Source organism: Nymphaea colorata, chromosome 5 (genome assembly GCF_008831285.2).
Source record: "Nymphaea colorata isolate Beijing-Zhang1983 chromosome 5, ASM883128v2, whole genome shotgun sequence".
NCBI lineage: Eukaryota > Viridiplantae > Streptophyta > Magnoliopsida > Nymphaeales > Nymphaeaceae > Nymphaea > Nymphaea colorata.
Genome location: NC_045142.1, coordinates 12,083,606 through 12,155,694, shown reverse-complemented (window position 1 = coordinate 12,155,694; position 72,089 = coordinate 12,083,606). Strand labels below are relative to the sequence as shown.

At 37.2% G+C, this 72,089-nt stretch overlaps 2 protein-coding genes across 4 annotated transcripts; both read left to right on the top strand.

Annotated features, from left to right (window-relative positions):
• Positions 1-21,282: 21,282 nt before the first annotated feature.
• On the top strand, positions 21,283-38,248 carry LOC116253838 (protein FLX-like 1). The gene is made up of 4 exons (XM_031628791.2): positions 21,283-21,940; positions 37,379-37,551; positions 37,673-37,752; positions 37,837-38,248. Exons 1-4 carry the CDS (start codon positions 21,363-21,365, stop codon positions 37,918-37,920), a joined length of 915 nt encoding a protein of 304 aa, XP_031484651.1. The 5' UTR covers positions 21,283-21,362; the 3' UTR covers positions 37,921-38,248.
• Positions 38,249-42,045: 3,797 nt separating this feature from the next.
• LOC116253976 (probable protein phosphatase 2C 1) lies at positions 42,046-59,693 on the top strand. Of its 3 annotated transcripts, none has more exons than XM_031628984.2 (11): positions 42,046-42,331; positions 43,116-43,167; positions 45,946-46,025; positions 46,136-46,217; positions 49,815-49,885; positions 57,074-57,153; positions 57,261-57,358; positions 58,430-58,553; positions 58,645-58,721; positions 59,015-59,063; positions 59,141-59,693. In XM_031628984.2, the coding sequence occupies exons 1-11, from the start codon at positions 42,216-42,218 to the stop codon at positions 59,197-59,199; spliced, it is 888 nt and encodes a 295-aa protein (XP_031484844.1). In that variant the 5' UTR covers positions 42,046-42,215; the 3' UTR covers positions 59,200-59,693. The 3 variants fall into 3 exon arrangements, with proteins under 3 accessions (XP_031484844.1, XP_031484845.1, XP_031484843.1); XM_031628983.2 differs by having other exon boundaries at positions 42,048-42,331; positions 58,639-58,721; XM_031628985.2 differs by lacking the exons at positions 46,136-46,217; positions 49,815-49,885 and having other exon boundaries at positions 42,047-42,331; positions 58,639-58,721.
• Positions 59,694-72,089: the final 12,396 nt, after the last annotated feature.

The following is a 72,089-nucleotide window of genomic DNA, read 5'->3' as shown; positions in this document are numbered from 1 at the left end:
TGAGTCTCCTCCTTTCAATGATCTTAGGATCACCTCGGATTAAGTTTCAAGATGATGAAAATATCCCTCCAAAGGATCCCCTTGTGCTCTCTCGAAGAATTTGGGCTTGGTGAAGATTGCTCCCAATGTTGAAGAAGAAGAACGAAATGAAAGGAGATAGTTGAGGGAAAATCAAAAATTTCAAGTGAGAAAGCATGAGGTTCCTCCATAGTTGGCTCATGCCCAAGAGGGTAGATTGTGGGAGTATTTATAAAAGGTTTTGAATCCAAAATTCAAAATTTGAAATCAAGAAGGAAGAGTTTTGGTGCCAAAATTCAAAATTTGGTGCCAAAATTCAAAATTTGAAATTCAAAATTTGAATTCAAGAGGGAAGAATTTTGGAGCCAAAATTCAAAATTTGAAAATAAAAAGGGTTGTTTAGTATAAAACTATTTTTTTTAAATGTGTATATAAAAAAATGTTTGTTGTTACAAATGTGTGGCCGGAGTGACTTTAGGTTTGTTTTAAATCTGGATTGGGTTCAATTGGTCGTCAACGCATTCTAACGAGTGATTTAGGTTCAAAATGCATATTTGCGCAAGAACGAAACATAAAACAAAGGGAAGGCCCATGCACGCGCATATATTGCTCATAAATTTAAATTTTGTTGTTTTGATTTCAGCTTTGGAATTTGAATTTGGAATTCTCGATTTGGATCTAAACTTGGATTTTGGATCTAATTCGGATTTGATAATTGGATTGTGGATTTGAATCTCACGTCAAAGGTTCGGTTTTGAATTTGAATTTTGTGTTTGGGTTTGGACAATGGTATAGAAATTCATTTTGAATCAAATAGTCGCAAATTTGCTTTAGGTCTAAACTTTAAATCGAAATAATAAAATAATAGTCTTTTTTGAAAAAAAATTGGTGGTGATAACAAGATGATAATTGATTGCAGCATTTGAAGCAAAAAGGGACACCAAATACAAAGTGATTGTATTTGTTGGTGTGTATGAAGTAAGACATGCTTCATTCTTCATTCCTTTCTATGGAAAATAGGTCCGTGAGTTTGAAACTCCATTGTTGGTGAGCACGACAGATATCGGTTACTATTCTGAATTTTCAGGAGGTTGATCATGTATGCCTGTTTTGCATAATTCACTTTCCCTCTTGACTTTCATAGTGGGCAGTCTGGAGCATGACAGATTCTTGTTATATATGGTTGACACTTGACAGGGATAGCGAGTTGAACAGTGAACAATCGGTATACAGTGAGCCTGTGCAATGAGCATTTATTTTCATCCATTCTCATGGCAATTTTTTTTAATCAAACGATTGAACTTTTGTCCACGTTACTTTGTCTGAGATGTTGATGAATTCATGAAGGATTGAGTACATAGTGGATTACTTATTAGTGTTACAGGACATCAAATTTTGAAGTATTTGATTTGATTCACATGTCACTGACTATTATGTCTATTCGATCCAGAAAAACTGAGAGAGAGAGAGAGAGAGAGAGGGGGTTATGGGACCATAAGACCATTCAGTTTTCATACCTCCTGTATATCAGCGGTGCCATTGATTTATTGAGCCTTGATGGGATTTTAATAAGAGCAGGAACCCATTAGGATAGAGATAGTACCAGACTAAGAAATTCTTTATGCCTAATGGTGCTCATAACGTACTGCACTTTTGCATGGTATTTCAGATTAACAAGACAATCCGATTTCATATGTACATGTAAGAGTATGCTAATACAAAAATATTTACATGCACGTTCCCTTCTTGTTGTTTCCTGAAATATGAAGCAAGTCTCTGATTGACGAAATAATAGAGACTGAAATTTCAAATGAGCAAGTTTATCATGTGATTAAGTCACAAAAAGCCGTTGGGTATTCAAGTTCATTCAATGGTGACCTTAGATGGGCCCGGCCAATGTTGTCAACAAGCAGGGGCGGAGGCAGGGGGCCCGCTTAGGCCATGGCCCCATCCCAGCTAATTGAAAAAAAAAATTACATTAAAAAAATTGAAAACTGAAATATACCATCTATTTATTTATTTATTTATTTGTTTGTTTATTGAGGCAATTGTTTACACCCGATCACCAATATGATTTCAAATTTATATCTTTTGGGATTGAGTTTAGAAGTTAGATAATAGATTTAGCTTGCAGTTGGGAAAACCCAAAGGAGTATTTTATCATATTGTTCAACAAGAGGGCCCAAACCCCCACCTTTTTTTCCACACCCCATGGTACAAACCTGCTTTTAATGTCTCGGGATAAGCATCCTCACAATGCCTCAACTTGCATGTTGATGCCTCTTTTTCGTAAAATATAAAGTTGATGCCTCAAAAAAAGTTGAAATGCAAATTGGCTGCTTATCAACTCTCATCCGGTTCATTGCACCAACCACAATTTCAAATATTAACAAATTAACGTATCAAAACTTAGTCTTGAACGAGGAGAAAATTTGCGACATTGAGATAAAACATAAGAAAATGGTCAAAGCAGTATAAGACAACGGCAATTGATTAGTGATGGTACATCTAAAAAAACTTCCTTTGGATCTAAAGAGTCTGCTTTCACGATCCAGATTCAATTTTTTAAAATTAACATCTGGATCTGAAACTGACTTTGACTTTTGAACCAAATCCAAACCACATTACGATGCATAAAGAACTGGGTTTAATATTAGCCTATACCGCATAACAGGGTGATCTTATTCAAACTGAAAGTTGAATAATGAATGAAAGTTGAAGAATGAATAGTTCTATAAATTAGCCTCAATTGGTATTAAAGGCAACTTGGTGGTTGCTGCCTCTAGAATAGAATAGGCATATATAGGTAGGGCTAGTTATAGATTGTTGCCACAATGGATGGGCACCGAGCCGGGGCTGTTACGAGCGGGGTCCGGGTTCGAGCCTGATGGGACGGGGCCCAACCTCGGCCCAATAATATTAAAAAAAATATTTTTTTATTTTTTTATTATTTAAAATACAATGTATATTAAAAAATATTTTAAAATTTAAAAAATATATTTTTTATTCGTAACTAGGCTCAGGCGAGTCGCCAACCCATCCCCATGCCCACCCCTATTTGCATTTGATTGACGGTGGAAACTTTTTTATTTTGCCCTTTTATTGACATTGAAACCCTAAAAAATGCACATTAATTTGGTTTTTATTACAAGCCAATATCTTATGTGTGGTATTAAGAAAATCCCAACAGCCAAATAAATATTAGATATTAATTGTCAAATGCATTTCCATCTTTTCGCCTGGTTCTTGGGCTCTTTGCAATGGAATACGTTAATCATTCAATTCAATTTAAGTCAACTAGTTAGCGTCTACGGACATAGAACAATTCAGGTTTGACTCCATACAATACGAGATGATTTAGATTCGAACCGAAAATTGCCGATTCGAGTCTGACTGTTATAGCTTCAGCCATCTTTGTGAGAGTGCGCTGGTACTCCAATTTTACACTTTTTAGAACGAGGTGTTTATGGAGTCCAAGTATGGAAGATCAATATCTAAATAGACTTAACTGATCCAAATATACCAATTGGAAACAAATTAATTAAGAGACCAAAAAAAGACTGATGGTTCTTTCCAAAATAAATTACACGAAAGATGAAACATAAACCATGAACACCTGTCACAATACCTTGAGGGGCGACAGTGTATTGCGTGGCAAGGTGGTCTACCAAAGATGAACTCGTGTTCCAATCTTGAAGTGGTCATTGTTACATCCCATTGTGCCCTTCTTCTAGACCATAAAAATTATTTTGTCTCTAATCAACCAAGTCAGCCAGGGCAAATGAGCCGCAGTCTATGGAAAGTCTTCACAGGGAGACAAGACAGTATCTCGTCTACAAGGATTTGTGGGGGAAGGGTCGAAAAGGAAGGCGTTCCATCTTCTCCTTCTTTTACTTCTTCCTCGGCTGGGGATACCATCCTTACTACTTCATTCGCTACCTAGTCCAGCTTTTCTTTATCTTTTTCACCACCCAATGGCCATTGGCTGCCTCTTGCCAAAGAGCTGTGAGATTCTCGGTGGAGCGTAGATATAAAATAATTATACAACGGCAGCTCAACCGACACAAGTTCTCCTAGAGAATGGACACCAATTTTTTTCTTCTTTTTTCAAATAATTGCTAACTTTTTAAAACTTACATATAATTACTTGACTTGTACAATTAATTGATAAGGATACATAAAAAACGTTAAAATATATACATAAAAAACTATTTATTTTGAGTAAAAGTGAGTTTTAAAAATCACAGGTTGCATTTTATTCCGTGGATTTTCCTGCGTTTCACATTTCCAACACACTTTTTTTTTGAGTTTTTGTCTAAACAGACAAAAATGTAAATTATGAAAATTCAGTTAGCATACATATATATACGTGAATTAATAGATCGAAGAGCTTCTCGCTTCTCAATATGGGTGGGCGCTGGACCAGGCCACCGGTAGGGGCCTGGTACCCGGCCCGTAACGGGCCCAGTAATATTAAAAAATATTATTAAAAAAATTAATTTTATAATTAAAAAAATATTTTTTTATTGTAACTGAGCCAGGCCGATCCGAGCCCGATGCCGGCCTCTACTTCTCAATCATCTCCTCCTTTTGGACAAATGCTTGGTGGGGCAGATCGGCGCCAACGTCTTCTGGAGCGGAAGGCTTTACAAAAGAGCCTTCTTGAGAGGAAGGCTTTAAAAAGGAACCTCTCAATTTTTTAAACATTTTGAATATTAGGGGTATTATTGTAAAATATTGTAAATTTTATCCATTCCTTTCCTTTATATAGTCCAAACAAACATGATTTTAGCATTTTTTTTCCTTTCTATTCAAACAACTTTTATAATTACTTTTTCTCTTTCATTTCCTTTTCATTTCATTCATTTCTCATTCTCTTTTCCACCATTTCCTTTCTTTTCCTTTTCATCCCTCCCTTTCCCTCCAACCAAATAGGTCGTTAAGGTGTGAAATGTGAATATCTCTTCGTTTTGCCCTAAATGTGGTTAGGGGGCACGGTCAATTTCCATGGTCTTCACAATGGAATATGTTATCATCCAATTCTATTTAAATAAACTAGTTGCTGTCTACGTACATAGATCAATTCAGGTTTGACTCTATACACTACAGGATGATTTAGATTTGAACCGAAAATTGAAGCGTGAATAGTTTTATGTATGTGTTCTGATACGATCGGTTAAGGGCTGATTCGAGAGTCTGACTGTTATAGCTTCAACCATCTTTGTGAGGGTGCACTGTTACTCCAATTTTACACTTTTTAGAATGAGGTGTTTATGAGTCCACATGGAAGATCAATATCTAAATAGACTTAACGGATCCAAATATACCAATTGTAAACAAATTAATTAGGAGACCAAAAAAAGACTTCTGGTTCTTTCAGAATAAATTACACGAAAGATGAAATGTAAACCATGAACACATTTCACAGTACCTTGAGGGGCGGTAGTATACTGCATGGCAAGGTGGTCTACTTCTTATAAGAGCTTGTGTTTCAATCTTGGAGTGGTCACTGTCACATCCCAGTGTGCTATTTCTATAGACCATAAGAAAATATTTTCTTTCTAATCAACTAAGTCGGCCAGGGCAAATGAGCCGCAGTCTAAGGAGAGTCTTCACAGGGAGACAAGACAGTATCTGGTCCACGAGGGTTTGTGGGAAAGGGTCGAAAACAAAGGCGCTCCATCTTCTCTTTTTTCTGCTTCTTCCTCGGATGGGGATACCATCCCTATTGCTTCCTTCGCCACCGCCGTCCGGCTTCTCTTTATCTTTTTCACCATCCAATGACTATTGGCTGCTTCTTGCCAAAGAGCGGTGAGATCCTCGGTAGAGGGGAGATATAAAATAATTATACAATAGCAGCTCAACGACACACGTTCTCCTGAAAAATGGACACCAATTTTTTTTCTTCTTTTTTCAAATAATTGCTAACTTTTTAAAACTTACAATAATTGCTTGAGTTGTGAAATTAATTGATAAGGATACATAAAAAACGTTAAAATATACACATAAAAACTATTTATTTTGAGTAAAAGTGATTTTAAAAAATCACAGGCTGCATTTTATTCGGTTGATTTTCCTGCGTTTCACATTTCCAACACTTTTTTTTTTAGTTTTTGTCTAAACGGACAAAAATGTGAATTATGAAAATTCACTTAGCATACATATATATACATGAATTAATAGATCGAGAGCTTCTCGCTTCTCAATATGGGTGGGCGCCGGGCCAGGCCCCTGGCTGGGGCCTGGTATCCAGCCCGTAATGGGCCCGGTAATTTTTTTATTAAAAAAATATTTTATAATTAAAAAAAAATTGTAACCCAGCTGGGCCGAGCCCAGCCCGGCTCCACCCAGTCCGATGTCCTTCGCTACTTCTCAATCATCCCCTCCTTTTGGACGAACTGCTTGGTGGGGCTGATCGGCCGCAACATCTTCTTGAGCGGAAGGCTTTACAAAGGAGCCTTCTTGAGAGGAAGGCTTTACTAAGGAACCGTTTAATTTTTTAAACATTTTGAATGTTAAGGGTATTATTGTAAAGTATTATAAATTATATAATTTTCTTTCTTTTATATAGTTTAAACAAACATTATGTTAGCATTTCCTTTCCTTTCTATCCAAACAACTTTTATAATTACTTTTTTTCTTTCCTTTTCATCCCTCCCTTTTCCTCCAACCAAACAAGTGGTTAAGGTGTGACATGTGAATATTTCTAGACTGAAACCATGCATGATTTTGAAGAGTTATGAGAAGAGAAGTGGACAAGCACACACACATATATATTTCATGTTTTTTCTTTTGTTTGTTTGTGTGCAGTTCCATACATCACTTTAACACGAGTGAACTTCCTGTCTGGCTCCATGCATCCTTGTTTCTTTCTGTCCTTGCACCTTTACAAATATTTTCAAGATAGATATAAAAACAAGTTCTGGAACGAAAAGAAGCAGGAATTTCTCATGATATTTTGAAAATATCATCAAAACAAAATATTGCAATAGTGTGAAGAGATTTTCATAGTTATTATTAATAATATTTTCATTTTTGTTAGCTTTCAGTTAATCCTTTAATGAGTGTTTCAAATTTTGTCAACGTTTTTGTAAGAATTGAGTACATAAATTTTCAATCATTTTATATATATTTTTGTTTCTTCTGAACTCTCTAGATTTTTTGGAGATTTCCTAAGAAAAACTTATTTTCTGTTGAATACCCAAGAAAAAACGTTGCTGGTAGAAACCTGCAGACAATGATATATGGGTAATATGCGTCAATAAAGTTTGAGGACATATTCTTGAAAAGTTTGGGTCCATCTTTAGTGGCTCAAACTTGAATTAGGAATGCAAGTCTTATAACTGCTTTGAATTTTCTTATTAATGCAACATTCTGTGTGTTAATAAGGGTTTGTTTCTGTGACCATTTCAGTACATAGGAAACTGTTTGCAGCAAACAGATAGATGCAATGTTGGACATTTTGCTTATTACAAAGATATCTGTGTTTCTTATTAAAACATTTTTTTTTTAAATGAGGCACACAAATATATGTTATTCTCATGTACATACAAATAGATATGTTAATAAATATTGTATATAAGTGTACAAGTGCACAAATTATGACTTCAAACAAAGGCCACTAATGCTTCTCAACTAAGGTGAAATACTATGAGGAAACTGGTGTTGTCTTGCTTTTGTCAACTGCCAATCTTGGTCACATTAACTATGCTACTTTTATGTAGTAGTAATTATTTTATTACTTTTGCTTCTTATTTCAAGTTCCAGTTAGGGGTGGGCATCGGGCCGGGTTGGCCCGACGGGCCCGATACCTTTTTAAATTATAAAATAATTTTTTAATATAAATTATATTTTAATAATAAAATACATATTATTAAATTTTAAAATAATAAAAAAATATATTTTTTTAATTATTACTGGGCTCCATGGGACCGACCCGGGCCGGCCCATCGGTCCTGGTTTTTCAGGCCGGAAACCAGGCCTGTTACGAGCAGGGTACCGGGCCCACCACTGGTTCCAGCTGAAGATTTTGTTGTTAGAGTTTTGTTTTTTCTGTTGTCAAACAGCAACTTAAAGTCGCAATTGTTATATGGAAGAAAAGCTAGCAACTGTTGTATCTGCTCATGCAGCAAATTCAGTCCTTAACGTGCTAAGATCCGGCCTCCCAGGCGTGATGAAGAAGGGCAAGCACGTAGGAAAATCCATCGAAAACTTCATCACATGCCATTGCCGCTCCGGTAGCATCAACCACGCGCCGTATGCCCTCGGCTACGCACCCCAGCCTACACCTTCTCTTCGAGGAATAGGAGGCGCACACGCCATCACAACTAAGGGTGGGTCTCGTTCCGGGCCCGGCCCGGCCCAGGTCTCGTTCCGGGCCCGGCCTGGCCCGGCCCATTTAAATTTAAAAAATATTTTTTAATTATAAAATAACATTTTTAATATAAAATGTATTTATTAAAAATAAAAAAAATATTATTAAAACAAAAAAATTAAAAAATATATATATATATTTTTAACTTACCGGGCCTAAACGGGCCGGGCCGGGCCGGGCCGACCCAGGCCTGGCTGTCGGGCCCGGCCCGGCCCGATGCCCAGCCCTAATCACAACTACCCTCATCGCCGCTGACAGCACCACCCTCAGTCTTCCAACGGCCATTATTGGGAGGTTGCCTTCCAGAAAGCATTCGAAATGCTGAATTCTGGCAGCAGGGAAACATCTTCTTCAGCTAACTATGATTGCATTGACAAGGAAGCCTAGGAATTCATCACCAGATTCCATGACAATCTACGATCGGAATTATGCATGATTTGTGAGCAAAACATATGGTGGGATGCAAACAGGGGACGAGGGAATCATAAAAAAACATATTCTTGTTCATATGGATCTGGACCCTTGGTCCGTTCCTTCCTTTATATAAGGGGACGTGGATGTCATTTATAGAGGAGTGTTGTTGAAGAAATTTCAATTTCAGTGGCTTCTTAGTCTTTTCCGTTCATTTAAGTTGAGTTTCAGTTAATTTTAGAATTAGTTTTAGTAGATCCTAGATTGGTTGTTCAAAACTACAAGATTAGGATCTGATTACCCTAATCTCCCATCAAACCCATATTTCTCTAATGCGTTCTAATGCATATGAAATGTCTAGTGAGGTTAAGTCAATATCTGATTTCAAAACAAAGCTTGTTTTTAGCGACAGTTAAAACTGTTGGTAAGAACAACAACAACCCTTATAATTTGTTTGCAATCTAACCTTATAAATATGATCTTCAAGAGTGATTTGGTGAAAAACATATGTTAAGTTGGTGTCTTTTTACTTAAACAATATTCTTTAATAATAAAAAATGAACATCCCTTAATATATATGTATGTGTGTGTGTACCCTTACTACAGTTTTTTTGCCCATTGATTGCATTTTTTTCTCATTACTTTTATTTTTTAAGGATTTAAAACATAAGTTATTTATTTAAATCATTACTAAAACATTATTTTATTAATTTATCTAACTACTTTTTATGTTTTTTTGTTATTTTTTTGTTTATTTTAGTTTTTCCAAATTTTGAAGTTTTTTTCCTAAAAAAATCACTGATTTTTTGCTGAGTTTTTTTTCGAGATTTTCTCCTTTGCTAAAACCACCTAAAACCTCACCATTTAAAACCTTTTAACCATATTTATGATTATAGTTCATTCCATTGTAGTTTTTATTCTTTCTTCTGATTTTTGCCGCTGCATCTCTATAAATAGGGGCCATTTGTCTCTCTTTAGCTTGTGGTATTCTTTGATAAAGCACTATGTATTCCGTTAATTGTATACAAATGTTGTCTACTGTGTGGTCATTGTAAAATTCATATATTTACGTGGCAGTTTAGGTTATTCAGACAAACTTTAGCAAGTCTATGGGTGGGCATTGGGCCGGGCCACCGGCGAGGGCCCGGTACTCGGCCAGTAATGGGCCTGGGACCCGGCTGTAACGGGGCCCAACCTGGGCCTGGTAATATTAAAAAAATAATTTTTTTATTATTCTTAAAATTTAATAATATATATTTTATTATTTAAAATACAATTTATATTAAAATTTTTTATTTTATAATTAAAAAAATATTTTTTACCCGAATATCGAGTTGAGTCCGGGCTCGAATTTTGGGCCTGTCGGGCTGACCCGGTCTCGGTTTTACCGGGCTGGGCCCCATGCTCACCTCACCCCTAAGCAAGTCTTAATGTTCCAACTACCTACTTCTATGATCTCAAGCAATCGAATTCATATTTATACAAAAGGCAAAAAATAATTAACTAAATGTTTTAAAAAGGTCTGAGGCATTTATTTATTAGTGGAATCATTTCGTGAATTGATCATGACGGTTCATGTTTGTATAAAACAAAGAGGGAAAACTTATTTCTGGAAAAATTGAAAAGCAAAAAAACTAAAAAAGAAAATCTTAGTTTCTCGAAATTGAGGAAAAATATAGGTTTTGAAACCCTAAAAACTGGAAGAAGGCTGGCGCCTTTTTCTTCCGGCTCTCTATCCTATCCATTTCTCTGTCTCTCGCCTGTGTTTCTCCGGCAACGTATCTTTTTTTTCCGCTGACAAATTCTGGCATCTTGTTACTCCTCAATTTCCTCAATGGACTTATCCCCTTCTCCGGCAACCTATTGTTTTTTTCCACCTACAAACTCCTACATCTTGTTACTCCTCAATTTCCTTAGTGGACTTATCCCATTCTCCTGCGACAAAACTCCAATCCCTTCTCACTCCTCAACGTCGTCGCTCTCAGTGGACGCTTCCTAAAATTTTTCAAGGTACCTCGCATCTTAATGTTGCTTTCTATACAATTTCACGTCTATAATTCCTTTGATAACTTTAGGTGGAACTCAGCCCTGGTCATAACCACTAAAAAATGAGAGCGTTAAACTCTTGCTTCAGGGATTTCATAATAACGATTTTGCTGCTCAAAAAACTTGGTGGTATCTGAATTTCCAAACATCGTTCCAATCAATAAAAGTAATGAAAGTGAAGCAACAAAACAAACTTGCCTGGCATAGAGGTGATACTAATAAACGAATGTTTACAATGCATTTTAACATGCTTTCTCACTTTAGGCGACCTAGAAATGCAAGTTGGAGTTTGGTTGCCTACTATTTCTTTTTCTTCTCCAATTTTATTTTCTTAGCAACCTAACTTTAGGCAAGCCTCCAAGGAGAATTATACTCATAACCTCTGATTTCATAGTTTCAGTGTCCTATCAGATGCACAGGTTTCTGGTTTGGCAATTTCATAGATTTATAAAATCTATTGGCTCTATTATATCATATGTAACGCAATACCATCATCCTCTGAGCTTTAATATTTTAACTTTACACATTGTTTTTTACTATGTCAACATATGAGAGCAGACAGGGAAATGAGGAATTTGGTAAGGTGTCAAGACGAAGATCATGGTTGAAACTTTGTTATTCCATTGTTTGAGCCTTTAAGTTTCTAACCTCAAACCCCCAAATAAAGGGGAAAAAAAAGAGCACAATGATATTGGTGATCTGGATCAGTTACTAAGCTCAAGCTTAAAGCATTGGCCTTTTTTTTACTATTGCTAAAGAAAACAAGGATTAAAAAGTGAATATGAAGCCAAGAATAGGCTATATAAGTTCCCAGAGTGTACCAAGTACCAACTTCCCAGCCCCAGGAGATGTATTTCAGGTGTTGCAGAAAACTAATATTTGAGTAGGAAGAGAAGCACTCCTTCTTTCACTTCATGGGCTTTGTGTCTAGATCAGTTCTTGGATATGAAGCGAATTCGTCATCACTTTCAATTGTTACCATGATGCATCAACAAGGGGAATCATTAGTACAATCAGATAAAAAGAAACAAAGAAAAAAAGATGGTGTCTCAAAAGATGAAGCTGCACTACCATGTTCAGTCCTGAAACCTACTGCATTTCATTAAACAGCCCTCTTCTGCCATCAGCCAGAGCCAAACCATTGAGAACAGATTCTTTAACAACGTGGGTGTTCAAAAAATCATTTAGGCCTATCATTTCAAAATAAATATAATATGATAGGGACCCAAAAAATGAAATAAAATAGCCAATAAACTAGTCTTCTTTTAGCATTGAAGATGAATCAAAGTATGTGAGTGGCGTTTTCCTAGTGAGTGGCAGAGGAAAGGGCACATGGACCAGAGTTAGTAAGTTCCAATGCCACCTAAAATATTGAATTTCCTTGAGTTTTCTATGCACACTAATGGTATGGTGCCACTAAAAACCAGGATTGTTTTGTGGAGGATTTGATGAATGAACTTCCCATGTCTTCTCAAAAGCTATGACCCTTATCATAGAACATTGGAGAATGCTGAATTTAGACGTTTGTATCCATTTAGATAGAAAAACAACGACTCAAGCATACTTTTAAGAACTCTCACATCGTCCAAGAACTCCATTTCTAGGTGAGAGATCCTTCAACGAATTGAAGAACCTTAGATACCATCTTCCTTGATATACTTGCCAGTGTAACAGTAAACAGGAAAACCAACATAATAGCCTGCGAATTGTTTACATTAACTGCATCAGTTTCCACCAAGGACGAGTGATCATTCAAAAGAGACACAAACGAAGTGTAGTGTCCATACTTGTATCAAGTAGTGTAGTGGCATCACTAATTTGAAGAGCACTAGCTAACAACCTACATCAAAATATTTTTCTCTAAGCATCGAATTCTTTCCTTTTTTTTCCCATGCACAAAGACTAAATATGGAGCAGTATAAAACAAAATTAAGCAAACCATCAACTAGAAAAATAATTTTCCCAATAAGAAAAACTCTGGGAGACTTTGAACAAGATCCGAGTCATCCAACTGCCTTCCTTAATTCTTTTTCACTAACTACAATGAGTCTCTCTACAATGAAGCTTTCACTTTGTCAACAAAAGAAAAATGTAGCATTACATTTCAAGTGGTCATATTTTTTGGAGAAAATTCATAAGCAGTTGCAGAGCCATAAATTTTTTGCAGGTGACCAGTGATACATTGCAAAATGAAGTAAGAAATTATATATATATATATATATATATATATATATATATATATATATATATAGAGAGAGAGAGAGAGAGAGAGAGAACCATAGTCACAAAAAACACATTATTTTCAAGGAAACGTGAAAAATCGTGCAAAAAAATAAAATGCCAAAAAATGGGAAAATGAGGAGTTTTTTAATTAAAACAAGAAAAAACGTGTTTTTTCGTTTTTTTTAAAACGTGATTTGCTTTGTTGACGATGGCATCAACTGTAATTTTTGAAAATTTTAAATGCTAGTTTTGAAAAAAATGAATAAAACTTAAAAACTTAACAAGTTAAAACATTTTGTCGTCAAGAGGGGGAAAACAAGTCGACATTCTTACTGACTAAGATTTTCTGATTTGGGGAACATTAAACCCAGGTGGTTTCTAATTTTCAGTGAGGTTTTCGACCTGAAACTCACTAGCAGAGAGCAACGGGGTTCCTTTGTTGGGTGACTTCTATCCAGTGGCAGCGGGCAGCCATATAAAACCTCCGATGGACAAGTGCATTTTCTGGCACTGCGCAGACCTCCAAAAGCCACATCCTACCACACAGGATTTCTGTAAGGTTTTTCAGTTCATTTGCGGTGCGGGTACGGGTACAGATCATTTTCAAAATACAATACTTAGGTGCGGGAGTACAACCATACACACATATATATATATATATATGACAAAATTAGAATTCAAACAAACAGAATAGCATATTCATAAATCATGAGACCACCCCTCCAATCAAATGTTCACAGTTTATGGAAACCATTCAAATAAAAAAATCAACTATTGCAACCATTCATTGAGACAACATGGCAGAACCTGATTCATGACCTAGCAAGAACTACGACAGAAATTATTAAGTATTCCGTTCTACACAAGATACCAATGGTCACATATAACCACACTCAATATTTCCAGTCGAAGACATACAATCAAATGGATTTGTAATGTTTCTATTAGTAACGTGTTGGTTATAGAGGAGCGCAGCGGAACCAGTCCATGACAAAATTAGATCCTCAAAAAATAGAAGAGGATCACTATGAAATACAAAGCCAGTGAGAAACAAGAACCATCATTAACGACATTGTCCGCTAGTTCTGCATATTCTCACGAACGTCAGAGGAAGAAAGAGAAAATATTTAACAATAAAACCGCAAAATCAAGTCCTAATTCAGATGAAACCACAACAAAACAAAAAAAAAACGGAACCAACCTGTTGACGTTTACCTCTGGCGTACCTGAATGCGTATTGGTACCTGTGCCGGTATCGTACCCATACGGGTATTGCTTTGGAGCAGTACCCATGTTACATGGTACTGAACGTGTAGTTTTCTAGTTTCTACTTTTTGTTTTCAGTTGATTTGCATACGTGTGTTACAAAATCTATGGCTTGAAAACTGTGCATTGGATTTTCTATGCCTTCGACTTTTTTTTCTTGTGTATTAGAAACTCAGACTTAAACTTCAAATATTCAAGTAGAATTAGTAGACTGAATCAATATGTTTTGTTTATCAATTCTGATTTCTGCATAATGGGTTAATATGTTTTCTTTATTTCTGATTTGCAGTTAATATGTTTTCTTTATTTCTGATTTGTAGTTAATATGTTCTCTTTATTTTTTATTTGTATGTTAGTAATATTGTTAATAATTAAGTACTTAATATGTTCTCTTTATTTATGATTCTTTTAAGTTTTTAACAATATGTTCACAGACAAGTTGCTCTTTCTAAAACAAGCTTCTTCGTTAGCATTATCATGTGTGCATGACCTGTTCAATATGAATCAGTTTTTGTACTTTTGGTTCTATAAGAGTTCTCCAATCTGTTATTGTAGACAATCAACTAAGGTCCGATTTGTAGTTTTTTTTTTTTTAAGTTTGTTTTACTTTTATCTTTTATGTATGATTTGTTTTAAGATAAATCAGATTTAGATTTTATTGGTTAAGGACCTCATGTGTTTGTTACTTGATAGCTAGGCATCAAGAGGGAGGATAAAATGCCTAATTGAAGGATCCATTTTGGTCACGTACAATTCAAAGTGATGAAGGGAAGCTGATTTGCAAATTTTGTTTTGAATATACAAGAGGAATTACTTAGTTTAAGTATGATTTAGTTGGAATTCACATTAATGATGTTGTTGCATGTTGTAATATGCCTGACATATCAATCAAATGGCAACCAAAGCTTGTAATGTTATAGTGGAAAAACCCATGAAGAAGGAGAAAACGCAAAATGGAAGTGGATCACATTTAAGTATATGTACATCATGTTCTATTAGCAATCTTTTTTGTGGAACTTCATCTGAAGGAGGAGTACAACAAGGACAAAAACAAACAATTTCAGGCATGATTAATAAAATAGAAAAGGAATTTGCTGATAAGCTCATGCTTAAAGCTCATAAAATTATATATTATGGTCCTAACAAGGAATTGTGTGTTGTAGTCTCAAAATGACTAAAATGCCCCTATTATTTAAATAGAAAACCCCAAAGAAAAAAATGGGATGAGTAAAAAACTTTAAAGAATTATTTAAATGCCCTTAACGTTAAACCATGGGAACACCGTTTCTCATGTTAGCAATATAACATAGAAATCAACCTCCCTCGTAGCTAGTAGTTTTGAGTAAAAGAAAGGCATGTGTCCTTGAAGGGGTCGATGTTCCATGAACAGTCACCCACAGTATGCTCGAGCTTTTTCTCCAAAATCTCGAGCTGCTTGCCTACAAAACCTTTGTTCACTTCCAAAATTTTCTCCCTTCCCTCTTGAAGAAACCACTTACAAATGAAAGTGTTTCTTTTGTTGTCTATTTCTTGGTGGACTGTGTTTGCATCTATTAATAGATAGAACATACACAAATGTCTACTCGACAAGATAAACTATAATAAGACGACAATCAAGTACAATATTTTTTTGACATGATGTTGGAGTAGGCCTGAATTCTAAGAATGAAAGATGGGAGGGAGGTTAAAAGAAACAACTATGAAGGAAGTAGAATGAAGGAGGGTTGAAGCATATGGATCATTATTCACACTTGACAAGATTAGAAACAAGATTAAAAGAGCCAAACCAAACTTAACAGTGATGAACGAGATATTCAATGCAAGTGGATTTGGTTGGGACCTTGAAAAAAAATGGTAGTAGTAGATGATGAAATGTGGAAAGAGGATATAAAGAAATACCCAGACAAAAAGAAATATAGGTTCCTAGCAGCATAGAAGTTTTATGTGGAATTGCATTTGGAGAGAGTAGGAGTTGGTGATGATGATAGGTATATTTGATTTAAATTAGTATGTATCTGCATAATCTCATAAATGTTGTTATTTTGGTGTAAACTAGTATGTATCTGCATAATCTCATCAGGGCTGTCAATTCTAAGCAGACCAGGCAGTGGAGCTTAACTTATAAATTTAGAAGCCAATCCATTTTTTCAAGAGTCCGAAATACCTTTCAAAATGAAACTAGGTTTTGTTCAACGAAACTTATTTGTTTCCCTTTTGCTCCTCCTCCTCCTCCTTGGCATGGTATTTTGAACCCTTGAAAAATAGTATGACTTTTATGTTTGCAACATAGTCTCCGCCATATGAATCTTCTTGAAATCGATGTCAATTGGTAGCTACTAGTTTTCCTTCAAAAACATATTTTAAAGGCATAAATTTTGTTATTGGACTGATAAATTCACGATCCGGTGCATAATGTGTATATATTCAGATTTTGTCAAGTTAGTCGGAACTTGTGTCTCTTCTAGCTAAAATGTAAGTCTGCTACTCATGGGTTTCTTTGTTTCTAAGTATTTTGTTATTTTTAATATTTCCCCCTTTTTTCCCTTAAGAGACGATTTTGTAAAATAGTTAATACTGATTCACAACGAGATAAGATTCAGAAATTCCGTAGCCTTACCAAATTGAGGATGTCAATGGATTAGACTCAAATCAAATATACCTTTAACCGTATCCACTTTCATCATATATGTACATGCACACACACACATATTGATTTAAATAGTAAGATGAACGAAATAGATGAAGTTATCTTTGTGTTGTATTTGTATGTGTTCGTCTAATATTTAAAAGGCCAACCAACTGGAAATATAGTAAACACCAATAAACTAGCGGGTGCTCAAATTGTGCATGACTGCATGCATGGACACCTAAGAAATTGTTTAGATCTATTGAGAGTGGATCAAAGAACATATGTATTATTGTGCAAGATGTTGAAAAGAAAATGGTTGTTACATGATGCATGACAAATCATAATTAAAAGAACAAGTAGTAATGTTTATCATTACTTTGGGATATGATCAATGAAATCCCTGGACTCAATACAATTTTTGACAAACAATTAGCAAGCACATGAACCTGGTATTGAAAACAATTATTTGCATTGCACACAAATACTTGGGGCATAGAAATGCCAAGACACCACCCAAAATTAGAGGAGATCCATGATTTTTCTATAAAGGTAAATAACAACAATTAAGTTTAAATAAGTAATTACTTATCTATAATGCTTAAAATGTTATTGATACATATTATCTATTTGTAGGATTGTTTAGGGACGATAGATGACACATATATTTTAGTGTGTATCATAAGAGAAGGACAAATCATTGGCAAAATTAAAAGGATTCTCATCCGAAAACATCTTTCGATACGTATTAGCTGGTTGGGAGAGAAAGGCTATTGATGAAAAAGTATTTTACACTCCACTCGAAGATAATGATCATCCGTTAGAGATTCCTCCATGTATGATTCCAAAAACTAATTTTGTAGCTTTAAGATGATGAATAAAATTATTTGATTAATAAAAACAAAGATTTTATGAAAGAGGTAAATATTATCTTGCAGATGCTGGATACCCAAATATTATATGTCATTTTAATCCAAACGAGAAATGTCAGTACCTTTCTCTAAATTTAATGTTCCTAGAGCTAGGCAAATTAAGACGAAGGAAGAATTACATAATTAAATGCACTCATCTTTGCACACCACCGTAGAGAGGGTGTTTGGTTTGCTTAAGGCAAGGGTTTTCATTTTAAAAAATCATACGTTATATCCAATATGCAATGTTGTAAAAGGCGAGAAAGCGAGATGAGGCAGGCGAGACAAAGCGTTAATTGAAGCGTAAGCTTCACGGACAAATTTGTGAATTATATAATATTTATAAAAATAATAACAAAACTGAAAAAAGTGACTCCAATACTAAGCATATCAATAAAGAACATGTTTAATCTAGAAACATGGTATCGCCATGATGAAAGAACACAAACAGATAATGTTTCATGGAAACTTCTAAGCAAGTCGTGTGTGTCTAGCAGGGATATAATGTAGGTAGAGATGATTGAAGATGGCTTCAGATATAAGTTTTTGCGTCATTGTAGGTCGAGATGTTGGGTTAATCTTGTTATGCTTACAGACAAACAAACTTTTGTCTTTTTGGGACAGGCTAATGCTACTGGTCATTGTATTTTTTGGACATTTACTTGGTCAAGTTTATTTGTCCTTTGTCACTTCCAAAACCAATTGATCACCAAAGCCATGAATGTTTACAATAACCGAATGTTCTTTTCACTGTAGGGAGTTGGTGGCTGCGATAGATTCACCAGTGGTTCAATTGGAAACATTATCAGACTGATCGTCCAAAAGGAGGGTTACATTGAACTGGTCGACTAAGCTCTTGTAACTAAATATGTTTCTTTGAATGAATGTGGTTCATCGCCTAATAAATTTATAAAAATCACAGTGAAAAATGAAAGTGCGGTTGAAAAGAAAATTGGCTCCCAAATTAAAACTGATCATGAGCTTGCTGCAGCCATTTGCTGGTCTACGTATGAAGCAGCCAAGACCTTCCTTCAAGACTTCAATCAGACCAACAGAAGTTTGCCTTGAAGTATATTGCAAGCCATCTTTTTTTTTTTAATCTTCACATTAATGAGTTTCCTTATTTACCACATCTCAACAACTGTAGCATAGCACATGAAATATAGTAAACAAAGACAAAAACATATGGAAGGAATGAACTGCTGTTGATGGGGCCAAGGCATATGTGGCTGTCAATGTCTATAAACTATTGTACACTAACGGGATGGGGCCAAGGCATACGTGGCTATCAATATCACTAAACTATTGTATTATATCCCAACAGGAAGGAGGAAGACATTTAAACTCACATGTGAGTTGGAGAATGGAGAGTACCTTGCGGGGCCTCTAGTTGGAGAGTGCCTTGAAGCAGACGTGCCCTTTCACCTTCTCAGCTGTAGAGAAGAAAACTCCTTCGAGAGAAGGGGCCGAGGGAGGAAGAAGGAACGCGGAGGAAAAATGGTAGGAGGGAGGAGGAAGAAGGGAGGTGGAGGAAAAAGGGAAAGAAGGAGGAAGAAATTTGTTTCCAGAAATTTAATTCCAAGTTAACAAAAGATGAAATTTGTTTCAAAAAAGATAATTCCAAGTTAACAAACACAACCTGGTTTTAGAAATAGGGAAATTTATTTCCCATTCACCAATTCCGGAAATAAATTTCTGGAAATTTCTTTCCGAAAACATATTTCCAGCCATCAAACGCTACCTTGAGAAAAGGGCAGTTACGGATAGAAAGAGAATTTAATTAGGGTTACATTAAAAACCACTAAATAGACTAACTTTTGTAACTTACGTGTGAGACTAATTTTGTTTAATTTTTAATTTTTTACATTAAAAGCCATTAAATAGAATATGTCCTTGAAGCGTGTGCCTCAAGCAGAAGTGTGCCATTGTGTGAGGCGTACGCCTCACACACATGAGGCGCACGCTTCAGGAACACGTGCACCTCAAACCAATGCCTCAAGTTGTTTTTCCTAAAAAACGCCTTGACTCACAATTTTTTGTGAGAAGCGTATGCCTCTCACAACATTGCCAATATGTACTTAGATTAAAATTATGCAAGCCGCATATGTACTTCACAATTTCATAATATACTACAATCCAAATGCTGAAACAATTTACTCCTGATGAGATGAATGATAATGAAATAAATGAAATTATAAATAATGATAAACATACTCTACAAACATAGGCATATGGTAGCGACAATGACTACATGAGCACATTACTTCAAAAGTGAGATATTCTCATTCTGCTCTATATTCATTAGGTCATATGCCATTATTTCAGCTATATTAGATTATTTTTATACTTCATACATGTAAGATTTGTCTTTTTATTGTTATGATATACAATAACTAGATAATGATGTTTCATTCCAAGTATTATATGGTTTGCGAGGAGATGACTAGAAATATATACAACACGTGGGAACCTTGTCATCTACATCTTAGTAGTCACAATGGGCTAGAACTAGTTGTTGGGAGTTGTCATAGTTGTCTTGGTTTGTAGTGCGACTCATCTTATTGTCTTAGGTTTATGAACCTTTGTGATCATTTCTCTAACAATTTATACCACGTGTGACTCCCAATAGGCTGTATCTTAAAGTTCTATGAGTGCATTTGACAGTGTTTATTTGAGCCTTTAAACATTTAACACTGATAATGTTTTTGTTTAAGTTATGAAGTTGATTTTGCTATATTGGTGTTTTATGTATTATCTTGCTTTAACATGATCAAATTATTAAATGTTTTTATTTTAATTTAATAGACTTTGTTATGAATTTTATAATAGCACTGATATAACATACTCTTGTTCTATTAAACATAGAAATTATGAAGTGGGTTGGAAATTTGTATGATGTATCTACACTCTAAAAACAATTGTCAAGTTAAGCAAAATCAATAAACATAGTGTTTTCGTTATCAAACAGCGGATAAAACAAATTGTAGATGATGCCGATATTGGACAAGACATACAAAATGAACATAACATAAACCAAACATAAGATAGAATAAATGTAACAAGGAAAACAAATGCCAAACAAAAGGAATATTTTATTTTATTTCTAAAACCATCAAACAATAAACAAAGAATACTAATGATAGGACAGGCAAGACAAGAGTGTGTGGTAGATCCATTTTGTCCAAAGAAATAGTTATCAAATGACTTCTAGGAAAAAAAGGGTTGGACGAAAGTTTCTACCCTATTATAAGAATTTTAGCACCCGGGAAAATGAAGGACAACATAATATATTTGCAACACCACACATTACACATATGGAAAATGAAGCACAACGTAAGAAATTTGCAACACAACGCATAAGGAAAGGCGTGAAATTAACAAACTTTATGGAGTAAGTGATGATAAAATACATTGAAAACCGGTCTCTCTCGCTCCCTCTGTTTTTTTTTCTCTCCCTCTCTGTACGTCTGTGCTTGTTGCTGCTGTCATGGCGGGACGAAGCAGAGTTCCGCCGATGGTGGGCCTGACGGGCCGCGAGTTTCCGGTGGTGGTGGCGGCGACGAGGCCTGGAGTGCCGCTGCCCATTCTGGTGGAGGAGATACCTCCAGCGCCAGGCAGGTCTCTCCGCCCCGTTGCGGCTGCTGCGGCCCTTGCGGAGGAACGCCTGGCTGCTCAGCACCGAGAGATCCAGGCCCTCCTCCTCGACAACCAGCGGCTTGCTGCCACGCACGTTGCCCTCAAGCAGGAGCTCTCCGCCGCCCAGCAGGAGCTCCGCCGCGCCTCCCACCTCGCGGCCGCATCCCGTGTCGAAGGTGAAGCCCGATCCCAGGAGCTTTTCGAGAAGACGATCGGCATGGAGGCAGAGCTTCGCGCCCTTGATAATCTTCGCGCGGAGATGCAGCAGGTGCGCGCCGATGTCCAGAAGCTCCGTTCCTCCCGGCAGGAGCTCGACGCCCAGGCCGATCGCCTCACCCAGGACCTTGCAAGGGCGCGGGCAGACGTGCAGCAGGTTTCGGCGCTCAGGGCGGAGGTTGAGACCATGCACCAGGAGTTGCAGCGTGGCAGGTAACCTTGTTTCCTAAAAAATCTTAATTTGTCTCTTTCCCTTCTTCCCTATTTCATCATCATCATCATCATATGGGCTTATAAATTGATGATATATGCTATAGATTGTTCCTCTGAAAATTTTGGGTAATAGGGAAAATTTCATTCGATTAAGAGCAGCATGTTCTTTCTTTTCTTTATCGCACAGTTCTTATCGTGCATTTCAAGTCCTTATCTTGAAAATACAGTTGGTTGGTCTATCCTTGATCTTTGGGAGTATGTCATGCTATCAAGATCCTGTTATTCAAATGCTTATCAGACGACCATCCAAGGCTATCCAGTAACGTTTTTTGGTTCGGCATGTAAACAGAGTTTACTGTGTTAATTTAACATGGGACTTTTTGCTGAGAATAAATGAAAGTTCTGTTGAATGTAGAATTGGATAGTACAAGTCATAAAAATTCTCTCTATCAAAAGAAATATAACTAAGTGAACCGGTGAACTGTAGCAAATCCATAATAAGTTTGGCATGTTGCTGAGGGCCAGTGCAGAAAGTTTGCATGACTGTCCTTCAGTTCCTCCAATAAACTTTCGAAGCCCTTCACATTTCTTTAGTTCAAAATCATCCATATGGTGTGCTTTACCTTTTCTGCGCCTTGGACAGCTGCTTAAGTTATGGGGTCTTAAGGCATATTCCATTTCAACTATGACAAACTGAGATTATTTTGGAAAATAGATCCATTTGGAATAGTTGTGGACAGTTTTTAGCTGCCTTCATGTACTACATGGAGATGCTTCATAATTAAATCCCTTTCAAGTGTGAAGTTACATAATTCAGAACTATGAAACATAGGTACACGATTTTGTGCATTATATGAACATGGTTAAACATGTCTAGATATACTTGGAAGTACACAGTTAGCGTGATTCAGATCATATAGAGTCTAATGGTCTGATTCTGGCTGGATCTAATCAAGAGAGGCTTCTTTTTCTTTTTCTTTTTTTGATCCCTTGACTTGGTTAAAGGGGGCTTTAGTGATCTTTGATTCCGATTCTTGGAATGCCCAAGAATGGTTGCTCTCTGATTTGTGGGTGCTCCAGGAATGAGGGATCATGCCATGGGCTGAAACAAGCTTGTGTTTGTGTGGTGAAAAATGAACACATTACATGTTAACGCAAGTGATGATGTTCCAAGTTTCCAACCATTTTAATGGAATGCAAAATTCAGTAGATTTAATTTACCATGTTTCATGCATTCCTTCTCTTTTGTTCATGGGGGTGTATGGGTTCCACCTCATTGCAGAAAACTGTGTTCCATGGAACACATTGTACTTAGTCATAGCTATTGAAAACATGCTTTTGGTGTGCTCTAGCATTGTCACAAATATTTTTCTTGGGTCCTCTCGACAAATTTTTTCTCCGTTACTTATCGAGAAGTTTGTTTTTCTCAAGAAAGTCTTAGGAAATGCTGTAAAGTGCATAATGTGACGTATCGGTTGGGCAATAGTTTGATGTCACAATTATTTTAATATAAAAAATCATAAAAAAAGTTTAGAGTAGAATTAGAAAAATAGGGAAAATTTCCCTACAAAGGCAATTAAAAAAAGTAACAAATGATAAACATAAACACAAACAAAAAATTAGTAAAAAGAGATTCAGATTTCACTTAAACAAAACACATCCACAAATCAACTTATAGTCCTTCATACAAAAGTTAAGAATAACCTTCAAGTCTTCAAGTACATGTTCCTGAAATTGAAATCCTTAACAAGGAAGACTTTACAGGTTTAAGACTTGTTGACTTCACTATTTTTTTTTTCTTTGCTAAGTTCTCGTATTTCACAGGGTTCTCCTGCTCCACTATTTTCCTCTTGCTATGTTGGTTATATTGCCGATCCTGCTAATGTGATATGTTTATCTTTTATAGTCATGGACTACCAAGTTGCATGGTCTGTCTTAATATTCAAAATTAGGGATTATTAGATTATGTAGTATGTCTTGATCTTTAAACTTAGGAACAATATCTTGACCATGTGGATTTGAATTCTTGATTCAATCCTTATATTTCTTTGAGTGAACATGTGATTTGTTGCTGCACATTATGATGCATTGTCATGTAAATGCATGATGATACTAATTGGCCAAGGCATGTTTTTCTAAAAATTATTTGTAGAACTTTGAACGATAGCATTTTCAAAGCATTCAGAATATTTTTCTTTTAACCTCTCAAGGTTTGAGGAAATTTATGATGTGAATACTACAAAACTTTGAAGGCATGTTTTGTCTGGGAAGAAAGAGAGTCCCTTTCTGCTGCAGCTTTGCTTAGAACATAATATTGGTTAGGTTCCATGATGAGTGGGTCTTAGTTTAAGAGTTTAACATTTAAATTAAAGTGCACACTGGATATCTATGCAGTTTGAGGTAAATTAAAGTTTTCACTTCTTGGAAAGCTAAAGGGCCAACTTTGTATTTTTCCCTGAAAAACCTGAGTTTAAGAGTTTAACATTTAAATTAATGTGCGCACTGGATATCTATGCAGTTTGAGGTAAATTAAAGTTTTCACTTCTTGGAAAGCTAAAGGGCCAATTTGTATGTTTCCCTGAAAAACCTGGTTTTAGAAGTGGTTAGAAACCTAGTTTCCGAGAAACCAAAATTCTTCTAACTGAGTTCACATTAACCAGGTAACAGACCTGGTTTATCGGATAAGCCCCAAATTTTTTTCCATTCTTAATGCCCAAAATTCTCATATTGTCAATAGTTTCCAAGATTTTTTTATCCAATGAAAATGCACAGATTAAGGCATACTAAGTGAAAGCATCATAGGTAAGTCGATGATAATGTCAGATATGTTCCTCCCTTTTTCTAAAGGGGTAATTTGTTTGGAAGTTTGTCAACTCATTTCCTATTTTATTTCTTTCTTTATTTCTTATACTATTATCCTGTTTTGCAGCTGAAAAAAACCTTTGTTTTGCACTTATTTTGCTTAATGTTTTTTTTTTTTCAATCACCCATTTAGGAACCTGTTAAAGGCATCGAAACACTAGTATATGTTATGTGGGTTTCAATTATTTTTTGTTTGTCACACACTTATGGGGCCAAGTATGCGAGACTGACACTAGTCTAAAGCTTCTAACTAATTGGAATGTACCTTCTTCTGAAACTTGTTCTATGGACAACCCTTTCAATTAATGAAGGTTCATTCCCTATTTATGTACTCAGCTTGTAATAAGCTACCCTTCTACCTATATGTTGGCTTCTATTTGTCCTTGAGGAAATTTTGGTTTTCACATAGACTAGAACATGGCTGCACGGTCTGTTTGGTTTCGTATTTTCATCATCACTATGTTTTCCTGCAAGAAGAATAAAAAGAGGAGCAGCAAAATATCACAAGTTAGGCACTTTTAGTGAGCGTGATTTGACTGACAGCCCACCTAACATTTAGCATATTGCATTGTAGTCCAATATTAAAGGTTTAAGGAACATCCTGTTCAAGTAAGGTCGTAATACTAAAGGAACATCCAAGTATACAAAATTGAATACAACAAGTCTTGGATCTGACCCAAATCCAAGGGAGGAACCAATGTGAATACTTTAACACCCTATCTCGAGTCGTACATGATCTTGAACCATGGACACCTTCTTCTCTTACTAGAATCTTTTCTTTGTCAATCCTTTAGTAAATAGGTGGTTAGCCTGTGACTAACAAGGGAGATCAACTCACGCACTTTGCTCTGGTGAAAGCCCAGTCTCCATTGAAATCTCTAATTTCATTCGTAATTAGCGTTAACTCCCTAAGATACTTATATACTTCTTTAGATTGGGGTGGGTTATTATCTCCTAATATCCACTCGATCCATCTACCTAACACTGTGACTCCTTATTTAGTCGTACCCATAACCTATAAGGTCCAACCCTTAACAATACTCCTCCCTTGCAAAATACCTTGTCCTCAAGGTGTAAACTCTGGAGAACGAGATTGAACGTCGACTGCTAACTCTTAGGTTGCTGGCAGATCATCATAAGTGTTCCATTTGATGAGCCATTCAGTTTGTAGCTGTTTCCCTTGTCTCACCCTTCGAATTCCCAGCCTGTGGTAGGGGTATAGGGCTGCTGGTTCAGTTAGTGCAGGAGCAGCTCTAGCTTCCATACTCGTGGGTGGATTGAAATAAGGTTTCAATTTTGAAACGTGAAACACTGGGTGGATTAAGCTCCCTTCAAGCAACCCAAGTTCATAGGCTACAGAGCCTATCCTTCTTTTAACTTGGTATGGGCCAACAAACCTTGGTGCCAGCTTGCCACTCTCCTTCTTGAATGCTGAGCCCATGCCATGGGTAGGGCGTCGAAGGAAGACCCAGTCGCCTTCCTTCAGCTGCAAGTCTTGGTGTCTCCTGTTAATACTGTATCACCATGCGGTTTCGGGCGGCAGCTAGGTGCTGTTTGAGGTCTTGGAGGACTGCATCCTTGCATCTCAATTGGACATCCACATCTTCCTCCCTTGTTGTTCCTGGTTGGTATCTCCTTGGGTCAAGTGGGGACTGTCCATTGACAGCTTCGAAGGGCGTGATCCTTATGGAAGAGTGCCAACCCATATTATAAGCATATTCAGCCCAGCTCAGGTACTCTGCCCACAGTCTTGGATGCTGTCTTGTGAAGCATCTGAGGTAAGTTTCAAGGCTTTTGTTCACTATCTCCATCTGCCTATCCGATTGGGGATGATAGGATGTCGACATCTGCAGCTTGGAGCCTTGAAGTCGGAAGTATTCCTTCCAAAATGAGCTTAGAAAGAGGGAGTCTTGATTGTTGACTATCGTCTGAGGCATGCCATGGAGTTTTCCCATGTAGTCATGGAAAGCTCTAGCCGTTGTCTTCGTAGAAAAAGGGTGGGATAATGCTATGAAATGAGCATGTTTCGATAGATGATCTACCACCACCAAAATGGCTGACTTTCCGCTAGATTTGGGCAGCACTTCCACGAAGTCCATGGAAATATCCTCCCAGATGCGGTTCGGAATAGGAAGTGGCTGTACTAACCTTGCGGGTTTCCTAGTTTCTTGCTTGTTTTGTTGACAAACTTGGCACCTCCTAACATAGTCTGTGATCAACCTCTTCATCCTAGGCCAATAGGAAAAGGATCGCATCCTCCTATATGTCCTTTCCACTCCCTCATGATGTGCTGCCTTGGAGTTACTCCGGAAGTGTCTCCTTCAACTCCAATTCGAGAGGTATAAACACCCTTATGTGGTAGTACATGTATGGTTCTCGCCACACATACCCATAGCATTTGGTCGGGCTGCTGCTTATGCGCCTCTTAATGTGTTGTATGGAGGCTGCTCCCTGATGCACCTGCTTAATCATGTCCCACAGCTCTACTTGCACCTGAGAGAAGGTCATTTGGGTCATTAGAACTCACCCAACTGATCGCTAGCGTGTGACAGCCTGTCCGCCATTGAGTTCTCATTCCCTTTTCGAAACTATATCTCGAAGTCAAACCCCATGAGTTTAACAATCCAGCGTTGTAAGATTGGGGGCAAGGACTGTTGCTACAAGCAGTATCTGAGGCTGTGGTGGTCGGTTACCACCATGAATCGGCAGCCCATTAAATATTGTTTCCATTTCATGATTGCAAGTACGATGGCCATCAATTCTTGTTCATAGGCAGTCCTTGCCTTAAATGAAGACCCCAACATTTCACTGAAAAAGGCGATGGGCAGATGTTCTTGGCTGAGGATGGCTCCAACTCCTTGGCCTGATGCTTCAGTTTCCACCACAGAAGGAAGATTGAAGTCGGGCATCCTTAGGACAGGTGCAGTCGTGATGGCCTGTTTCAGCCTTTCAAATGCTTCTTCCTCCTGGCCTTCCCATTTGAACCTGTCCCTCTTTGTCAGTTCCACCAGTGGTGCAGCGATCCAGCCATAGCCCTGTACGAATTTACGGTAGTAACCAGCAAGGCCCAAAAACGAGCGCAGCTCCTTGACAGATTTTGGGAGTTTCCATCTTCGTATGGCCTCCACCTTATCCCCATCCATATCTACCTTTCCTTGACTGATTACATGCCCCAAATATGCAAGCTGCCCTGTTCTGAGGGCGCACTTAAGCCTTTTTGCATGGTGCTACTGCAGCGTGTACAAAACCAGTCGTAAGTGTCTCAAATGCTCCTCTCGGCTGCACTATAAACTAGGATATCGTCAAAAAATACCAACACAAATTGGCGTAGGAATGGTCTGAACACGTCATTCTTCAATGATTGGAAGGTGGCTGGGGCATTAGTTCACTCGAAGGGCCTGGCCTTCAACTCGTACAGCCCATCGTGAGTTCTAAATGTTGTCTTGGGGACGTCCACGGGATTCACACTTATTTGGTGATAGCCTGCTTGAAGATCCAGCTTCGAAAAATAGACAACCCCATGTAATTCATCCAAATGGTCTTCAATTATAGAAATGGGGTTAGAAATGGGGTACCAACTTTTTACCGTGATAGCATTGAAGGCTCGATAATCCACACAAAACCTCCAACTATCATCTTTTTTCTTGACTAGTAGTGCTGGGGAAGCGAAGTGGGCCAAGGGGCTGTGACTAGGCGGATAATGCCATCTTTAAGCATCTCTCGCACCATTTTCTCCAAGTTCTCCTTTTGATAATGGTTGTACCTGTAGGGGCGTAGTCTCACGGCCCTTGCCCGTGGCTGTAACTCAATGTTGTAATCACTTGCTCTTGCTTGTGGTAGTCCTCTCAGTGCTTCAAATACATCGCTAAATTCCTTCAGCAGCTCCTCTAAGCGCTTGGGGTTGACACAACCTTGCCATCGTCGACCCTTCCTTGCCATCGTCGACCCTTTGCTGCATCAGCTAGTTCTTGATCAGACGCCACCAACAACATTAGTGATGCAGCCTTACCTTTTAATAGTTTGGCAACCGGTTGTTCCTCATTCGACTTCTTAGCATCATCGGTTAGAGTCTGTCTGCTCCCCCCCCATTTTGACCAAAATGCATCCACATGCTTACGAAATCCCACACCACTTCGCCCAGACTGCGCAGTCATTGGATTCCTAGTACCAAATCGGCTCCCGCCATGGCCAAGGTGAACAGTTCGACTGGGAATTTGTGGCCCTGAATTTCCAGCGATTCAAGTGAACACCCGCCCTTGCATTTCAGAGTGTTCCCGTCTCCCACCAATCCACATTTGTGCAACCCAAGGCCTTATCTGTCTTTTCTGCAATGAAATTGTGGCTGGAGCCCGTGTCCACCAGCACACTGACTCTGTGCCTCTCAATGATCCTTCAACTTGCATTTACTGAGGCACTTCGTCCCACGCTAGAGCGTGGAGGGAAATTTCCGGTGGTAAGCTGGCTGAAGACTCACCCAACGTCTCTTTGGTGCAGTGGCTTCTTCCCTACCAGGTGGCTCGTCTTCTTCGTCCACCAAGTACATGTGTAGTTTCCTACAGACGTGCCCTGGTGACCATGGTTGGTCGCAGTGGAAACAGATCCCTCTGCGACGTTTGTCCTTAATATGCTCTGGTGTGAGACGCCTAATCACCTGTCGAGATGTTGGATCCTGTTTTGCTTCATTCGCCTATGGAGGGGCATTCTCTGCACGTGATCCAGGGCTCTTGCTGCCTCTGTTGATACCCCACAGCCTATTGTTTTTGCCGAGACACATGTGTTTCTCTTCCACCATTTGTGTTATCTCAAAACAGTCTGGAAGTGTGCGGGGTTTTGCAGCCTGCACCTCATTCCTGATTTCCTCCTTTAGGCCACCTAGGAATGCTCCCACAAGTGCTTCAGTAGGCATCCTCTGACCATGTTACTAAGCTCCTCAAAGCGTTTGGTACTAGACGATAGATCCCTTTTGTTTGATTGTGGACAGTTCGACATTGTAGTCAAGAAACATCGAAGGTCCAAAACGTGATTTCATAGCATCGACTAGCCCATCCCATCCCGATTTGCCATGGTGCATCGCCAGCCACCTGTACCACTTGATAGCAGATCCATCAAAGTGGATGGCGGCGTGGCCCACCCTCTACTCGCCAGTGATTCCATGGCACTCAATGAACTGTTCTGCCTTGAAGATCCAGCTCAGAGGGTCCTCCCCTGAGAATCGTGGGAAGTCCATTCTAAGCTGCTTCCAAGGCCCTGCGCCGGTTCCTCTGTTTTCACCGATGAACTCAGAATCGAGCACCTCGCCTGACGAAGGGGGAGGAGGAGGAGGAGGAAGGAAAAAAGGAGGGGTTCGAGAACGACGAAACTCACTGTTAGCCGTCTCTGTTCAGTTGGTACTGGGCGACCCTGATCCACGACTCGGCTAAAGCATATCCTTGATCATCGTCGCCAAGGCATGTTGATCGGCCATAAATGCCGACAGTCTCTGTTTTCGACTGTGTGAAGTCTCTGATTCGTCAATGCCATCGATTCCTCCATACGCTTCCTGTGCGCCTACACCGCTGCTCTGGCATCCTTCGACGTCACCTTGTTGGGGTTGGCCATAGCTCTGATACCTATGTTAGCCTGTGAGTCTGTTACTAATAGGGGAGATCAACTCACGCACTCTGCTCTGGTGAAAGCCCAGCCTCCATTGAAATCTCTAATTTCATTCGTAATTAGGGTTAACTCCCTAAGAAACTTCTATACTTCTTTAGATTGGGGTGGGTTATTATATCCTAATATCCATATGACCCACCTACCTAACCCTGTGACTCCTTATTTACTTAGATCCATAACCCACAGGGTCCAACCCTTAACAATATGTTAGCTACTTGGTGTTCAGGATGAACAAATTGAGACTCAGTTACTCAATATCTCTAACTTTTGTATCAAAAAGTGCTGATCTATCTTAATGTGCTTCATGCTGCTGTGACATATGAGATTAACTATTTGTAGCAGTGTGGTGTCACACAACAAGAAAGATCTTGACTAACATTCTTCTTAATTTGTCAACAAATGTCTGACCCATGTCACCAGGGAAATGATTGCAGTTCTGGCCGTATATCTAGCTTCAATGCTTGACCTAGGGATGACCAGGTCAAGGGATGACCCTCTGCCTTTACTACTTTAAGACATTAAATTTTCCCTATATAATATAAATGGCCGAACATTAACTTTTTTTTTTTCATTAGGATAACCTGCCCAATCTGCATTTTGTATACGTGACCACTTTATGAATTCCTTTACCTGTTTGATTCTTCTAATAAAGGAGTCTATCTCCAACTGTTCATTTTAAATATTTCAAACCTATTTTACATCCATATGACCAGATCTCAGTTCATCCATGAAGTGATTTACCTCATTTATTTTATAAACAATATATGGCCTGGTGAAGGCAAGGTATTGAAGATATCTACTATGCGGCAATATCTTGTACAGTTATCATACAGCTCTCTATTTGGAGTGCTGAGTTTATAATCGAACACACTTGGAGTAGCCAAAGGTTTAGAATCCTTTGTTCCTCTCAATAAATCAAGTATGTATTTGAGTTGGGTTAACGTTAGTGTGCCATCTTTTTTATCAACTTCAATTCTAAGGAAGTCTGGCAGGTCCCCAAGGTCTTTCATCTTAAATATTGCTTTAAAAGACCTTTCACCCTTTGAATGTATGGGCTTTAGTTACCTCTAACAATTATGTTGTCCACACTCCACATATAATCGTGTCTTCTCGTAAAATAAACAGAGGGATCCAGTAGGCATCAATGAAATCCATATCTTTCGATTTCTTGAGATGCTACCAAACCAAGATTGAGAAGTTTGCCTCATCTATAGATGGCTTTCTTAGTTTACACATGTAAGTTTTTTGTATATCCAATGTCTGCTTTATGTATATTTCTTCCTTCAAATATCCATGGAAGAATGTATTTTTGACGTCCAATTAGCTTATCACACATCCATGGTCAAATGCCAAAGAAACTAAAACACTAATTTTCTCCATCTTGATCACATGATTGAATGCTTCTTCATATAATCTTGCCCATATGCTTGCACAAATATCTTTGTGACATGTCTTGCTTTGTATTGTTTTATGCTCCCATCAGGTTTGGATTTTATTTTATACACCTATCAAGAAGCCTAGATACAATTTCCCGTTGTTTGATACTCATGTAGGGCTTCTATCTCTGCTGCTATCGTTTCAATTCACTTGGTTAAATTTATGGCTTGATGAATGAAATGGGTGCATGATGTTTCTCCGTCTGCAACAAAAAACAATTGAAAATCCGTAGAAATAGAGAAATTGTCATGATTAATCCATGGTGAATTGGATGTCAAACTCTTTTATTCTTCTTCCAACAGATCGCACATATTGTTCATTTTTTGTGGTGGATATGATTCTTTTGCTCTTATAACATACATCTGACCTGAAATTTTTCTTACTCTTTGGTTGGCTAGACTTTATCCTTAATTTGCAGTGGACCCAAGGCATTGTCCAAACGGTGACCAATTGCACCTAAGGCCAAGTTGATTGACAATCTCTTGTAACATTGGAAAAAGATGTTCAGCATTCAAGCATGGAAATATGTTTCCTTGTTCTTCAGTCTGTGTGAAGTGATCTACATAACAAAGCGATCATAAGAACATGATACAAAGCGATCATAAGAACATGATACTTTGGCCCTAAACCACTTAGTCTTTGCTGCTTCTTTCTCTGTCTGCAAGACTGCAACCTCATAGCCAATGACTGGTACTTGATCTGTAGTACTCTTCTTTCTATTTAAGTACTCTATCATTGGTATGGACTTTTTCCTTAGGAGTTGAAATTCATGCTTAAGATACAGTACTCATGTCCCTGAAATTGGAGTGAGACCTTACAAGATTATTGTGTAAGTCCATTGTCGGACAATCACCTGAAATGGACACCAATACCTCGTGAGAAAAAGTGGAGGTAATATATGCAACCAATGCCTGTCTTCTTTCATCCAAGTAATAAACCCAGAGTTCTGAACAATTCTGGTTGAAGCTACCCTTTTATTAACCTTCTCTTCCACATGAGAAATTGTGGCATGGCTGGTATTGATTCATCCACATGTCTCAAAAGCTGGACATACAAAGAACAATTTACCTATTTTTGGTATCAACATTAGATTTGCTGATTTTTCCAAAGAGAAAACTCACTGAAGTTGGATGAAGTCTGAAGAGGAATAAAATATGTGATCACATGAAATGACACAGAAATCAATAGAGACAAAAGCAGAAAACTGGTTCAGTTCAGTCCTTATGAGAAATCAGCAATGAACATATCAAAACTGAATTTAAATCCATTGAGTAGGATGCAGATTTCCAGAATCAATATGATGTGAAAAACACGGACTGATTGAATGCCCCAAGGGCTGATTCTGTTTTGAATATATTTACTCATTAAAGCAATGTTGTCAAAGTGTATCGTGAGCCGTATCGTTCTGGCTTTAAGATACGTTGTATCGTAAAATATCGTAACGTATTGTATTTAAAAAAAAATTAATCAGAAAAAATAGAAAAAATTCTGAAAAAATAATAAAAAATAGTAAAAATCAAGAATAATATGTTATTCATAAAAAACATGTTTTACAAAATGATAGGCTTATTCATCATTCATAAACATCAAAATTTATAATAATATCAATCTAGAAAGCACAACAAGAAACATAACATAACATAACATATATTATAATTTGATAACTATAGATTCATAAGTCATAAGGTCCATAAGCCTATGAGATAACACATCAAAAACAAGTTTTAAATGTTATGTATTACATCACAAGATGATCATGAAATTGTGAAAATATTCAATGTCAATACATATAAAATGAAAGCACTCTCGACTCTCATTCATAATCGTCATTCTCATCCTCATCTCCATCTCCATCTTCTTCTTCATCTTCATTTTCATGAATTTGAAGATCATCACCAACATATCCAATAGGCTTTCCTTCATCAGCAATTTCTGTTGCTTCAGTTTCCAGGTTGAAGCATTGAAGATCATCATCATCAAATATTGTAGTTGGTTCTTTCTCAATCCATGGTTCTGGATCTTCAAAGTTTTTTAAGCTGATAGGATCAAATTGAAATTTGTGCTTTCTTGGTGATGTTTTTTGTAATTATCTATGTTAAATAAGAGAAAACTTATTAATAGATAATTATATATAAATATATTATAAAATAAATGTAAATGTTAAGTTGTATTACCTTTGTTTCAACCTCATATTATATCGAAGAAAGACAAGGTCATTCAACCTTTTATGTTCGAGCTATTCCTTTTCTTGTTGTAGATATATTGGAAACACTCCAATTCCTTTTGCATCCACTAGTACTGCATGTTTGGCTGATGACTTTAATTGCAAAAAGTCTTAGGTTTGGACAATAATGCCCAAACCTATTCCACCACAAGTCTAAACAGAAATAAAACATGGTAAAAGTTAAAACAATAAAAAAGAATCAAAGGTAACAAATGCAAAGTAAATTAAAAATTTCTATGTATTTACCTGGACGCATGGTTGTCTTGGCTTGAACGGTGGAGCTTATTCCCATGTCTCCTATACAATTATCATATAGATCCAACTCATTGTGGACAACATCTTGTGCTCTAGAATCTATGACTAACACTTCAACACAATTTAACAAACCATGCGTGACTTCTCTGTCCTTTTTAAATGTAGTACAAAATCTAATTGCAGGATTTAGATAGTAAGTTGCTGCATGAAGAGGTTGATGAAGTTATCCAGTCCATTTTTTATCTATAATCTTTCATATGGGCATGTATAATTTTTTTCTTCTCTTTCAAGTTATCTCGAATAGCCTCTTTTGTTTATCCATAGCCTCATATAAGTACCCTATGGAAAGCCTATCCTCGTTGTCAGCTAACCTGAGGACTTTAATGGAACACAAACTGTCAATAGGTTCACACATGATTCCCAAAATTTGCTATTAAGTATAATATCCACAACTAAAAAAGATTTACTTTTATAAGCATGTGGATATGCAGCCCATTCTTCACTAGAGAACATCTGCCTCAATGGAGTTCTTTGTTTCACTATACTCTGCACAGTCAATACAATTGTGGCAAATCTAGTTTGTGCAGGTCATATTAATTCAACTCTTTTTGTAAATTTTTTCATCAAACTCAATACATATGCATGATTATAGATAAATTTTGTAATCTCTTGGCACTGGTCAACAACTGATTTCATATCATACATCTTACTAAGATCTTGAAGCATTAGATTAACACAACGAGTGGCACATGGACCCAAGAAAATGTTCTATACTTTTGAAATAACATATCCCTTGCAGCTCTATAATTTGCAGCATTATCTGCAATAAATTGTACAATGTTTGTAGGTCCAACCTCTTATACGACATTGTCAAAAGCATTGAACAAAATTTCAGCAGTTCTATGAACATTAGACAAATCAAGAGATTTTAACATTGTACCTTTAGGGCAATAAACAAGAAAATTCACAAGTGATCTTGACCGGGTATCAGTCCATCCATCTGACATAATGGAGCAACCTATTTCCTTCCAGCTTAATTTCCACTGATCACAATGTTCCATTACCTCTTTCACCATAGCTTCAAGAATTTTGCCCCTCAACTGATGATATGATGACATTTTGAATCCAGGGCCTATAGAAACAATTGCATTTGCCATGACCTGGAACTGAAAGGAATTAGTTGCATTAAAGGGAATACGTGCATCATAAAACCATTTCCCTACCCTCAACTGTGCCTGATGTAGCATATCTTTGGATGGCATAGCAGCACGAATCTAGGACTGACAACCTAGGCTAGTATAAGAAGAGAAAAAGTTCCTAATAGAACCAACATTACACCTACTACTAGGAACTCTACCACTAGGCCGATGACCACACCTAATACCTGGTGCACCTCTTCTCTTCCTTTCAAATGGGCTAGATCGACCTCCTTCTTACATGATTCCTTTCCCTTTACCTCTTGAGCTCTCCACATCTGTTCTTAAACTGATGTCATATTCATCATGTTCAACGTTTTCATCAGCTTCTTCTTCTTCTTTTTCTTCTTCATCTTCCCAAGGCTCATCATAGCCTTCATCTGTCTCTTCCATTTGTTTTTGTACTTTCTTTTGATGTAAAACATTAAGCATATCTAAACATTTCTGACGCACAAATGGAGGCAAAGGTTTGTTTGATTTTCCAACTCATGGAGCTACATCATAACGTGTTCCTGCGAAATGGTGTTTTATTTTAATAATCCTTCCTAAAAATGTGTTATCACAAAAGCTACATTTGATTCTTAACCGGTCATTCTCCTTCACCCTTTCGCACCACTACTATGTAGGATCAGATGATGCCATATTTTCACACAAAAACGAAAACTTACGGTAAACTTAACGAAAAACAATCGAAATCTTTCAATCAACGGTAAAAGTATATGAATGTATGGTAAAATCAAAGGGGAAACAAATTTGAATTCAAGGTAAGAGATTGGACTAGACATGATGATCTGTTTGGGTGAGGTCCAATGGTTTTTCAGCAGGAACTAATGGTACCTAATTCAGATTTTGATTGTCTCGTGTGGAACACAAGAATATGTAGGTTTAGATTGTAGGGTTTTTGGCTAGGTCACATGGGTGCCTATATGGCTCTCGCACCCGTGTCACCGCTGGTGGTGGTGCTTATTCGACACAGCACGTCTGGTCCTGTCAGTTGAACCAGGCCAAAACTGGCCATTTTAAGTGTGTATTGGACTAAACTAGCTCTAGTACAAAAAGTTTATATGTAATAGACAAATAAGGCTACTAAACAATTAAATAACTATATAACAAATGATATATATATATATATATATATATATACACACATTTTTGCTGCACCCGCACCTAAAGCTTTTTTGAAAAATTTACGGATCCACATCCACACCCACACCTGCACCATTACCCACCCCCTGCACCCATGTGACATAGGTTTTTGGGTGAAGAAAAGAGAATTTTCCTGCAGCCCCAAAATTAGTGTTTCTGATCAGGATTGTCAACTCAAAGGAGCAGAAACCAGCAGGTTTCAGAAAGAAACAAAGAAGATGCCAGAAAAAGGAAAGGAATTTTGGGGAGCAAAATCAAAATTGACAAAAAGAAATTTAGGAAGCAAAAAGAAGAACTTATTAGAGAAAAATTTCATCTTGATTGACAAAACAGACAGGTCTCTGCTGGGCCTCATTAGGGAAGCAATCACAGCCCCAAATTTGCCTTCCAGCCTTTTCTCTGATATCATGTTGGATTTTGTGTTTTGTCACCATAACATTTTCCTGGAACAAAGGGGCACAAAAGATTCCAAGACATGACCCAATGTGAATACCTTAACAGAGTCATCACTGAGGAGGAAAATCTTGGATATGCTTTGAGATGGACAGGAACGAAGAGATAGCAGGATTTGAAAATTTTGCACAATTTTTTATTGATTTTATCCTGTAACTATTTTTTAGCGAATGCTCACGTCGATGCCATAAACTCACTTGCATTTGTGGGCAGAGCTGCAGTGGAGTATGAGAAAAAGATTCATGCTGAAAATATGGAGCAAAGTCAAGCAATGGAGAAGAATATGATATCCATGGCTCGAGAAGTTGAGAAACTGCGTGCTGAACTCGCCAATGCTGAAAAAAGAGCATTGGCTGCTGCCGCTGCATCTGCTGCTGCAAATCCAGGTAATGGTGCATGTAAATGGGCCCTTTGACCTTTTTGTTTTTAAAGAATATTATGCCTGTTTATCGGGAAGGTTCTGTGTCTGGGCATGTGAACCATCTGACAGCAGGCTTTGGCTTCTAGGACCTGGCTACGGTGGAAACTATGGACCTGATATTAGATATGGGGGAAACACTTATGCCGATGGTTATGCCATGCACCAAGTATGTAGTCAATGCCAATTCTATTTTTTATGAAAAACACAAATTTCAGGCCTCAAGTATCTTGACATGGCATATTGCATTCAGGGTGGTGTTGAGAGCATTCCTCAGTATGGAACTGGAGGTAGTTCAAGGGGGCCATATGATGCACAACTGTCTCACGTCCGTTAGATTGAAGGCTTGGAGTGATTTTTACAACAAAAACAACTCAGCTCGAGAAGGAGATGGCATACTTCACTATTTATGCTTCTGTATTGATGAAAATCAAGCTGGCAATCTTTTTCAGAGTTCTTTAAATCATCCTAGAATTTGTTCTGATTTTCTGTGGCCTCTGTTTTGTATACAAACACCAGTGTAGATGTTCTATGTCGAAGTATCCAGGGTAATTTTTTGTCATAATGCTCAGGAAGGGATTTTCTTGGTTCTGACAAATGGCATTTTTCAGTGAAAATGGCAAATATAGCATATCTTCTTTAAAAGATATATATTAACTTCTAAAGTGTTCTTGATGCAACAACTACCTTGTATTCAGTAATCTGACGTGATTGACTCAGCTCAATGGGTGTTAATGTCTTCTTTAGAACGTTTGACATATAAAGATAAAAAATTGACATATCTTATGTACAGAAGCGCCCTGCATTAGTTTAGTGGCTTTCTAGCTTATATATCAAACAACTAATGCCAGTGGTTTTCTCTAAAATGCTGCAGTTGTCTAGATTTTACATCACTCGAGGCACATGTGCCGTCCAAATGCCTGTTAAAAACACACTTAAATGTTTGCACCATTGATCGAAGTCACACTTGCTTCAGTTTATGGTTCTTTGAACTCCAGCTGAGTTGATTAGTCAAGGTAAGTACAATACCTTCAAATGAAGTTTCTTCCATCTGTGTTGATTTTTGAATTCTCATGTCCCTATTTTTATCTTGGACTTCTATCTCTTGCACCATTAATCAAAATCGCATTTGCATCAATTTGTCCTGGTTTAAACTCTAGCTTGGTCAATGAGTCAATATGACTAGAGTGCCATCAAATGAAGTTTTTTCCTTTTCATTGGTTATTGAATTGTCACGTCCCTTTTCTTCTGGTTGATTTTTCATGCCCTTTTAGTAATGATTCATGTTTGTTCCGTACCTATGTCATCTGGCACCAATAGCCAAAGGGAACGACAGAAGCTAATCTCCCTTTCTAAATGATACCTTGATTACTTTTGTTCCTTCGCCAAGCTGTGTTGAACTTACAGTTGATGATGTTCCTCATTCTGCCTCTTGCTCTCAAGATATGTCACATGGGTACTCTTAGATGGCTACTGCATTCTTGTCTTCGCTGGTGGTGCTGTGTTGGTGCTTCTCTCATATCGCATGTCCAGTGCGGTCAGTTGAATTGGGTCAAAACTGATCATTTTTCAAAGGTGCATTTGACTAAACTAGCTCTCATACAAAAAGTTTATATGTATGTATATATATATATATTGAAAAAAACATGAAAAACGAATTTTGAACTCAATGAGCATGATAGATCAAAGCCTTCCTACAACGAGAAAATGGTAACGGTGTTCAAATAATTTTTCCCAAATGATGAAATTGCCCTTGAGAAAAATGGAGAATCGTGTAAACATGAAGGCATCTTGCCCCTCTTACTGAAGTTGATCCGAAGGACGTCCTCTTGACTTTTGCACTAATGATTTTACTCATATAGCTTCATGTCACATTTGACTTCACTCCGACGGTTGAAATGGAGTTAGAATTCAAAAGAGGGCAAATCATTGCCCAAACCCTAGATTTTTTTTTTTTAAGCTGACAAAACCCAAGTTGAAGGATGGATCGGTCCATCCAAGCTTCCAAGCGAGTCAGAATCCTAGAGGCATCAAGGTATGGGCTTGAGTGTTTTACGACAGTACTATAGAGTTTGAGAGAGAGAATATTTGAGTACTTGCTCATTTATATATGCATTGGTGCCCCCTAAGCCTTTTTTAGTCCTTTTATTAAGGGCACGATGAATGACCATCCTGAATGTGAAAAAGGAGATGACAGATCATCTACCTCGTCTCGATGCTTTTCTTGGACGCCCCACCCCAAGAAAATGTCATACTATATTCAACACATTTAGACCCTCTTGTCTCAACATAATGCTCTTTTTTAAAAAGGTCACATTTAGAATTAGCAAGCAAATCTGAAAACTGTTTTAGTATTTACTGTTCATCCCACCGTCAACTCCAAGCCTAAGCTAATGTGACACATTATGTTTCCAATCGCTAGCTTGCATACATTACAATCAATATTGAGGGACTGTCCTCCAAGGGATTGGCGCAATAGATGGGGCAAGGGCTGATAGACAGCAAGTTTTCATTTTAAATCCCCATAGCATCAATCCTTTATGTTGCAAAAGGATGGTCACAAACACGTACATTGAAGCACAGCGGAAGCAGCGGTCCAAGGCACCAAAGTAGACTTTATACTGGATGAAAGCTTTGACCTTCTTCTGAACAATAAGAAAAAAAAAATACTTCTGCTACTCACCCAAAGTCAACATAGAGGGACTTGTTGCCAATGACTTGCTAGTTATTGTTTACCACAATGTCAACATGGCTGTACACGATAGTTCAAACAGATGGATGTATCCATAAATGAAATTCACCATGAAGATGGTGAGTTTGTTTCTATTTGCCAACCGACGAACTTTTTGCCAACCGATGAACTACCTTCTATTTCCGCCATGCTTACAGTGAATTAAGTATAAATAAGCATGAGCAAAATATTGTTCAAGTAAGAACGTACAATGAGTGAGCCGAGCTAGATTGCATGGCTCCAGCTCAAGTCGAGCTTTATGATGTGAGCTCGAGCTTGATTTGGTAAACCAAGTTTGAACTCTGTGCTCGATTTGTTTAAGCTTGTTTCACTTGATTCATATATATTTTCTGTTGAAATGAAAATGAAAACCACAAAAATTGTTAAAATTCATCAGTAGTTACTAACATGTCCATGAAGATTAATAAATAGGGAAGACATGAGGCAAAGTCGAGTTTAAACAAGTTAAGCTCGTGTAACTCAAACTCGACCCATTTATAACTCAAGTTTTAACTCAAATTCGAGCTTGCATGGGTCAAGCTTGGTTGGCATGACTTGTTGTACATCCCCAAGGAAGGAAGAGTACTTCATTAATCAAAACGAATCGATCGAAGAATGCAACCACTCTGAAACAATGACAACACAAACAGTAGACATCTTGAGTTTGGGTTTGATAAAGAACCAACACGCAGCAAGGGACTGACAAACCTGCCATGTTCTCTTTCTTCTTCGATGGAACAGTTGACAAAACCATTTTTGACATTTAAAAAACAATTGCAAGCAGGTGCTCTTCTCCTTTTAGGGCCAACCTTTTTTTCAACTACCAGGAGAGTGGCAGTTCGCCTAAGCAATATGGATTTTTATGTTTATTGGGGTTTTTACATAATACCCAGTTGAGGTTCCTCTCCGATTGACTGAGAGATTAAAGCTCCCCCTCCTTCCCTTATTCTTGGAGTTCAAACTAAAGCTCTCCCTCCTTTTCCCTGTTCTCGGAGTTCAAAGCTGCTTTAAAACTTAGGTGGTCATATAGTACACTTTTCAACTAGAATGTCGTGCATGTTACCGTTCATAATATACATGAGTAGCACCCATAGAAATAGTATTAATTACGCATCGATAACATGGAACTCAGGCTTACCAGCTATGCTACACCTGTGAGCTGCAAAATCTCATTATCGACTATGAAGTAAGTGCATCATTGTCCGGCAAAAATTTACCATGTTTGACGAGATCAAAAGAAAAAGTTCCTGTTTCTTGACATTATAAGGCGAAGGAAGTTGGGTTTGGTTCAAAAAAGGTATTACCAAATTCAGCTAAAGGAGTATTGATTAATTGTGTTAAGATACCTTCAAATTCAGTTACACAAAATGCAAAACTGGACCGGAATTTTTTTATGGGTGATTAGATTCGGATATCCATCAGACCTGAATCATACCCACCGGATTAGGTAGACAAACCTACGTGGTTGCTGATTGGATCCTATAATTTTATCCAATCTAACTAATCCGACCCAAATTTGAATTATTATCAAACTACACATGCCCCTGTGTTAAAAAATGCCCTTCAAAAATGACAAAGAGGTAAATCAGAAAGCTCGCCCAATATAAGCGTAAATTTAATTCGAAGAACGTGACTTCTTATGAGAGAACGTAAATATGATGCCTTTCCGCGAATAACGATAAAATTTGGGTGCTAAAGCAAAACTTTTCATCAACCCGAAGGCAGAGAGGGCTGGAAAAGCAAGGTGAAACCAAAACGGTATCTTGTGGGATTCCACCCACCACCATCGATTCCTTCTTGGGAACGTGGCATTCTTTTCCAACGACCACAAATGCTACGACTCATCACCTCTGCCATATACAGCACAGAGAGCTGCGAGTTGCTTTGTTGAAGTCTAGCCAATGGCCGCGAGGTCTGCCATTTCTCTCTTCCATCCGCACCTCCCGCAGCTATCCTCGAAGCCGAGGGCCTCTCATCTTGCCCTCTCATCTTCTTCATCCATTTCACAAACAAACAAGTACTCCCCACCTTTCACTCGTGGTTTCTTCTTTTTCTAATGGATGTTGTCTATCTCGTATATTTCTGATACCACATTGGCTTACTTTCTGTATGCGTGGGTGGGTGACAGTGAAGAAGTTAATTCCCTGTCTGCGTTGTTTGATACCAGTGCTCTCTATCTTGATACTTCTTCTCGATGAATGTGTTGGGCGGTCTATCGTTTACATACCTGCCAACGACACCGAGTAATGGTTGCCCAATTACTATCTTGTGAGGGAAGTATGCGAGGAACCACAACCTCTAGAATGCTATAATATTTGTTGTTCCCCCTGGAACTGATGCAGAGTTGGTTTGCTTGGCTGGTCTTACTTAGCTAACCATAAATTATATTTTACTTTAGTTAAAAGCTACTACGAAAATGCAATATACTCTCATATTCACTAAAGTTTTTGAGCCTACCTGCAAGTTCAAGGTTACATGCCAAATTGTTAAGTTGCATATGGGGGGTGGGGCGGGGGGGTGTTCAAAGTGGGAGATTAAAGAATTTCCCAGTCTATTAGAAAAAGACAAGCCCTCATGGGCATGTGGCTTCTACGTCTTTGCTAGTAGAATACTGGATCTACCACTTGCACTTCCTACTGGAGAAAGTGGGTTCATGGGCTGCAGTTTTTCAATTTCAATATTAAAACTTTCATTCTTCGATCTTTTACGTCTGTTTGGATTTTTCTATATTTTTCTCATACTGTTATGTGACTTTGGCATCTTGAATCTGTAAAACTAAGAATATCTTTTGACTATCATAGGTCCGAGGTATCTTTTTGTGCTGGAACACATCTAATCCCACACCCTAGAAAGGTAAGACTTCTTTTTGTTTCCTTTTCTAAGACTGATTTAGCTATTAGAAGTTCTTTAGATTTTTTAGTTCAAAAAGTATATCGCTATTTGCAGAAGAACCCTTTCATTCTGGCTGCACTTTCTTGCAAGCTAACTGCTCACCTGTGGTTTGTGATAAGGCCATTTTCGCAGAAACATGGTCTATGCATACCTAATGTAGTTTTTGATGATTAGGTGTATAACTGGTGATTCCTACGTTTGTAAATTGTGCATGTTCTCTATGAACTGTGTACTGGCACTAGTTTGGTGTTAGGCTATATAACTGCACTCCATCTCTACACTATTTTTTTTCCCTTTTTTGGTTATTTAAGATGTAAGGCAATTTTTCCATGTGAACCAGAGTAGCATGCGTAACAGTGTATAGCATGCGCCTGGCCTGGTCATGGACAAGCAAGTTTCCCAGCTGGTTTTCAAATCTGCATACTTCTTTTCATATAAAAAGCCCAATTGCTTCATATCTTGTACCATCATAAGGGACAATTCTTGAATTGAACGATCTGGATGTATATCCTAAACTACTGCTTTTGTAACAATGCAACCCAAGATGGGTCTCAGATCCTAACCCACTTTCTAGCTAGGTCCACGTTGCAGCCAAAATTCTGAATCAAACTGACAAAATTGCCCAGTGTAGTGAATGCAACCTGTTTTATATTTGGTTTTAGCTCACATTCAAAGCACTATGAACCAAGATACTTAGTAGTAAGATATACAAACATATAAGTTCCTTAACATTTAACAAATCCTTCAACATAAAAATATCAAGCATGTACTACACATAAAATGATAGGAGTCCATACTTCTTAGTGTTTACAGTCCATGTTTTTAAGGAACACATCTTCATGTGTTGGACCTCACGATTGAGTGTTGAACTTGATTTTGTTACCCAACTCTACACAAGGATTTACTTTTAAACTGAATGACATGGGAATTGACTTGGAGTGGACTGGGTGATGACACACTATATTGTCAAAGGCTCATCTAGGCCTTAAGTTTGGCTCACCTAAGCTAACTCTTCCTATATGTCTTGTCACATGAAAATGCCTAGAACATTGCCTAGGATGTCTAGGCTTTCCTATAAAATCAAGAGCCTAAGTTTATTTTCTTATCACAGCCCAACTTTTTGCTTTTTTTTTCTTCTTTTTTTTAGTAGCTTTTTTCTTGTTTTCATTCTGTTTTTCTGCAGTTTCCTTATCACTTTTGTTGTTTTATTGGTTTTGAGTTAAAGTACCTATACGCGTGCATACACATATTTTTGTGTGTGCTGTCTTATGATTGTACTTACATTCGCAATTCATATGTTACACTTTAAATGTTTGCATGTCATTTTATGTTTCTAACTCTGCTTTGCATGTATATATAATTTTTTGAATACTTTTTTTTTCTTTATTAAAATTGTAATAGAAGTTAGTTTTACAATAAACAAGGTTAACATGAAAGCAATGATTATATTTGAAATTTTATCTGCCTTTTTTTTATTAGATTGGTAATTTTAGGTTTTGTTTCGGGATTTTAGTTTTAAAAATTGGCATTTATGAAATGGTAAAATTCTGCATTACTTATAACATTGAAAAATATTGATGTTTACTCATAAGCACTTTTTTACCATCACATTACTTGCAAACTTTAATGATTCATTTGATCTTTCAAACTTTTAATTATGTTTCTTATGATGTTTTGAAACATTCAATGTTTAATGTTTTTGCATTGTCCTGCATTTTAATTGCTATCATTGCAAGTAGATAACCATAGGCATTTCTTAATTTTGACAATTAGTATTGCATTTTATTGGTTTCTTTTTGTGTCTAGTCATACCTCATTCTGCCTAGGCTCTACATGCAACAACAGTTCTGTCTGATGCTTTTTACAACACCTAACACTTTTGTGCCATTTAAACTTTAAAGTGACTAGGCCAACCCAAGTTCTAGGCACTGCTCACTGCCCTCCACCTAACACTCTCAGCATAAGTTTGATAACTTTATTTTTCAACAAGCCATATTTTATTTTTTGGATTTTTTAAAACATTTTAGTAATTACTTTGAACTTTTACGAATAATTTTGTAAGAAAAATAGTGGCAAACTCGAGATTATTACCTTTTATGAATAAAATTTTAATTTTAATTGATTTTTTTATATATTTTTGTTTTTTGAGCATTTGAGACTTTCTCAGGCAATCAAAATTTCTGATTAACTCTTGTAAATGAACTTGTTAATAAAACCTGAGAATTCCATGACCATGTATATGTATTCTTATACCATTCCTATGTTGTACCCAATAAGTATGGCGATGTATATGCACACATAAAATGAAATTGCTAATGATATGTTTCCTATAGTTTTGTAGGGGGGTGTGTACATCTTATCTGGGTAATATAAAATTTGATAGAATACATGCAGCACACATATATGCACATATACAACTCGTTCTTGGCCGAATTTCCAAAGAATCACTGTATTTTCACTTTAGTGCTTGGCAGGGTGGGATATGGATATAACTCTATATCAAAAAAATCTGAATCTTTCACAATTAGGGGAATCACTCAAAGCTTACACGAGCAAAACACAAAGTGTGCCCAAAAGGCACAAAGGAATGCATATAAAACAGCCAAACAGCTACCAAAAGCTGTACACAAAGTCGGATCCAAAAGTCCCTTTTATAGGCAATATGTGCTATTCTTGTATACATAATGAAAGTGGTTGCTTTTCCTTTTTTGAATTTTGTCACGTGTTTCGTGCACAAAGGTTGAGAAAGGAGGAGAAGATGCCTTTTTTGTGGGCAGCTATAATGGAGGAGTGCTTGCTATTGCTGATGGTGTTTCTGGGTGAGAGCTCCTTCAAAATTCTCTCCTTTAGTATCACTGCTTTTTTATTCAGTACCTTGCCATTTTTTTCGTTCTCTTCTTTTTGTCTTACCAAATTGCATGTTCAATAGGTGGGCTGAGAGAGATATAAATCCTGCATTATTTCCTCAAGAATTAATGGCTAATATTTCAACTCTTCTTGAGAATAATGAGGTGAACACAAATACTTCATGATTCTGTCTCCCATGTTGAGTGCTGTGGTGGTTATGAGTTATTTTCATCCGTATCACGTTTGGATCCTTTTTATCTTAATTTGGTAAAATATCATGAAAGTCACTTCACTCTCTTTAAATATAACTGGCATGCATATGCGAGTAAAATCTGGTGCTTCTTGTTAAGTGTGGATTATTTTTTGGTACTAGAATATGTGATCACTATATAGTATTGAAGATATGCATAATAATGAGCTGCTGGACTACACCAAAAAATTTTGTATGGTTCATTTGGCGCAGATGGATTTATTTCGTTCTAAAAACATTCTAAAACTTTACTATGATTATGTCAAGTAGGTAGTTTTCTTTCTCTTGGTCAACATATGTTGATTAAAAGATATACATCAGATTCTCAAGCGAAAAGCATGTAGTTCACCAAATGACCTATGATGATCTCCTCTGCAGTGTTAGGGCCTATGTTGTCAAGGTGGGTAGGCGCTGCCTGGGCACCAGGCAGCGCCTAGCACCTAGGGTGCCTAGGCCAAAAAGGTGACTAGGTTTAGTTGTTTTTTTAATTTTCATAGTTATGCAACTTATGTTAACTATTTTAGTATTATTAACATTTGAAATGCATATAATATAACAAGCATATTCTACTTAAACAATAAAAAAATTAAGTGTTGGTGACTGAAAGTCTCATTAAATGTAATCTAATACAAGAAACAAAAAGGCTTTGATATGAAAGAATGCAAATCCACAAATCTAATCTAATCTTGATATGAAAGAATGCAAATCCACAAGAAGGCTTTGATTTTTTTGCTAGGCTCTTCCATTTGAAGTTGCAATTTGTCTTATTGTGACTTCAGCAACTTCCTTAGTGTTTGATAATCATCGTCTTCCTCAGAGTCTAGGGCTACAAGTGAAGACAAATTGTCTTGTTCTTCTATCTCAGGAACAATATCCAGTACATGATTTTGTTCTTCTGTGTTTGGAACAATCTCTAGAATATCGTGTTGCTCTTTTGTATCAGGAACAATCTTTCGTAAATTTTGGACATTTTGTCCTTAGTATTGCAAACCATTTTTCCAGAGATTGCAGACATAGTGAAATCTGACAAGTTATGGTTAGTTGAATAGACAATAGTATTATAAGAATACTAATAAGCTAACAAACAATACTCAATATTTAGATACCAAGATGTAATATTTACTTCATTAATTATTAAAAATTAGGGAAATCAATACATTAAGTTGCTAAAAAGCATCGTGATCAGGCGATCAGATGATGAAGAAGATGCATTTCCATCATTATCTGACTCATCGTCTAAATTTAATGATATGTTAACTTCTTCATTTGTGTCCAACCGCAAACTGAAAAGTGCTGAATGAAATGCTCGTTACAGATCAATATAATCCAAACACAAACTGAAAAGTGCTCAATGAAATGCTCATTGCACCCTTGATACCTTGCTTGAAGTATTTTTCTTTTCCTTTCAAATAAAATTTATGGGGCAGCATGAGGTATATATTCCTTAGATATCATTAGGATTCATGAATCTTTGTAGGTGTTATCTCCATTTATTGGTGCCAAGAAAAGAATTACAGACTTTGGCATTCTTCATATTCATCACATTGTTGTGGTATTCTATTGCTTTCTCTCTTTCATCATCTTTGAGAATTTTGCTTCCTCCTTGGAATCAAGAATGGTACACTCCAAATTACTTAATTGTAGTTGATTTCAGAATCTGTCTATATTGTTTGGCAACTGCATGGGGTATTGCTGTTTATCAATGACTGAAGAATATGAACTTTCTGCCTATGACTGTCACAAATTAAATCATATTTCTTTGAATCAATTAGCTACTTAGCTATGTCTATAATTGGACATTATGCAGTTGAATGGTTATGAACTCAACTCAAATAAAAATATCTGTTAGTCAAGAACATTTACCAATTAATTTAGAAATAAGATTAAGTTTCGACCGGAAGCAGGTGGGTTTCTTTCAAATCAGGCGAATAATAACTGGATTAGTTCTAGAATAAAAAAATAATGAGGGAAAACAAGGTTTTTGGCAAAGCAGGTCTATTAAAACCCTGTTTGTCATGGTTTGGATGTATAAATCTGGCTTGATGAGGCTTTAGGATATGCAAAATCCTTTTACATCCATTTGAGGCCGGTGGCTGGCCAGACCTGCATTGCATGCTTGGGCGGCACTAGTCTGTCCATCCTCACCCAGATTTTATGTAGAGGGGGCCAGAAGTTCCCCGCCCCCGTCCACAATGGCTGGAGTTGAATGAGGAAGAAAGGCTGCAATTCCATGAAAACCTGGTTGCCACCCAAGCAGACAGAGAACCTGTTTTATCCTCAAAACCTGGTCTGAGACCCAAAACCAGGTTCTTAACCTGGATTTGAGTGTCATGCAAATGGTCTGTCTGCCTTCCCCTTAAGGACTTCAGGTTTCCAGTCAACACAAAGTAATTTGAACCGTTTAGCTTAAAGAAAATGGAGAGATGAGAGCCATTTTCAGTCATGGGGTGAAGGACGTATGAGCACTTATCACCATAAGGAAGATAGAAGATGAAGAATTATGCTCTTGAAGAGCAGCATGCACCAAGTACTTGATATCTAGAGTTGAAAGCCTTCAAGGCTCTCAGACCAGGCAAAAGTATGACAAGCAAAAAGTACAAAGCACAAAGGAGTATTGCATACTTCAAAAGCAGTTGGCTAAGATGGACTTGTACATAAAAATATAAGCTGTAATGATTCTCCAATATGTTTGGGAAAAAATAGATAAAAAGTTCTTCTAGCCCTGCATATGTCACATAAACTGAAGGTTGTCCGACTTAGTCCTTTCTATTCGTTAGAGATCTTGATTCCCCCAACAGCCTGTTTGGTAATTTATGTAATCACCAAAGTTCACCTTTAAACAATAAAAAGATATATAAGGAAACAGTGTATACCATTAACAAATGGTAAATGTATACTGAACATGTAAATGTGTATGAATATGCATAATAGATAAAAATGAGATACATAATTTTATGTATTTATGATTAATAAATAATAGTTTCTCAAAATTGATGTTTATTGGACTACAGGTCACAATAGGAATTTCTACAAAGATTATAAACCACATGTAGCACTCATTAGTCATTACTTGCTTTAACAGATGCTTGTCAAATCTTATCAAAGAGATCTGGAATTAGTATTTTGTTTCTGTTTCTTGTATAGATTTGAAGCTTATTTTTTATTACCTATTGAATTTATGTGTCACACTTTCTTAAGTCTTCATACTCATGCATGGATAAAGCCATTGTTATTAACTGAGCTCATGATTTTTCTACTACACTAGCAAACTTTCTCCTCAGCTGACTAACTGTATTTACTTTCATTCTGAAAAGGCTTTTATGTTTCCCTCATACGACAATTTTTCCGATGGATTTTTTTTCTGTACATTTCGTATCAGTTTTGAACTTCATTTTTCCCCAATATCATTTGCCATTTTTCTTTATCTCAGTGTCTTTCCTGGTTATTACATTTATTTGATTGTTCATTTCATATAGTTTTAAGTTGATCATTAATATATTAACACTAATAGGTCGATAATGATCCCAAACTGCTTATGCAAAAAGCTCATGCTGCTACATTGTCTACAGGTTCTGCTACTCTGTAAGTTAATTTCTGTAGTTATAGACTTCTGTATGTTGATCTATGAAGCTCCAATTGTTTATTCAATAGATAGTATCAGCAGAATGCAGAATAGCCAACTGCATAATGCATGCGCCTGATTTGATGTGCATCTCTTTGGAGCTTCCTTATTTTCATTATTAACAATGTACTGGATTTCCTTTAACGTTCATGCATTAAATTGTTTTTGCTTTGGAAGAAATCTTTGAAAAGATGGAAAGCATATATAACTATCATGCTACACTATTCTGTGGTAGTTTTAGTGTTCCTTCCCTCAGCATCTTAAAGGGGTATAAAGAATATTGTGGACTGTGATGCTAGATGAATGGGTGATAACTTCAGTTACATCCCTCAATCATCAAATTTTATGTAGTGATTATTCACAAGTTTCATCTTTTTGATGTCCCACTTTTTGTGCATCTTTATTTATGATCTCTTGATCTCATGCAATGGATTCTTTTCTATTATACTAATGGTGCCCTTGTATCTCTCCTGTTCTTCTTTTTAAGTGTTGATCGTTTCTGCTTCTATTCATTGTATGCAAGCATAGGAGATCTTCATCGGTTGCATGATTTGTTTCTGTTGACGGATCTTGATGTATGGGTCCGGGTCTGGACCCGATCCAGTGAGTCCTGGTTTGGGCATACGTATACCATTGTAAACCCTAATCTTGCAAGTTAAGAAAGTTTTCTAAGAGAGAGAGAGTCTGGTGGCTAGTGGGCACCAGATCTTCTCACCCGTGGTTTTTTCCCTCTAGTTGAGGGTTTTCCACGTTACATCTGTGTTCGATCTTCGTTTCTTGTGCGTCTATTATTTCTACATGGTATCAGAGCCGACGAATTTGAAAAATTTTTTGGGGTTGTGAAGTTCCAACCCTAACCTCTCTATCACTCACTGCTGCCACCGCTGCTGCTGCTGCTGTTGCCGGCGCCGCCGCCTCCCAGCTGCATCGCCTGAGACCCTCTGCGTCGCCCGTGTCTGCCGCTGCCCTCTGCTCCTCCGGCACCGCTTGATCTCTAGCTTGACGCTGTTGCTTCCACCCAACGGAGTCGCCTCCCACGTTCTGCCCGACATCGCCACTTCTGCTGCTGTTGTTTGCTGTCGTTGGACTGCCTTGGCGACGCTCGCAGAAGCTCTCTGCCGCTGATCGTCGTCCTGCTGCCGCTGCCTTCATCTATCTATCTGCCGTCGCCTGGTTCGTGATCATGGCAGTGTCTTCCTCTTCGATCGTCAGCACCGGTCAGACTGAAATCAGGGCTTATAGAATTGAGAATGTTCAGGTTACTACAATCCGTCTTACCAAGGAAAACTATCTTAAGTGGTCTGCCGCCATCATTATGGGTATAGCTGGTCGAGGCCGTATTGCCTATGTGAATGGGAGTAAGGTTGAACCTGTTGCAAATAGTATGGCTTGAGATACTTGGTTTCTTGAGGACAACGAAGTAAAAACATGGCTTGTTAATTCAGTATCCTCGAACATTCAACCTCTCATTCTTTGTAAGAAGACTGCGAGAGATATGTGGATTATTTTGAAACAGATGTATCGTCAAAAGAAGAGAAAAGTTCGTGTGTATCAACTAATGAAGGACTTGTATGCTCTTCGACAAGGGGATCTCTCGGTCGCTGATTTCTACGCCGCATTAAAATCTAAGTGGGAGTATCTTGACTACCATTCTGATGATATTTGGAGTTGTCCTCAAGACCAGATGCGTTATATGACCAAGGAGTGGGAGAATAGGATATTCCTTTTCTTAGCCGGACTGAACGATGAATTCGAAAATATAAGGAGTCAGATTCTTAACTCTGAAGAATCATTCAGTATTGAAGATGTTTATTCCCGTGTTGAAGCTGAAGAGCAAAGGCGGCTGGTCATAAATGGGAGAAAGGGGGATCACATGTCTCACAATGAACGGTCAGCCTTCATTAGTCGTGCCTCTATGGGAACTGCCCGTTCTTCCCGTAAATGTACTCACTGCAAAAAACTAGGTCACACTATGGAGTTTTGTTGGGACCTGCATCCGGAGAAGAAGAATAGTAGTGGGAGGTCTTCTGGTGGGAAGGAGCCTGTTTCGAATGCAATGAACCCTAGTGACAGTAAAGTTTCTATTTCTGCGGAACAGATTCGTGAGCTGTGAGCATATTTGAGTCAGATTGATGTTGGTCAGGCAGACACTTCAGCTGAGGTGAAGGTCAATCAGGCATTGGCTGTTTCGGGTGAAAAAGGTACTTCTTGCATGGGGGAGTGGATTGTTGATAGCGGTGCCACTCATCACATGACTGGCAACCCCAAACTCTTTCATGACTAAAAGCTATCCTCGGGAAAGGAACGTGTATCCCTTGCCGATGGTTCCTTTACCTCTGTGGCAGGAAAAGGGAGTCTTTCTTTGTTGAACAATTTTTTAGTGCATGGAGCCTTGCATGTTCCCCATCTTCCCTTAAATCGGCTTCCTATACGCGTTGCCACAGCTCTTATGTTAGCAGTTAGCAGGACAGAGAAGAAGAAGGAAGAGTGTCGTCAGTTATTTTTGTATTGGCATGAACGCCTTGGTCATCTCCCTTTTGGGATTTTGAAACATTTGTTCCCTGAATTATGTTCAAGTTTGAACATTTCCATGTTTTCTTGTGATGTGTGTCAGTTTGTGAAGCATGTTAGAGCTTCATATCCAATTTCGAATAGTCGTGCTAATAAAGCTTTCTCCTTGATTCATTCTGATGTGTGGGGGTTCTCAGACATTCATTCTCGTGGTGGTTTTCAGTATTTTATGACTTTCATAGATGACTATTCAAGGTGTACTTTTGTTTATCTGTTGAATGACCGTAGCGAAGTGCCTCATATTATAGAAACCTTCATCCTCCTAGTGGAAAACCAGTATGGTGGGTCTATCAAGACATTCCGGTCCGATAATGCTCGTGAGTATATGTGTCTCAATGTCGATGAATTCCTTCGAAAGAAGGGGATTGTTCATGAGACATCATGTAGTTATACACCCCCTCAAAATGGAGTTGCTGAGAGGAAAAACCGTCAGTTACTTAATGTCACCAAAGCTTTATTGCTCCAAAAGAATCTTCCAAAATATTATTGGGGAGATGCGGTTATTATTAGTGCCTATTTGATTAATCGCATGCCTAGTCGAGTGCTAAATGGTCATACACCCTACTCCATGCTTTCAGGGAGTAGCCAACCTTTTCACCTTCCTCCTCGTGTCTTTGGATGTGTGTGTTTCATTCATGACCACAACCCGAATGTGAAAAAACTTGATCCCAAATCAATTAAGGGAATATTTATTGGGTATTCTCCTACTCAAAAGGGGTATAAATGTTTAGATCCCACCACTGGTCGAGTTCACATTACCAAGGATGTCACATTCTTGGAACATGTGTCTTATTTTGGTGAGAATACTCTTCAGGGGGAGAAGTCAATGTCTAAGGAAGAGTATTCTCCAAATCAGGAAATTCAGTTTACAAATTTTTTGGATTACAGGCGCAAAGAAAATCCATCTGTTGAGGTGCTTGGAAAAGAAGAAGATGGGACGTCTATTGAGGTACATGAACAGGAAAAGGAGGGGGAGTGTTCTATGGAGACAAAAAGAGAATGCAATCGTCTGTTTGGGCAGGTGTATTCTAGGAGAAGATTTTGTACTGACAAGGTGATTGATGGGGAGAAGTCCACTCCGAATCCCAATCCTACTTCTTCATTGGATGACCCAAGTCATGCTCAGAAGCAACCTGTTGAGAGAGAAATCAGACAGAAAATGAAAAGGAGGATCTTCCCATTGCTCTGAGAAAGGGTGTCAGGTCATGTACTCGACACCCTATTGGTAACTTTATGTCTTACTCTAGATTGAGCACTGAATACAAATGTTTTGTATCCTCCTTGTCTGTGGCTATGATTCCCAGGAATGTTACAAAGGCTCAGAGTGACCCTAAGTGGACTCATGCTATGCAAGAAGAGATGGAAGCCTTAGACAGAAATCAGACGTGGAAAGTGGTAGAGATTCCTGAAGCAACTCATTTGGTTGGGTCAAAGTGGGTCTACACCATTAAGTACAAACCATATGGGAATGTTGAGAGGTACAAAGCACGTCTGGTGGCCAAGGGGTTCAGTCAGAAATATGAGATCAACTACTTAGAGACGTTTGCTCCTGTCGCGAAGATGAAGACCGTTAGAGTTATTATTTCTTTAGCAGTGCTGAAGGGTTGGGAGATGTGCCAACTCGATGTTAAGAATGCCTTTCTCAATGGAGATCTCGAAGAGGAAGTGTATATGTGTATACCCCCAGGTTTTGAGAGACCTGAAAAATGCTGTAAACTAAAGAAGGCCTTGTATGGGCCAAACAGTCTCCTCGAGCATGGTTTGAACGTCTCAGACTTGTTATGAAGAAGCATGACTATAAACAAGGAAATGGAGATCATACCCTGTTTATAAAGAGGATGGAGGGTAAAGTTACTCTACTGTTGGTCTATGTTGATGATATGATTGTTACAAGTGATGATGAAAAAGAGATAGCAAGATTAAAGGGTTTACTATCTACTGAATTTGATCTCAAGGACCTTGGCAAGCTAAAGTATTTTCTTGGTATTGAAATTGCCAGATCAGGTACGACTCTTGTGCTTAATCAAAGGAAGTATACCTTGGATCTATTGAAGGAGACAGGAAAATTGGGATGCAGACCAGCCGCTACTCCTCTGGATGCTGGGCACAAACTCGGTAGCAAGGATTGAGAACCTTTGTGTGAAGAAGCTAAAGGGAGATATCAACATCTAGTTGGTAGATTGATATACCTCACTCTGACTAGACCGGATATCACCTTTGCTGTAAATGTGATGAGCCAGTTTATGCATGCACCTACGGATGCACACTTGAAGGCTGTAGATGGAATCCTGTGTTACTTGAAGAAGAATCCCGACAAAGGACTTCTATATGTGAAACAAAGGTCTATTGAAATTGAAGAGTATTCTGATGCAGACTGGGCAGGCTGTGTTGACACCAGAAGATCTACTTCAGGGTACTGCATCTACTTAGGGGGAAATCTAGTTGTTTGGAGAAGCAAAAGACAAGATGTTTGTTCCCGCTCAAGTGCAGAGGCTGAATATAAGGCTGTTGCTACTGGAGTATCAGAGTTGTTATGGCTAAAGATCTTGCTGACTGATATTGGGATAGAGACTGAAGGGCCTATGAAGATGTATTGTGATAACAAGTCTGCAATTAACTTGGCTAACAATCCAGTGCTTCATGATCGAACAAGGCATGTTGAGATTGACCGTCACTTCATCAGAGAAAAAATTGATGCCAGGGAGTTAACATTACCATACATGAAGTCTGAAGATCAAACTGCTGATATTCTGACTAAAGTTTTACATGTAACTCCATTTGAGATAAATGTATCCAAGTTGGGCATGTTTGATATGTATGCCCAACTTGAGGGGGAGTGTTGACGGATCTTGATGTATGGGTCCGGGTTTGGACTCGATCTAGTGAGTCCTGGTTTGGGCATACTTATACCATTGTAAACCCTAATCTTGCAAGTTAATAAAGTTTTCTAAGAGAGAGAGAGTCTAGCGGCTAGTGGGCACCAGATCTCCTCACCCGTGGTTTTTTCCCTCTAGTTGAGGGTTTTCCACGTTACATCTGTGTTCGATCTTCGTTTCTTGTGCCTCTATTATTTCTACAGTTTCCAATAGTTTTTTTATTTGATGTTTGTGGCTACCATTCTTGGATTCATTTTATCTCAATTATCCAGGTCATATGTCACCTACTAATTTTAGCTGTCCCTTTCTCTTTCTTATGTTTAGTGTTTGAGTTAATAACATTGTACAACTATCCTTCTTAGGATTTTAGCGGTGTTGGTTTTTCTTGGGTATTATCCAGTAGGTTAACTAATATATATATATATATATATATATATATATATAGAAAATTTGTGAAAGTTAGATTTGTCTACTAATTATCTCACAAAAGTTCTGACATGATATCAAATTAGTAGTTAAAATGTTCAAAAACCTCAAAAAAATTTAAAGATATAAAAAGTATTTCTGAAAAAAATGCCAAAAACACAAAAGGAGCTGTGATAAAATATTGCCACAAATATCGTTCTTAGGAAAATCCTGGTGAGGGTTTTCTTGGGCATTTTTCAGCGAAGTTGTTCTTCTCAGGTACATGTCGGGAAAATATCGACAATTTTTTAAAACAGTGCCATAAATATCGTTCTTAGGAAAATCTCGGTGAGGGTTTTCTTGGGTATTTTTCAGCAAAGTTGTTCTTTTCAGGTAAATGTCGGGAAAATATCGACAAGTTTTAAAAAAATTAAAAATATTAAAAGACCTTTAAAAAGTCAAAAATTTAACAAAATATTAAAATCTCTGAAAAAATTGGCAAGATTTTCAAAATCTCGCTTTTTTTTCTATTTTTTTTGTTTTATTTATTTTGCTCGTAATATCATGAGATTTCCAAAAATCTCGCGGTATCCATGACACTGATAAAATGCAATATTTTTCTTTTGGCATTTTTTTAGGTACTGTGAATTCTTTACCTTTTTCTTTTTTTTTTCCTTTCTTTTTTTGAAAGAAATGGTAATATTTGTAACAAAGATTAATATACTATTTGCCTATTAACTTTGTTTGGACATGGTACTTTTCATTGTTAGTTGACATTTGATGTTTTTGAGTCTCTCTTTCTTTATATGTCTGTATGTGTGTTTTAAAGACCTTATGAGTTATGAGATGATATGCATGCCGGTTTCTTGATTGGCTTCAAATTACACCTTTGCTTGTATTTGAAGGGTAACAATTGATGTACTTATCATTACTGTTTCTTTTGCACTTATTCTGGCTCTCAGTTCATCTTTTATCTCATAGTTACCTCTTCAATCGGTATTTTTAACAAGTGAAACCTTTTGCATGTATTAATATTATCCAATAACTTGATGACTCTTCGTCTTCTCTTTCCTTTTCTGTTTCACACTTTCATTAGAGATTTAGAGGTATCTGATCTTCTAATTTCAATATCCTGCTCATTGTAAAAACTTGAGATGTCCTGGGTTTTCTTTCTCTTTAGAAATTTCCTTGTCGTAACTCCTGTGATATGCTAAGAACTAGTTCTATGACCTTTTAACATTTTTTGTCTGTTACAAGGATTTCTTTTTTATATGGCTCTGTGGATTGTTTGGACAGAATTGTTGCTATGCTAGAGAAGAGTGGAATTCTTAGGATTGCAAATGTTGGAGATTGTGGTCTCAGGATCATACGGAAAGGTACCTCGAGAAAAACATATGATAATCACAGACAATCTGTATTCCTTTTCTCTATTGTTTAAGCCTTCATGTGTGCTAACTTGTTGTGTCTACTTTTGCTTGTCTAGGGAAAGTGATCTTTTCAACAACTCCTCAGGAGCATTATTTTGATTGTCCATTCCAGTTGAGTTCTGAGATTGTTGGACAAACTTATGAAGATGCTGTGGCATGTGTTTGCTCCATAAGCTGGTAGATTTGTATTTGTAATACATATATATATATATATATATATATATATATATATATATATATATATATATATATATATATATATATAATATATATATATACATATGGTGTGTACTGCAAGACAGAGGCGACTCTTTCCTTTATTGCTTCACCCTTTGATGGCATATTGGTATTCAAGGTGCAGTGGTTAAAAACTGTTCCACTGCATGATAGGTTGACTAGCCTATTTGTACAGAATGGTAATAAAGGGGCTGCTCTAGTAGAAACTAATAGAAATAGGACTGGGAAGGGATCTTTTTATGCTTATCATCTTGATTGGTCTATTCAGGAACCATTAGGTGATTGTTCGCATAAGGGTGAATTGGCAGATAGTATGTTGTAATTTGAGAAATTAGTAGGAATATAATGGAACAAAGGACCAAGGAAAGGAAGAAGAATGATAGCACATGAGTTTTACTTGTTAGACAATGGATCACAGAAGGTATCTTCCACATTGCACATGGACGGCCAGTGTTGGCCCATGGCACTGGACGTTACACGGTATATGGTTGGATAGTCATAAAGTGAAGGCCATGTTGATATACATTCTTCTCTACTTACTATTCCCAAAAGAGGCTTAGGTTTCAACTCACTCTTTTCTAGAAGATAGACATACAAACCACCAGGAATTTACAGACCCTTAATGACCTCCCTGTTTCCCTTATCAACATAGGACTAAATATTTGCTTCTTTCTTGTTCACATGTTCTGTGACATTTCAGTGGGACTTGCTTTCCAGTTTAAAGTTTTGAACTGATTCCAACTATTACATTACTCATAGACATTATTACGTAATGAAATGGGGACATACTAATCTCTTATGATTTTGGAGCCTCTTTATTTGAAATAACAAGATTTAATCATGTGTACATGTCTTTATGTCCTATTTTTGGCTTTCTTTCCTATATAAGAAGCACATAAATTTACATATCCATATCTCTGCTTTATGAATATATACTAAGAGGCTACTATTGTTGGACATGATAACCTGAACCCCCCATATAAAACAGGTCAGTAATGTGGAAGTGATGGAAGGAGACACCATTGTTATGGGCTCAGATGGACTTTTTGACAATGTTTTTGATCATGAAATTGTATCAGTAACTTCTACACATAAAGATGCTTCAGAGGCTGGTAAATCTTTTCTCTTAAGATTTCTGTGCCTGAAAGATCAATAGTTCTCGTTATTTTTTCTGATCACTTTTTGCTTTTTCTGTAGCAACAGCTCTGGCCAGCCTAGCTAACAAGCATTCAATAGATGTTGAATTTGACTCACCTTATGCTAAGGAGGCCCGGGATCAGGTATTTTTCAAAGGTCGAGTTCGACCGCTCTTAGTTCCTTTTTTTATCATCACAATTGGTGGAGACTATAGTCCTTTCCAGGTTTGTTATTTGTGCATAACTGAGAAATTAGTGTCCATTTCTGTAGCTTCACTCTTGGATGGTGTGTTAACTGCAGGCACTTAAGCTATTCTTTTTTTCCATGGTGTTGTCTTCCTTTTCCTTAGTTACAAACTCTATGTCTAGTTTCCTTATGTTAGTTTTTAGTTTGAAGGAAAGATAATTGCTTCTATACATGTTTTAATCTCATGCAGGGCTTTGATGTTTCCATATGGCAGAAACTTCTAGGAAGGAAACTAACAGGCATCTCTCTCTTCACTTTCTTTGTACATGGCAATCCATAGATATAACTTTCTAAGTAAACTTTTCCAATTTGGCAGGAGGCAAATTAGATGACATCACTGTCATTGTCGGACAGGTTGTAAGCTCATTTGAATAATTCAACAACCAAACATACACTTTGCAAGGTGGCAGCCTCTGATTTAAGGAGAAAGGTTGATAGATCTGCCAAACTTTGGGGGAAATTCTAATAAATTTGGGGGACAAATCTCAAGAACCTTTCCGATGTTATACATTCAGGTAACTCAGTCAAATGTTTGCTAAAGAAGATCCTTGCAATCTAGGTGGAGTCTGGGAAATCCTGCCCTCCAACAGTGAAGCTTTGTGTTCTTGTGCTCTGTAGTAAATGAGATTATTCATTTGTAATATTATTCTTTTGAGCACATAATTGAATAACCTGAGGCGGCTTCCTTGAATTCAATTATTGCCTCCTTTTTTATGTATCCAATGCATGCATATATCTGCATTCATGCCCTCACAGACGTATTGCAGGAAGCAAGTGTGCCAGATCTATTTTCGTGGCCAAATTTTTGTGCTATAACAATATTTAAAGCATTCTCTAGTCAGATAAATTCCAGCGCCTTATATTGATTATTTATTCTTTTCAATTGTTTGTGAAGTTAATTGGTGTCTCTGTACGTATGTGTATGAGAGAGAAAGAGAGGGACCTTAAGTTTAATCTTGTAGTTTCTATCTCCTATTGTCTTGTTAGGTTTCTTATGTATCTGATTCAATATTTCAATTTCTTTTCTTATGATAAGGAGGGAAAGCTTTCTGTGATGCGAAACTTTGAGTTTGCTTATGCTTATGTAAAGTCACACGTTAAAAGTCATCTCGTTGTGCCATGGCAGGCACCTGACTAATTTGGGTTGGCTTAAATCCTCTAAGTTGGATGAGGTGTATAGTCCAAATATACGAAGTTGTACACTTAATGTCCAAAGCATTTAAGAGCCTTATGATTGGCAAGGGAAGAGTACTTGACTTGAGGGTTTTACACTGTTGAACTATTCGGCGTCAGAAAAAACATGCGTCCCCTGATTAATCTGCAGAATTCATCCCTGATCAATATGTAGAATTTTTTTCTATGTCTAGTCAAATTAAATGAAGAAACGGCAGCTTGACTATAAACATGATGACTCCATGTTTTACGATGACCTCTAATTTTAGAACTGCAAGTCAAGAATAATACAGAGAATTGCGAGACGGAAGAGAGCGAGCGCATTGACCATGACAAAGTTTTCCTCTGAAGGTTAGCTCCTCCGTTAAATCTTCCTTTTTCCTCTCCTTGTCGCTTTAGCTGAGCTGCTTTTCTTTCTTCTTCTTTTTCTGTCATGTCTATTTTCTCTACTTTGCTCCTTTTCTTCAAAACTTTTCTCTCCCCTATCCTCCCTTCTATGGAACTGAAGGACCTTGCAGCTTAGTTTCATAATAATTCCTCCGTGTAGCTTGTAGTTTGAAGTTGACATTTTTCAAGTGACTTCCATGTTCCTTGTTCTGAGATGCTGTGACAAATTGAACAAAACATGAGGATAATGTCTAATAGGTCATCAAGGGCATTGCTCCTAACTCCCCTTCATTTGCAGTACTATCTTTAAGTTTACTATATTTGCAAAAAATGTGGCAATATATAACGTCTTCTTAATTTTAGAGTTGGTTAAGACTAGGGTTGAAGACTATGATTCTATCATTATTGCAATGGGCAAGTTTGTTTTACTTTCACCTGCTCTTCTCAATGCAAATATTTGTTATTGTATTATATTTATTCACTTTCAAATTTTCTCCTTTCTCTCTTTCTCTCTCGTTTTCTTTATTTACAGTAATAAAAGTCAAAAGGGACAGATTAAGCTAAGAAACAACCATTTATATATATATATATATATATATATATATATATATATATATATATATATATATATATATATATATATATATAGATATAGATATATATACCCTCACTGCTCCCTGCACCCAAGCTTTTAGGATTTGTCATATCAACACCTGCATCCGCTGGCACTCACGCCTTACACCCATGTGACATAGATTATTATTATTATTAGTAACCACCCCCCGGGTTACTGAGCTTGCTTCGGGCCCTTTTACGGGCCAGGGACTGAGCGCTTTTGGAGCGGGCAGGTGACGCCCAAGGTCTCGACTCAAGTTCTTAATTGACGGAGCACTTCTCCCGCGCCAGTGCGCTACAACCCCTTGGGGTACTTTTTCCTTTTTGTTTGACTTTCTCTTGAATTGGATGCTTTCGACGTGGTCTAAGAACTCTCTTATTTGACCCCTTAGAGGGAATACTGTTGCCCACAACCTCGCTGATTGTGCTTTTTAAGAGAAGGCATCCACCACTTCTTAACAGCTTCTCATCAAATCCTCTATGATATAGATTGCTTTACGAAATGATAACGTCGTCTCTTATTTTTAACCAGGTTGTGGGCAACAGTAAATTCGCTTGGATTCAGATTTAAAAAATGACATCCAATCGGATTTGGATTCATATTCTGATTTAAGTAAATATTTGATCTGCGTTTGAATTTTGGGTTGCATATAGTTTTAAATAAAATATATGAAAATTCTATCTTAAAATATAGCAATTTGGTTTGGATCCAGTTTAAAAGTCGGATTCAGATTCAGATTCAGATAATCTAAAAATTAGATTCAAATGGGATTCTTTTACGTATGCATGCATTTTTTTCATTCGCATTTGAATCCAAATTCAGAACTGAATATATGAAGTCGCATTTGGTTACTGCCAATCAGATATCTGTGTGATCTGAAGTCCGCCCACCCTGCCACTCCCCACAAAAATCAGATTTCAAATCCACGATTTGTACACTATAGCATGGATTTGAGATCTGAGGGTGGATGCTGAAACTGTGGATTTCAGCTATCGTGGTTTTTGAATCCCCTCAGACCTGATATCCGCGGGGAATCAAACAACCTGAACATCATAGAAAGAAAATATGTTTACGAGTATATCTGATTTCAATCAGATCTGTTGACATCCCTATCCCTTGTGTTTTCCTTAGACCTAGAAGGTTTGAAGCTGTGCCTTTTTCGATTGAATGCAGAGACTGCTGCTTCTTCATCGTTTATAAGCCTGCCCTGGCCAAGATTCACGCTGAGTCCGTTATACATGATTTGACGAGCATGGATGTAACATGTCACTATCCACAGAGTGCGAAGTGGCAACCAGATCCATGATTGTAAGATTTCTATACATGATTTCACTTCTGCAAGTTGGGTTTGTTCCCTGCTCATGTTAAGTAACTCCGTATTAAATTTCATAACATTTGGAGACGTTTGCCCATCCAAGCATACGGCTCTTGAAAATCTTTCCCAGATTTTTTTTTTCAGCACTAGAGTAAGATAGTTATGTAGTTACGCATATATGGGTAGTTTATTAATCGTCCTTTTTATGTCAGAGTTTATCAAATTACTTTTAAGTATTTAACTAAATTCTGTTTAGTTAGAACTTCAATTGGATGAGTAGTCACAAGTGCATATTTATTTAACTTGGGTTTATTATGCATCTTAGATATGGATGTAGTATCAGAAACACTGCATTTTTCTTTCCTAGTTGGCATAAATTCTATCCTCTTAGAAGTAGTGTTACTTATTGTTGCTTCACTAACTTATTTTGAGTGTTAGATAGGGTTTGCGAGTTTTTTACAGGTCCTTTTAAGGTTAGCCCAGAGGAGAGTGCAAGCGTCAAGTTCCTTGTTGACAACTTCAAAGCTTCTTAGATTGTGCACTTGAGGCCTCAAGCTAGTTTAGGGTCTTTATTTTGTGTTCCATTTTTGTGTTTTTTTTATTGAGTTGTAATTGAAGGAACTAGCGTAAATATTTATTATGAGGTGCTAATGGAGTGAGGCATTATTGAATCTCACTTATGCCTTCAATTATATTTGTTTGAGCTGCTCTTCCCACTAGTGTAAGTTGGTTTTTAATTATTTAGTGTTTGGTGTGCATAACCACTTCACACTAAAAACATCTTTTAAAATTGAACTTTTCAATGGTCACTGACATGTTTGATTCTTTGGGTGCTATTCTTCCTGGAATGTAAACGATATGAGATCACAGCACTTTAGTTGGCAGGTATATCATACCCTATCTAAGCTCTGATGTATCCCAAAACCCCAAAAACAAGAGGAATGCGGGGGTGTTTGAATCTCCAAAATTTTGGTGGTTTGGTTTTTGGAGTGTTCTAGAAAAATAAGGTTTATTTTGAAAATTGAAGAGAAATGGACTCGCCCATCGATACGAAACATTTTGGAGAAAACCAAAATTGGGAAATATCATTTGGAAAACCTGAGAAATCATTTTTAAAGTCACTTTAGTGTTCTCTTAAGACTTTAATAAGTTTGAGGTTTGACTCTAATTTGGTTACTACCTAGGTAGAGCTCCATCTCATCTTGCTTAAGTTATTTGGAGTGGTGCTTGTGATCATAAGTGATGTTGAGTGAGTGGAATGCATGGATGCATTGATCCTATATGATTAAAGCATTCCTATCACAACATTCATTTAAAAGCATTCATACCATGACATACATCTAAGATTTTGTAATAAATATTATAAATAACAAGGAAAAGTTTTTGAAAATAGATTGGGGTTGTAGACCATCAACTATGAATCCAATATTGGGTTATTGCTTAAGTTTTGGTCTTGATGAAGTCGGCAAATGAAAAGATCTTGAGAGAAAAATGTTCAAAAAATGAAAAAGATGAAATACTCTCATAAAAAGAAAGAGAAATAGAAAATGATGTACATATACATGTACATGTCATTACATATGTACATATATAAAAATTTGTAAAAAATGATATTGATTTGAATAGGAAGAAAGATTTTTAGAGGAAAAGATAAATACATATACGTATACATGTATATGTATAAGAATTTTTGCAAGGGAAGATATTTGTCTTAAAAAAAGAAATAAAATATTCGAAAGAGAGGAAATAGAATGCATGTATATACGCACTCATGTGCACATGAAAATTTATAAAATAGAATGTGGAAGCATAGAGAGATAAAGATAAAGAGAATAATCATGTGCATATATATGTATACAACATGTACATACATATGTGTTTTCATGAGATAGAAATCAAGAAATGAAAAATAATAACAGACTTCAAGTTTGATGTAGGCCACAGGGGAACTTGAACTCATGTAAGAGTCCAAGCTAAGTTTCCAAAGTCATATTAGAAAGAGTTTTTCGAAAATATTTTGGAAAACATGATTTCAAATATTTTTGGTATATGAATATAAAACATAGTTACTTAGTTTGTTATAAGGGAATATGTTTCTTCTACCGTTGGGTATGGAAGAAAACTAAACCACACGATAAAATGTTCATTATAGTTCCTAATAGAATGATTAGAAATGAAACTAACGCCAGATGACATGCAAATACATATTAACATATACATATTCGTGAGGGTTTTTTTCAGGTTGGACAAGCCTCAACTTAAAAAATCAACATGAAAATAAAAGAGTCCCCAAACCACACTCTCATTCTCACCATGCATTTACATATAGATAACTATGCATGGATAATACCTTAAAACAAAGCAATATTCAAGAAAAAAAAAAGCATGATTCAATCATAAAAATGAAATATTGTCTCATCTTCTCATGTTCCCGGTGTACTCGAGCATAACCTCTTGACTCTAAAATAGAAATTGAGAGCTATTTCATATGGTCATGAGCAGATGAAAAAGAGATGAAAAAAATGATTACAACAAGACCACATTCAAGAAAAGATAGAACATGATGTAATCAAAAAATGAAATAACATCTCCTCTCATGCTTCCGTCAGCATAGCCTTTTGACTCTAAAATAGAGATTGAAGGATATCTCATATGGTCATAGGGAGATGAATATGAGAGGAGAAGCAAAACAAGACTATATAAAAAAAAAGAGATAGCATGATTCAATCATGAAATGAAATATTGCTTTATCTTCTCATGCTCCTGGTGCACTCAAGAATAACTTTTTGACTCTAAAGTAGAGACTTTAGAGCTATCTTATACGGCCATAGAGAGATGAAAAAAGGAAAGAACGAACGAAAGACATGGAAAGGGATGTTGATTAGATACCTCTAATAAGAATGATTTTGGGGAAAATGATCACCCCTTGGTTGGAATGATTTTTGACTCACCTTTAATAGAGCTCCAAGGTGATGAAGATGAGGTATCCAAGAAATCTTTAGTGCTCCATTGAAGAGTTGTAACTTGCTTCAAGTTGGAGAAGAAGAAGAAGAATGAGAAGGAAAGAAAAGAGGGAAATTGAGGAAGAGAGCTTGAAAACTCTAAGTCCTCAAGTGCGAATGCACTAAAGGTTCTCCATGCTCAAGAGACAAGATTGTGGGGGTATTTATAGAAAGTTTTGAAGCCAAAACTCAAAATTTAAATTTTTTTGAATTTCACAATATTTTCATCTGAATTTCAAAGAATTTTGAATTATTTTCAAATTTGTTTGATTTTTTTTTTAAGTTTTGACTAAATGGGATTGGCCATTAGCCCTGCAAACACCCTTTTGGGGTGTGGGCAGGGCTATTGTCCACCCAACAAGCCTAAAACTGTCCTTGAAAGGCGGTCTTTATCAATGAAATGGGGCCTGCGCCATTTGCAGGCCCCGACTTAGCCACAGGCAGCGCGCTGTGCACTGCTGTGCACGTGATCGCACGTCACTCAGAGCGTGAGATCACGCTCGACGTGCGATTGCGCGTCTCAGAGCGTGTTTGCCCTTTTTTGTTTAATTTATTAGAAAAGTATATAAAATTGATTTTTTGTATCAAAAGAGTGGTCGGCTTTGTTTTGAGTTTCAAAAATATATTTTGGTGCGGAACAAAGCGTAAGACAAGGGAGCGGTCTGTGCACGTGCGCGCAACACTCATAAATTCAAATTTTATCGTTTTGAACTTGATTTTTGATTTTTAGTTTGAAATGCTTGACTTGGATCTAAACTTGGGTTTAAAATTTATTTTAGTTCGAATAGTTGCAAATTTGTTTTGGGTTTAGGATTAAATCCAAATACAGTATTTTTTTGAAAAATTTGGGGTGATAACAGGGGGCTTTCGGGTCTTTTCTAAGCAATGATTGTTAATCTCTGCTCACTTGGGAAAGACACACCAAACTCGAGCACCAAAGTGTAGGCAACCTTTGAATTCCTAGACTCATGGCAGACTACTTAATTGCAAGTAAAAATTAAGCACTCACAAAGTGAAATATCAGGGCCTTGCTTGTTAGCCTTGCCTTTTTTCCAACAAACATGAAAAGGCCTCTACCTTCTATCTAAATGAGTCTAGACATTTTTGTACGCATTAACCAAAAAATGACTCCCATGACTAGTTTTGATGGATTAGTTCATAAAAAGAATGTATTGCATCATGATATGTTGCTAAAACCAAATCATGCTAACGTTATAAGAGTTTTTGGATTGTTTGTTCAAAGTTGTTTAACAACCATTTGCACCCTCTTAGATAAAGTCATTGAGGAACAGTCACAATCTATCAAACAGTACAACATTTATGAAGGAGATTTAAAGATATCCATACCAATTAGTGGAAACCCCTCCTTTACTCTTGTCCTTTTGCTACAACCTACTGACATGTGGACAAAGAACATCTTTCGCTTACTCAAGCAAGGGAACGAGCTGCATGTGGCTTGGGAGCTGTTCCTTCTTTTTAATAATGCTTCTATGACATGAAGGAATAATGCACGATAAACTGTAGTGGGTAGAAGAAAGAAAACATGATAAACTATAGTAGGTGAGAAAGACAAAGACTGAGCCTAGCACAAAACTCCAACGATAAGTTTGCCCTCATCCAAATGTCACTTGACAACCCAAAGCTGACAGTCTAAAAGCATGTGATTTGTCCATCCAATTGGCTTCTTAGCAATCCTCCCTACTTGTCTTTTACTTGCTACAAGATGGAACAATTCCCATTTTCAAAGAGATTCTGTAATTAATCAAACAAGTGTATGATGACTAGCATGGGACCTTTTTAGTTGTTGTTTAGGGCCCAAATGTTCCTGTTGATTGATGGATATTCTATTTATAGCCAGACCACAACAGCTCATAAAGTTTCAACCTATATATACATACGCTTCAGTGTTGCAACAGCCCCATTAGTGGAGTTGAGTTTGTGAGCAATGAGGAAACCCCAAAGGGGCATTTTTGTACTGATCTAATATGACAAAATAAGAATAAATCATTCTCAGACTTATCCATTGATGAAACACATTCTTTCCATTTATTCTCTTTTAATTCTAGGTGAGCGGGGAGCAGTGGCGGAGCCAAAAAGATTAGCAAGAGGGGCACTTGTCTAAACAAACTTAAATTTGGTGGGGCACTTTATATATATATATATATATATATATATATATATATATATATATATATATATATATATATATATATATTTAAGATTTTTATTTAAAAATAAAAGCCTTTTGAGCGGCTGGTGTGGGCAACTGCCCACACCAAGCACAATGTGGCTACGCCACTGAGCGGAAGAGACTTACACCATCCGTAAGAAAACCAAAGCTCCCACGTGACCCTTTGTCCCCTAAAATATAGGGTATGCTTTCAGTGCTGCCCTTAGTGTGCTTCAGCTTGTACATTGGTGACTCCCCCACTCCTTTTCTCTTTTGTAGCATAGGAAGTTAATGCCCTTGACACTCAAAATGGAAACTGGCAGCGTACCAGCCCTCACTCCAAACTATTGCGCCAAGCACGTGTGGACAGATAAGGTACTCACAATCTATTGATATTTCTAGCAATCTTTTAGAACTTTTTATTCCTCCCTAGGATGCTATTATCTTTAATTGTGGTACTTCCACTAGGTTAAGGTTGCATTCAATGTGGCTAGGCAATGGGAGAGGCGGTTGGACTTTTGTTTGATCCCACCATTGGGACTCCTCTCATTTCCCTGTTGAATAGAGATCAACAAAAATATTTAGGGCATATTAATAGAGCCACTTAAATCAGTTATCACTAATCTAGCTTTCATTTAGTCTCCTTTCTCAATCGTTGCACAATAGTAGAGCTCTTTATGGGGCTGTTGGCAACAATAACATGTTGTTTCTGTTCCACAAAAATTGAGGCAGATTCATGAAATGCTGTCACATAGTGTTCTATGAATTTGCCCTAATCCCTAGGGTAGATTCATAGAACAATAATAACCTGTCACTATAGTCAAACACCCCCTATGGGAACCAGATTTGACAAATGCTGCAGATAAACTAAAGGTAGCATTCCAACCTCTAGCCAACTTTCAATTTCAAATGTGACTAAGGGAGCAAGATGAGTTTGATGTTATAGATAAGAATGTGGTATTGCCAAGTGTCTCGAATTTGGCATGTTCTTTAGAGCATCTTCTAGACCTGGCAGAATCTTCCATCAAATCCTTTGCAGATTGTTTTGGAGCTTGAGCTGAAGCCATTATCAGCTGCACTCAAGAATGCACATCTGAGAAAAAGGCAGACAATACCTATCGTTATTGTGGCGAAATTGACTCATCAGCTATGTCACCAGAATGCCGGGTGCGGATGCTGGTGCTGGCGTGGGTGCAGGTGCCGAAGCGGCACATCTCAAAAAATTTATGTGCGGCGGTGTGGTGAGAGTATTATTATTATTTTTTTAATTTATTATATATATAACATAATAAGCATGTATATATTATTATTATATTTAGTTATTAATGTATATAACATAATTGAATAATTGTATTGCATAAGAAAATATGGTAACAACATATATTATATAAGTAATTTAATAATATGACATTCTAATTGGGCTTGTGTGTGAGTTGGGGCCGCACCCATGTCCGGTGCGCACCCGACTCGATGCGACTCGGGTGCGACAGTAAAAATAGAAGAGTCCGGTGACTTAGTTGATCGGGGACAAGAGAATCATCTCATTCATGTATTGGGAAAGCATAAGATAGCAATAGGGTGATCCATCACCGACTTGAATGAGATTGACCGATCCTTTTGCATTCACAAGATCATGATGTTGGAAGATGTAAGGACATTTAAATCCCAACATGAGATAGTTGATAAAAAAGGAAGTGGTAAAACGGTTAGATGCTTAATCATCTAGCTAGTAACAGAGTCAGAAATTTCTCGTTGAGGGGCACTCTAAGTTTAAATTTCAAAGTTTAAAGGGTACATATGCAAAAACCTAAAAATTAATGAAGTTTGTATACACAAATACAATAAAATTTGTTAGTTCGTGTGGGCAATTGTCCACACCAACTACAACGTAGCTCCGCCTCATCTACCTCATCCCCAATAGCGGTAGTGGAGCTCTCTTTGGGGCTCCAATCTGTTCAAACCCTTGTAAAAGTTTTCTATGATGATGATGGATTTAAGACTAATCTGACCACACCAGACCTAGGCCAGTGCCTTGCAGCCGCACATGCATGCACCGAACCCATACCACCAATGACATCGTCTGGTGTCCCTCAGCCAAAACTTTCTGGCTCCACCACTGCCTAATGGTCAGTGGGCTCTAAGTAGGTAGAACTGAAGATGGCTGGGTTCATATCATAAAGTGGTTATTCTTAACCATTTTGTACAATATTCGTGTCTTGTTCGTGTGCTTGGTATGTAGATGTATGTTGTGCACTTATTTCCATTAATTTTCTGCAAGAGAAAAATTAGTCTCAAATTGTATCCTTAAGATCTAATTTTCTGTGACCTTGGGCTTCAAACCTTCAATATATTGGCTGCCGTACGATCAAATTGGACAATCTTTTTTTTTTCATAATATTGATTCAAGACCGCGGTACTTTCATTTCATAAATTATAAAAATAAGATAAAAATTTGAAAGGGCAAAAGAAGATTTCATTGGCAGCTTGCTGGAAGGTTGATAAATGACAAGGACACAACGACAAAAGGCAAGTGGACATAAAATATTCTTTAGTTGCAATCAATCTTTATGAATACGTGGAGATATGAACCCTACAATAATTTCCAATTAATGATAAACTATATTGTTATGTGACTTGCTCCGCTTTTAAAGAAATCAGAAATTAAACACCTTTTTCAAAAATAATAAAAAGAAAATTTTCACAAGCATAGCGCCTTGAGATTTTGGTATTGTTCAAAAGGCATCTAAATTTTTTTCTTTAATTTCAACTAAAGTAAAAGGTTAAAAATTGTCTTCCAAAAAAGCCCAAGTTACCTAACTGTTAGGCGTTTCTTGAATACCTTTTTTTTTCAATAAACCAAGAAAAAATGTTAACATCTATGTCACCAAGATGTGGGTATGGGTGCGGGTGCTAGTGCGGTACATCTCAAAAAATTTAGGTGCGGTAAGAATATTTATTATTATTATTAATTTATTATTATTATATATTAATAATATCAAATTTATTAAAAAAACCAAAAAAATAAACTCAAATTAACGTGGTGCGGGTTGGGTGCAAATCTGGGCTGCACCCGCACCCGAATCCGCACCTGTGTCGCATCGATGCGGGTGCGTCACTAGGGTTGCCGCACCCTGGTGACATAGGTTAACATTTTCATGAAAACAAAAAAAAAATAACAATGTTTTTTTAAAAATCTTTATTACTGCCAATAGTAAATGAAGGATGTAAGGATGTACAACGAGCCAGCGAGTTTGAGCTCGACAAGCTCGAACTCGACTCAACTCACATATAGCTGGACTTGAGCTTTATGAAGTGAGCTCAAACTCAACTTGCTTAACTGAGTTCGAGCTCCAGATCTACTTGTTTAAGCTCGTGTTCCTTAATATATATTTTATGTTTTACATTTCCATATTTTCACTTAAGCCACTTAAAATTTTTTAAATTACAAAAACAAGTATTAGTGTTAAACGAGTGTAATCGAGTCGAGTTCATCCAACTCGAACTTGATTTGTTTACAAACTTGAGATATTAGTTAAGCTCGAGCTCAACTCATTTAACTTACGAGCCAAGGTCGAGTCGAGCTTAACCGAGCAAGTTCGCTTTAAGCTTCAATTGGCTCGACTCATGGAACATTCCTTAGAAGGATGTTGTTACGATCACACTCTTCAAATTACTAAAGGTTTAAGAGACAAGGAAAGAAATGTGGCCGTTTGACACTTACTGTTCCTATCGCCAAGGGAGACACAAATCCTTATAAAATCTCTCATAGTTACTATGTTAATTAACATACGTTCTCAAAGCACATCTACAGCCTAGCTAGCTACAATAAAATGTACATGTGAATTCTCAATATTATTGAAAGACATTCCCAAGCAAATAAAAACGTTTTAAAGTTTAATTGCTTCTACCAAGTCAACTATTAATCTGGTCAAAACACTTACTGTTTACCTACTAAAAACTATTCAAGAAACAGAAACCTCTTTGGCAATAAGGGATATATACCTCATTTTCTAAGACTTGCTTAAACAATTTCACCTAAGTGATTTTAGATATAGTTAAGGGAACAGCTTGCTAGCTTGTTTATATGTACTTAATATGTACTCATGGGTAAGGATGGGCATCGCCCTTTTGAAAATAAAAAACAATTTTTTAATCATAAAATAATTTTTTAAATATAAAATATATTTAATAATAATAAATATATATTATTAAAACAAAAAAATTTAAATATATATATATATATATATATATATATATATATATATATATATATATATATTTAACTTTAACGGGCTGAACAGAGCCGGCCTATCGGGTCCGGGCCCAAAAAATCCTGGCCCAGGCCCGGGCCCAACCGGGCCGGGGGCGGCCCTACTGGACGCCCACCCTTACTCATGGGCAAGCACAGTAAAATTAAGGCCACTTATCTCAAAATGACAATCAATTATCTTGGTGTTCATGTTCATATTTCAACTCACTAATTCAACTATATTGAAAACTCAAGACTAAATTGACAAAATATTGTTTCTGATCAATGGCGCAACAATGAAGTATGTATTTCAAGAATATGAAAATTCAGGTGTATCTTACATTATTATCATA

Excerpts from the sequence above, each read along its gene's own strand:
- LOC116253838 (XM_031628791.2), top strand. The coding sequence starts at position 21,363 with ATGGCGGGACGAAGCAGAGTTCCGCCGATGGTGGGCCTGACGGGCCGC. Across the intron at positions 21,941-37,378 it reads CAGGAGTTGCAGCGTGGCAG|AGCTGCAGTGGAGTATGAGA; the intron begins GTAACCTTGTTT and ends ATTTGTGGGCAG. Across the intron at positions 37,552-37,672 it reads ATCTGCTGCTGCAAATCCAG|GACCTGGCTACGGTGGAAAC; the intron begins GTAATGGTGCAT and ends TTTGGCTTCTAG.
- LOC116253976 (XM_031628983.2), top strand. The coding sequence starts at position 42,216 with ATGGCCGCGAGGTCTGCCATTTCTCTCTTCCATCCGCACCTCCCGCAG. Across the intron at positions 46,026-46,135 it reads ATTGCTGATGGTGTTTCTGG|GTGGGCTGAGAGAGATATAA; the intron begins GTGAGAGCTCCT and ends CATGTTCAATAG. Across the intron at positions 59,064-59,140 it reads TCTAGGAAGGAAACTAACAG|GAGGCAAATTAGATGACATC; the intron begins GCATCTCTCTCT and ends CCAATTTGGCAG.